The sequence below is a fragment of the Acomys russatus genome, chromosome 1, assembly GCF_903995435.1.
Source record: "Acomys russatus chromosome 1, mAcoRus1.1, whole genome shotgun sequence".
NCBI classification, from domain to species: Eukaryota; Metazoa; Chordata; class Mammalia; order Rodentia; family Muridae; genus Acomys; species Acomys russatus.
Genome location: NC_067137.1, coordinates 120,452,020 through 120,520,021, shown reverse-complemented (window position 1 = coordinate 120,520,021; position 68,002 = coordinate 120,452,020). Strand labels below are relative to the sequence as shown.

General features: G+C 55.2%; 4 protein-coding genes across 4 annotated transcripts in view; 1 reads left to right on the top strand and 3 right to left on the bottom strand.

The window, feature by feature from the left end:
* Positions 1-4,275, top strand: part of Akt1 (AKT serine/threonine kinase 1) — a 19,471-nt gene extending 15,196 nt beyond the window's left edge. The window contains exons 8-14 of the mRNA XM_051152238.1: positions 464-532; positions 802-927; positions 995-1,123; positions 1,197-1,411; positions 1,528-1,615; positions 2,888-2,990; positions 3,344-4,275. Coding sequence (XP_051008195.1) covers positions 464-532; positions 802-927; positions 995-1,123; positions 1,197-1,411; positions 1,528-1,615; positions 2,888-2,990; positions 3,344-3,423 — 810 coding nt within the window. The 3' untranslated portion in view covers positions 3,424-4,275. The remainder of the gene's footprint in view (positions 1-463; positions 533-801; positions 928-994; positions 1,124-1,196; positions 1,412-1,527; positions 1,616-2,887; positions 2,991-3,343) is intronic.
* A 4,451-nt stretch (positions 4,276-8,726) lies between these two features.
* Positions 8,727-13,440, bottom strand: Siva1 (SIVA1 apoptosis inducing factor). Its single transcript, XM_051152226.1, has 4 exons — positions 13,246-13,440; positions 10,959-11,153; positions 9,911-10,067; positions 8,727-8,894 (listed from the first exon to the last, which is right to left on the bottom strand). The coding sequence occupies exons 1-4, from the start codon at positions 13,361-13,363 to the stop codon at positions 8,837-8,839; spliced, it is 528 nt and encodes a 175-aa protein (XP_051008183.1). The 5' UTR covers positions 13,364-13,440; the 3' UTR covers positions 8,727-8,836.
* Positions 13,441-17,461: 4,021 nt separating this feature from the next.
* Adss1 (adenylosuccinate synthase 1) lies at positions 17,462-39,957 on the bottom strand. The gene is made up of 13 exons (XM_051152213.1): positions 39,691-39,957; positions 30,881-30,983; positions 26,787-26,849; positions 26,296-26,346; positions 25,923-25,989; positions 24,687-24,794; positions 24,478-24,559; positions 24,178-24,304; positions 23,140-23,294; positions 22,223-22,347; positions 20,394-20,491; positions 18,733-18,882; positions 17,462-17,546 (listed from the first exon to the last, which is right to left on the bottom strand). Exons 1-13 carry the CDS (start codon positions 39,880-39,882, stop codon positions 17,494-17,496), a joined length of 1,374 nt encoding a protein of 457 aa, XP_051008170.1. The 5' UTR covers positions 39,883-39,957; the 3' UTR covers positions 17,462-17,493.
* A 4,560-nt stretch (positions 39,958-44,517) lies between these two features.
* Inf2 (inverted formin 2) lies at positions 44,518-60,165 on the bottom strand. The gene is made up of 22 exons (XM_051152202.1): positions 60,041-60,165; positions 57,986-58,385; positions 56,682-56,797; positions 56,446-56,605; positions 56,053-56,086; positions 55,021-55,162; positions 54,771-54,912; positions 53,818-54,618; positions 53,177-53,322; positions 53,024-53,085; positions 52,493-52,595; positions 52,221-52,306; positions 51,713-51,813; positions 50,776-50,846; positions 50,592-50,699; positions 50,076-50,146; positions 49,311-49,431; positions 48,841-49,005; positions 48,547-48,649; positions 48,211-48,372; positions 47,000-47,620; positions 44,518-44,693 (listed from the first exon to the last, which is right to left on the bottom strand). Exons 1-22 carry the CDS (start codon positions 60,104-60,106, stop codon positions 44,665-44,667), a joined length of 3,810 nt encoding a protein of 1,269 aa, XP_051008159.1. The 5' UTR covers positions 60,107-60,165; the 3' UTR covers positions 44,518-44,664.
* Between the last annotated feature and the right edge of the window lie 7,837 nt (positions 60,166-68,002).

Genomic DNA, 68,002 nt, shown 5'->3' with positions numbered 1-68,002 from the left:
TCAGACCCATCTTCTAGGCTGGCTCCTGGAGGTTTCCTTGGGGTTTGTTGGGTGGAGCTCAGTTAAACTACAGCAACTTGGTTAATTCCAGGGTCAGCATTTTCAGCTTGTTGCCTTTAAGCAGAGCCACCTGTAATCAGTAATAGGGCTCAGCACCCCAGTTCTGGAGACTCGAAGCTGTTGTATCACACTCCCCACTTGGAGGCTTTTGGTAACCCCAGAACTTGGTACAGTCAACTTCTGAGCCATCTTGCCCTGCCCTTGATCGCAGACCTCATGTTCCTCATTGTAAAATATGCAATTGGCACAGTGCCTTGCATCTGTAGTCTCTGCACTTGGGCGGCTGAGTTCCGGGCCAGCCTGGGCTACAGTGGCACCTTATCTCAAGACACAAACATGCCCTGGCACATCTTGAGGATGGCTGGGACTTCCTCGGCGCTCAGCCTGTCTGCTTCCGCTCCAGGCCCTGAAGTACTCATTCCAGACCCACGACCGCCTCTGCTTTGTCATGGAGTACGCCAATGGGGGCGAGGTAGGGCTGTAGGCAGCTGCGGAGCTGGGCGTGGGATGGGTGGCCTTGTCCCTCGGGGAGCCTCGGGATCCTCTCTGTGGCACAGATAGGGCTGCCAGCCCTGGCTGTGTGAGCCTGCAGCTGCTCATTTTGGGATGTTCTCTTTCTGCTGAGTTGGAGGCTCTGGGCCCTCAGGTTCCTTTGGGGGCTAGTGCCTAACCTTTGCTCTGCCTTGAAGGTCGTGGGTTGGGGCCCTCATGCAGCTCTCCTCAGCACTCTCCACCTCACAGCTCTTCTTCCACCTGTCTCGTGAGCGTGTGTTTTCCGAGGACCGGGCCCGCTTCTACGGTGCAGAGATTGTGTCGGCCCTGGATTACCTGCACTCGGAGAAGAACGTGGTGTACCGGGACCTGAAGGTGTGTGCACGGACTGGGGGAGGAGGGCACTGGGCGTCGGGCCGCACTAACCGGGTGTCCCACACAGCTGGAGAACCTCATGCTGGACAAGGATGGGCACATCAAGATAACGGACTTCGGGCTGTGCAAGGAGGGTATCAAGGATGGCGCCACTATGAAGACCTTCTGCGGAACCCCTGAGTACCTGGCCCCTGAGGTGCTCTGCCGCTTCCTGCGTCCCTCTCCCCACCCCATGCCCCGCACACATGGTGACACAGTCCCCCATCTAGGTGCTGGAGGACAACGACTACGGCCGCGCAGTGGACTGGTGGGGGCTGGGCGTGGTCATGTATGAGATGATGTGTGGCCGCCTGCCCTTCTACAACCAGGACCATGAGAAGCTGTTCGAGCTCATCCTCATGGAGGAGATCCGCTTCCCACGCACACTGGGCCCCGAGGCGAAGTCCCTGCTCTCCGGGCTGCTCAAGAAGGACCCCACACAGAGGTGAGGGCCAGCAGGCGGCACTGCGGGCCCCCGTAACCACCGGCGCCTCGGGCCTGGGGGGTGGCCAGGCGCTAGGGGGCGCCGTGTCTGAGGCCTGGGCCTGTCTCTACCCACAGGCTTGGTGGCGGCTCCGGGGACGCCAAGGAGATCATGCAGCACCGCTTCTTTGCCAACATCGTGTGGCAGGACGTGTATGAGAAGAAGGTGTGCACCTGGCCACAGTGCCCATCTGTGTGCGTGTGTGCGTGCGTGTGTGTGTGCGTGCGCGCGCGTGTACGCGTGTGTGTGCACGCGTGTGCGCGCGTGCGTGTGCGTGCGCGCGTGTACGCGTGTGTGTGCGTGTGTGCGCGCGCGCGTGTACGTGTGTGTGTACGTGTGCGTGCATGTTCGCGTGTGCGTGCGTGTTCGCTTGTGTGTGTGCGCGCGTGTGCGTACGTGCGTGTGTGCGCGTGCGTGCGTGCGTGTGCGCGCGCGTGCGTGTGTGTGCGTGTGTGTACATACAGACGCTCTCACTCTTTAGTTTTCACTGGCTCAGATGCCCATGATGGGCTCACAGCTCTGTGCTGATCGCATGCCCCACCTCCTGAACCACAGGGACGTGCTCCCCGTCTGTACTGCCCCTGCACAAGGGTAGCAGGCTGCCCCGCACACGCCATTCAGTTCCTGGGCCTCTCCAGGCCCCTGACGGTGCTCCTGTTGCTCAGAGGTCTCCTCATGTGCCACATCCTGAGAGCCAGCGGAGGGTAGAGGGCAATGGCTAGGTATATCCAGCTCCAAGGAGAGCCCATGCTGCTCTCTGGGACAGCACCTGCCCTTCTGGCACAGTGCAGGTTCCCTTCAGCTTCTGAGCAGTCGTAGCCTAGCTGATAAGGCATGGCAGGTGGCCTCAACAGTGTACCTGCTTGCAGTGTATCCAGGCTGCCCTTCTTGAGTGCTCCTTGTAGGCCACATGGGACAACAGGCTTGGGTAGCCCACACTGCCCTCTGGGGTGTGGATGGCACTCCTCTCCTGCCCATGCCCAACTAGAGATCCTGTGAGTCAACATGTAGTAGCACTGCCCGCACACGAGACTTGGGGGATGGCATCTGAGGACACACAGGGGTGTTAGCATCTCCAGTGTGCACGTCACCTTCCACTTGTCTTCTCTTCCCGGGCTGTCAGTGAGCCACATGAGCTCACCTCAAGTCTAGTCTCCTTTGTGTCCTTCTCCACTTAGGAGAAAACTTAGGCTCGCCACCACCACATGCCTTTCATCCTAGCACTTGAGGACTGTTCTGCTGCCTGGAGATGGGTAGTCGCTGCCTCTGTCCCTCTGGGGCTTCTCTGGGTGCTCTCTCCCCTGTCCACACTGTCCTGCCCTGTTTCACCTCCTAGAGCTATGCCCTTCTGCTAGTGACTCACCCCTCAGGAAGTCAGTATTGCCTGCATGAGGGAGGGGCTGGAACACAGTTGTAATCAGTTCTGTTCGTCCACAGCTGAGCCCACCCTTCAAGCCCCAGGTCACCTCTGAGACTGACACCAGGTATTTCGATGAGGAGTTCACAGCCCAGATGATCACCATCACACCGCCTGATCAAGGTGAGGGCTGCCCCTCTAAGGTGCCTCAGTCTCAAGCTTTTACTGATGCTAGGGTTTGTTTTGTTTTGGAACAAGTTACAGGTGGTTGTGAGATGCCATGTAGTTACTGGGAAATGAATCCGGGTCTTCTGTCACAGCAGCCGTGCCCTTAACCGTTAAGCCACCTCTCGAGCCCCAAACCCACACTTTTAACAAAGCCCCCTTTTGGAGGGTGGTAGCAATCAGGCTAAGAGTGAGCATTCTGAGGGCCAGGGTCACTGCCACTCGTAAGGCCTCCTTGTACCCTCTACTTTGTGGCAGGTGGGTGGGCTGTTTGTGGAGTCTGGGTCTGAGCCCTGTCTTGTGGCCCACAGATGACAGCATGGAGTGTGCAGACAGCGAGCGGAGGCCGCACTTTCCCCAGTTTTCCTACTCAGCCAGTGGCACAGCCTGAGCCAGGGCAAGGGCTGGCAGCTCTGCACTCCTGCATTGCCGTCCAGAAGCCCCACATGGATCATCTGTGCCTGATGGTTTTGTTTCTCGGATGCACTGGGGACGAACCCAGCCAGTGCCCAGGAGCAGGGAGGACATTTCTTCTGTGGGCAGCAGCCTGCCTCCCAGCCAGGTCAGGAGGAAAACTATCCTGGGGTTTTTCTTAATTTATTTCATCCAATTTGAGGCCAGATGTGGCCTCAGTGCCCGGAACAATTAGATTCATGTAGAAATATAGTAAGGACTTACGCAGCCTTGTGCAGTGTGGGCTCATGGGCCTGGTGGGTCCTCTCACTGCCCCTATCGGTCTGGCCACCCTGGCCACCTACTGTCTTTAGGGTCCAGAGCCAAAGTCCAACCAGAGGGCACCAGAAGCACCTCACTGTGGTCTGCTAGCTGCCTCTCTCCCTCTGGGGTGGGAGAGGGCACAGAGCAGCCTCCGCACTAGGGCTGGATGGGATGGCCAGGGCTCACCTAGGCTGACAGAGGAACACGAATTCAGCTTGTTGCTGTGTCTCATGCTGTTCAAAGGCATTTTAGAGGATTTTAATCTTGGTGACAGAAGAGCCCCTGTCCTCACCCTCCTGTGTGGCGGTTCTCGGGCGCACTGGGAGTGTCCGCCTCACATGAGCTCTTCTCTTAGCACTTCTCCTTTTAGATGCTTTACCTCTCTGGCTGTCACCCCGGCCTGTCCCCGCCTGGCCACACACTGGCCATTGCTGCACCATGTCGTTTTTTACAACATTCAACTTCAGCATTTTTACTATTATAATAAGAAACTGTCCCTCCAAATTCAATAAAAATTGCTTTTCCAGTTTGTGGTTTGCTTTGCTGGATGGTGTGAAGTGTGGGAGCCCTGCTTGTGGGTTTGAAGGTGAAGGGTTGTGACTGGGGTCACCTCAGAGTAGGTCCTAAGGTTCCAGTGGAGGACGTCCTCCCCAAAGGATGCTATCCAAGCCAGCTGCCAGCCCCACCATGTGTGTGGCTGGGCAGAGCAGGAAGCCAGGCCCTGATACCAGGAAGGACAGCAGCGCGTTGGGGATACAGTTTTTAAAAGGGCTCAGGAGGCCCTGGTTGAGGTTACATAGCACATCTGTGACTGAGCAGAACTGGGGACTATTCTGGGTTTGGATGATGGTGACAAGAGCCAAGGTCACTCTAGAATGTCAACAATCCAAGTGCCTCCAAGATATATTGCATACGCTGCTGGTGACACCTGGTGGCTCCTGGTGGAACTGCAGCAGGCAACAGCAACTGCCCAGCAAAACATTTAGAGGCCTGCAGGTGCTGGACTGACTCGCTGTAGGTATGAGCTCAATGGCTGGTGGTTTTGCTGGGATGGAGTCTGACTCTTGCAAAGACAGGGCAGGTGATGGTCTGGACCTCTAGAAGATGAAAAGATTTACCTCTAGAACAGCCCACGTTTGTCTCTGGGTGACCACAGGCCACACAAGTGGCGACTTCTAGAGCCTTTCTGGAACAGTACACAACATTGCTTATCATACTTTTGAAGTAAGAATTTACAGATTTAAAAAAAGCACCAGATCTGGGTGGTGGTACACACCTTTAGTACTAGCACTTGAGTCAAGGCCAGCCAGGTGTACATAGCAAAACCTGTTAGGAAGGAAAGAGGGAGGGAGAGGGGAAGAAAATAAGCACAGGGCAAATAGTGCTTTTTGTGACCTAGAGTGGCTGAAATGTAGCAACAAACACAGCTAAAGGCCAGGGCTGGGCCCGATGGAGTGCTGCAACTGCTCTTTCCAGGAGACCCCTCAGGGATGTCTCCAGTACAGAGGAAAGGGCCCTGAAGTCTCAGGTATTTAACAATGTGCGCCCATCACAGAGGTGGGCAAAGCTCCTAGTGAGAGTGAATATGGTAATGGTGACTTTCTGAGCCTACTGTAGTTCATGCAGCTGACCAGCAGAATCACTGGGAGGCAGGCATCTAGGGAGTGTTCTTGGGAGATGGTACCCTCACCAAAGGCAGCCTATAGCAACCAGAGCACATGAGGGGCTAGGTCCTGCAGCCATGGTAGTTAGGGTAAGCTTAAATGAGGTATCTAAATTACTCTAACTCATAAGGCAGAAAACAGAATGATGTTTGCCAGGGTGGGGACCAGTGGGAATGAGTAATTGCTTAATGGTTATAGCTTCCATTTAGGGAAATGACCTACTAAGGCCAAGAAAGGAGAAAAGGAAGTTTACTGTTTATCTTACGGGGGCTGAGTTGAAACAAGACCTTTTGATGTTCTGGGATATGTTTGGTTAAACACTTGTAGTATGACACTATTCTTGGGGAGACGTGAGCAAACATCTGTTCACCCCAGCTAGGGAACCAATTACAGGCCAAAGTACAGATACCAAAGTCCAACCTGGTGAACTAATGAGTTTTACAGGGGTAGCATACAAAAATATAGGTGAGCTGGGCAGTGGTGGTACACGCCTTTAATCCTAGTACTCGGGGGGGGGGGGGGGGGGCAGAGGTAGGCGGATCACTGAGTTCGAGGCCAGCCTGGTCTACAAAAGGAGTCCAGGACAGCCAGGGCTAGCAACAGAGAGACCTTGTCTTGAAAAACAAAAACAACAGCGTGTGTGTTTGTGTGTGTTTATTTACAGGAATAGAAATGACTCAAAAGACAGCTGCATCACCAAGGCATAGGTGAAACATACCTCACAAACTATAAGGCAACTGAACAGCCTAAAGAGTGAGCATTTGAGGCAGCTAGGGGATTTTTGCCTGTTCCAGACAGATCTGAGAATGCTTGAGAGGGACAGCCCTAGTGAATCTGGTCAGTTTCAGGGACTTCCTGAAGCCCTTGAGTTTACTTGAGCTTAAAGAGCTCCCTTGCAGGAGGAGTGTTTCACCATGTATTCCCAATACCCTGTGTTCCCAACACCCTGTGTCTCCAAGATGGCAAAGTTTAATCTTGCAGGAAAACTGCTACACAACTGTAGCGATGACAGTGGCTTTTTATAAGGCAAAGCTTTCACCACAAGGAAGGGCTAGGTGGCCTGCACTAGGGAAGGGGAGGCCTACCCAGTGGAGTCTGAAGGCCCTGGTGAGGATCCTGTCCACATCCCTTTGTTGGGAATGTGGACTGCTTCTTGTCCCTTCCCTGGCTCTCAACAATATGAGTAACACCTTCAAGGGCGCTCTGATGGCAGTGTGCAGCCCCCACTGACAATCTGGCATGCAAACTCTGCCCACCCGAGATCTAATCCCCAAACCTTAATCCTTTATAGAAGTTCTCTGAATCCCCTCCCACACCACAGCTGAGTGCTCCACAGGCAGGAGCTGACACCCTGGGCCCATCTTAAGTTCCTTCTTTGGGGTTACATCTGACTGGGTGCTGTCCAATGTCTAGGTACTTTGTTCTTTTTCAAAGTTGCACAGGGGCTGGAGCACTGTTAGTAAAATGCTGGCCATGGACACATGACCTAAGTTTTGACCCCAGAGTACAGATTTAAAAAAAAAAAAAAAAAACAGGCAGCATCTGTTATACTGAGGCTGGGGAGACTGAGGCCCACTGTGCAGAGAGCCTAACCTAATCAGTAAGCTGCAGGCCAAATGAGGCCCTGCCTCAAAAACCAGATCAAACCACCACCACAAAGTAGATTGCTGGCTCCACACATGCACACTCATGTGCACACCACACTGGCTTACACACATACACTGCCCAGTTAAGTCCTGCTACCTTGTGGCTGGATGTTGGGCAGATCACTGAAGTCTATGACACGTAAGGTGCCATTTCAAGCCACAGATCTTGGGAACCCACACGGCAGCTGGAAGGTATAACAGACATCCATGTTCAGTACAGTGGAATCAGAAAAGCCTACGTGGCTCTGTATTAAAGCAGTGGGATGCTTCTGAGCCCAAGGACAAAAATGAACCACACAAACAACCAGAGGAAGAGCCTCCAGCCAAGGAAGTGAGGGGATCTAAGGTGAAAGCATGCTTAGCTTGGACTGAGCCCTACTGGGGCAGGGTGCAGGAGAGGTCAAGTCTCCGGTGTTTTACTTTTAGGGCCAGCCAGCTGCTTATGAGGACAGCCTGAAGGTGGTGGGGGCTGTGCAATGATCCCAATTGGCGACAGAAGTAGGCTGGCGACAGCAGGCGCTGGGGCAGAGAATGGCTGAGTGGGCTGGAGGAGAGTGGAGAGCCCCGGGCCTGGCTGGAAGCTGGGCCAGCGAAGCAGCATCAGGAGCCACGGGACAGTGGTGTGCAGTGGGGCCAGGTTTGCTTCGGCCCCCACAGCCAGCTCCTTGTTTCTGACATTTGCAGACAAGTGTTGCTGGCTTCAGCACTTAAATCAGCCTCAGAACTTTTACAATCCACGCACACCTGTGATCCCAGCACTCAGGAGGCAGAGGCAGGAGGCTCTCTCTGAGTTTGAGGGAAGGCTGGTTTACACAGTGAGCCCATGCCACAAATAAATATAAATGAGTAACTCCAGGGAGGATCCCAAATCCCATCCTCGGAGCCTCACGGGCTGGCCTGAGTGCCCCTCTTCTCCAGCACTGCCACAGCAACTTAACTGCTACCCCTGGCGCGGATGGGCCCAGCTCCAAGCCACGGTCTACAGACCATCAGCTTTCACCCTCAAACTAGTCAGGGTCCCATTATCTAAGCCAACATAAGGCCTTTCCTCACCTGCAGCGCCCCCAAACCCTCCTGCTCACAAAGGGACTGTGGCTGTGGGCTAACTGTCCAGTCATATCAGGAAACTTGAACCAAGCTCACCTAGGAGAGCACCTCACCGATGTGTATGGGGACCACAGCCACAGCTGTTCTTACAGGCAGGGAAAGGGGAATGCTGCACTGTCTGCCCACCTACCAGCCAAGCACTTAGAAGTAGCAGATCTTGCAAGCCATCTTAGCGCCTGTGAACTCCTTCCAAAGCTCTGCATAAACTACATCTCTGAAGACACAAGGGCTGTCAGACCCCTAACTTCAATAGGACACTCCACTGGGCCAAACCTCCTGGAGGGCAAGAGCTCTTCAAATCACCTGGGGCTCAGCTACGTAGGTACTGGCCTAGCACAGGTGACCACTCTACCACCTGACTCCTGGGATCCAGCTGCCTCCCTCTTGGGCAGCTGAGCAAGGACAGGAAGGACTCTCTGGCCTGGCTTGCCTGTCAAGTGGGGTAATAAGCAGGGATCTCACTAGGCCAAGGTGACTGAGCTGCATGCTGCTATGAAAGTTTGCCCCTCCAGTTGCCACTGCTGCCCTCACCACGGTTAACAGACAGAAGGGAGTCCTCGTGCAAATATAAAGAGGTTTATTCACTTGTTACTGGGGTACAAAACATAAGGTATAAAAAAGCCACCTTCTCCCTCTTCCGTGTGAACATCTTGCACTGTCCATGGCCACCTCAGGCTTCAAACATAGCACAGCTGGTGCAAAGTGTCTTCTCGCCATCATCGGCATAGCTACACAGTTGCCAGGAGAGAGAAAAGCTACTAAGAAGCTGATCGCACCCCTACTCTCTGAAGCCCCAATCCCAGGACATCTCAGAATGTGAACTTGTTTGAAGACAGACTCAGGTGACTGTGGCATTTCAGGGACAGTTTGGGGGACACCATTGTCTCTGGGAGGAGGTCTAGCATACAAACATCCTGTGGGATTGACATCTGGGCTCCAGTCCTTTCTAGTTTACCAGATAGGTGAGGTGTCAGAGAGACACAGATGGCCACTGACAGGAACTCTGAGGACCTACAGCAGGCAGTCACCAGAAGCTGGGAGGCGGCCTGGGAAGTTCTCCCTCCCAACCTCAGCATGAACCAGTCCTACAGGTACCTAAGACTTCTCCCCACAGTACCCTTGCATGGCATTCCTGATCTCTCCAAACTACTGAGGAGAATCCTGGTGGTTTTCATTCTGACCCATTAGTTTTAGAAAATGCTGGGTCTAAGCTTGTCTGGGTCCACTGTACTGGCTCCATATGCATTTGGTAGATGTGTTCTTACAGTGTGGGTCAAGGGGGTGGGGCTCTGCGCTGTCCACCCACTCACTTGTGAGAAGCTGGCTGCACTGAATGGGTGAGCAACACCCTTTCCATACTGCCTTGAGACCATTGCTAACCAGGAAACACACAAGGGCAGACATGACCTGCATGTGCATGTACCCAGTGGCATGTGGGAGCCAATTCCCAAATGACAAGCATACTGGAGAGAAATCGAAGCTAGAAACCAGTGCAGACTCTCGGAGCCCTAATAAGGGCTCAGGTGACCAGACCACAGGGCTGTTTAAGCCAGGAAGCTGCTATAAGCCAGACACTTGGGAAACATGGACTTCTTTCAAAAGGATCAGGCTTGAGAACCACCCAATCCTGACCTGCCCAATGATGGCGCATGGTGCCTATGGAGTACCCACCCAGCACCCAGGACCCTCACAGGGACAGGGAGAGGGACTGTGATCTCTGCAGCACCCAGATCAAAGCACTCACTCTGCAAGGCCACACAGCATACAGGCCAAGGCTCCGCAGCCCCAGCAGGTGTATATACATTGCCCACAGAGGGCCCGGTCACACTGGCTGCAGACCGCCTTCCCATCCACAGATCTCACGCAGGATGAACAAGCGATGGGTGCTGCCCCAGGCAGGCCTGTGAGAAAACAACAAAGCTATCAGCATGTGAAGGACACTGGGAGAACAAGAGGGCAGTTGGCACCCACTCTCTCCTGAACTGAGTCCTTCTGACAACCTATCTGCCACCTGGAGCACTGAAGACTGGCAATGAGTCCTTCCCAGGACAGATCAGCTGCCTGCTCCTAGTATGGAAGTGTTTGCTCTTCCCTGGAGTACTCTCCCAGAACTCTGTGTCTGTTTCACTGGCCAGCCAAGAGGTTTCTGGGCAGCTTTGGGGACCAACATGATGCAGGGCTGAAGCAGAGGCCCGCTTTTCACCAGTCACATGCGAACCGCCCCTCAATGGTCCGACTGCAGACAGGAACCAGGAGCGTTTCACACACCAGTTAGAAGCTGGGGACCTCCTCTGAGGGTCTGTGGAGAGCAGACCTCCAAGCAACATTTGCTCAACCTATCAGGGGCTCTCAAGCTTCCTAATACTGTGATGCTTTAATAAATACAGCTCCTCAGCCAGGCGTGGTAGCACAAGCCTTTAATCCCAGCACTTGGGAAGCAGAGGCAGCTGGATCACTGAGTTCGAGGCCAGCCTGGTCTACAAAGTGAGTTCAGGACAGCCAAGGCTACACAGAGAAACCCTGTCTGGAAAAACCAAACCAAACAAAATAAATACAGCCCCTCATGTTGTGGTGATCCCCAACCACTTCCTAACTGTGATTTTGCTACTGTTATGAATGAGAATATAAATATTTTTGGAGATAGAGGTTTCCCAAAGGGGTCACAACCCACAGGTTGAGAAACTGATCTACGGGCCTCCTGCTTGGCCAGGTAGCTAAAGCCCTGGAACAGAATGTTTGCTACCGTCTTACCTGGGTGTAACAGCCAGCAAGTACCACCCGCAGGCACTCACCAGCTTCTGAGGCCTGAGCCTGGCAGCGTGTCAGTCGGCCATCAGGTCCGATCAACATCTGTCCCCTTGCAGCTTGAGAGGCCCCCACCAGGCCAGGCTTCAGTGACGCTGGCATGTGGTGGATGGAACAACCTTCGCCCCATATGTGATCTCTATAGGCCTGGGCCCCTTGGAAAAGGAGCTGCTTGGTTCTTTCTGGGGAAGAAGATGCTTCGGTAAGATAGCCCCGCCAACTGCAAAGCTCTTGCACACCCATCCTATGACCCTACAAGGCATAGAGTCCCTCTTTTACCTGCTCCCTAACTTTCAGCAATGCCAGGGCCTCCCTGGCTCCTCTGTGACCTCCCACAGCAGGCTGCAGGTCCTCCAGCCCAAGCCCACCGCCATGCTGTGCTCACTACGGGCACTCCTTCCATTAAATATTTCAGCAGCGTGGCTAATCTTACTTCACTGGGTTTGTGTTCTCCTCTTCATCCTCCAGCTCGCCTCCTGTACGCTTGTCTTACAGCGCCAAAGAAAGCTCTGGCCCCAAAGCCTTCATTCTCTAAAGCAAGTGCCCCGAGGAGGCAGGGAACAGTCACAGGTTCAAACACCACCTACAACTACTGCCACGCCAGCCAACAACTTCCCTATAGGAAACAAGGACAAAACCTCCCGACAAAGGTCTCCCAGAACCCTCCCACCCACCATTCCAGTGTAAGTGGCAGCTCACTTTCAGCCTGACCTAGGGAGCCTCACAGTGAAACACTGTAGCGAGTTCCAAACAGGTTCACTCCCACATACAGCTAGCGGGAGACCTGGCAGACCCAGGGGCCTCTGTGAGATAGGCAGCAAGCAAAAATTCAGATAGTGGCTCACCCAGTGCCACCTCCTACTTTAAGACAGGGAGTAGATTTGGGGGGGGGGGGGTGGCGCGGCGGTATTCAGGAGACGAGGCAGGAGGATTATTTAAATTCAAGGCCAGCCTAAGATTCATTGTGAAACCCTGTGTGAAAAACCGGGCAAATGGGAAAAGTCCCATGTTGACAGTAATCTTTGTCTCAAGGACTCCTGGTCCACCAAAGAGTTCACAGTGTGGGCTGGAGCTTGGCATTGTCCTTCGGTCTCAAACTGTGTGCCCTGTATTACTATACAACAGCAGAGAGTCCAGCACGCATCCCTGACCTGGCTGGCTCTGACTGGTCCTGGCAAGTGCTCCAGGATCTAAATCCTCAAAAGAGTAGAACCAGGCTGTTAGGTTCCAATTATACCAAGATCTTCTTTTTTACTGAGTGCTTACATTAAAAAATAGAAAGATGAGCCGGGCGTGGTGGTGCACGCCTTTAATCCCAGCACTCGGGAGGCAGAGGCAGGCGGATTGCTGTGAGTTCAAGGCCAGCCTGGTCTACAAAGTGAGTCCAGGATGGCCAAGGCTACACAGAGAGACCCTGTCTCGAAAAACCAAAAAATAAAATAAAATAAAAAATAAAAAGATGTATTTGCCTACTTATTTATCGAGGGTGGAGGTCAGAAAACAACTTTCAGGAGTCGATTCTCTACTCCGTGTATTCTTGGGACCTGACTCAGGTTTAGGCTTGCATAGAATGTACTTCAACCGGCTGAGCCATTTTCTGGGATTTGTTTGCATTTTGTGATTGCTGTTTTAAGACATCTCACTATGTAGCCCATGCTGTCCTCGAACTCAAGAAATCTGCCTGCCTTTGCCTCTGGACTGTTGGCATCAAAGGCACACGCCAGGACGTCCTGCCATGTCTACATTCTTTTTTTGTTTTTGTTTTTTGAGGACACACTCTTTACAGTGCAGGCCTCAAACTTCACTCATCACTCCCGAAGCCTCAGAACTCGAGTTTACATTCCCAGCGTTTAGAAAGGCGAAAAGCTAATGAGCTCCACACTTGCGGCTGAGCGGGAAGTCTGTTTTCCCGTTCATTCCAAAGGCACAGAGGCACCACTCAAAACTGTACAGGTCTAAACTTTGCTCTAAGAAAGGTAAACTGCGTTACACCTGCCCGCGAGAGTCATCACTGCAAAGCCACGCTCGGCGACATCCGTCCGCTAGAAAGGCCACTAGAGAGGGCCTAGGGCAGCGCATGCCTTCACGCCCGGGGGACCGAGTCCCTCCGCCTGGCCTGCGCTAGGCTAGACCGTTCGGCAGGACTCGGCTTCGACTCGGCTTTCTCCGGGAGCGGCCTCCAGCCCCGGGCTCGCGACGCGCAGGCCAGAAGCCTGGGGTCCGCAGCTGCCCCGTGCGGCGTGGCCAGCTCGACCCACCGAACCCCGCACTCACCGAAGACCTCGCGCGAGCAGCGCTCGGCGAACACACCGCGGCTCAGCTCTCTCGGGCCCACATGGACTTTGAGCTGCAGCGGGGAAGCGTCCGCGAACGGGCAGCTCCGCTTGGGCATGATAGCGGGTATCAGACACCGGAGCGGCACACAGCCCGCCGAACACCCGTCACGGCGCGCTCGAACCGCCTGCGAGGCCCGGGTGGCGAGGGGCGCTCCGCCCCAGCAGGCCGCAGCGCGGGAGACGCTGGGGGCGGGGCTTGTGCAGTTAGCGCCGGCGGGATAGGCCCAGGGGTGCAGTGGGTGGAACTCACGGGGCGCGGGAAAGGCCAAGGGCGACGGCGCGGCGGGGCGGGAGGTCCTGTGAGGAGTGAGGCACACGATAGGGCGAGGGGTGGCGGTGGGCGGGGCTTGTGCATGACGCAGCTCAGGATAGGCCAAGAATTAAGGGGCGGGGCTCTGGAGGGTGTGGCGCGGGGGTTAGCGGGACGCTACCTTGGGGGCGGGACTCACGTTCCTGTGACTAGTTGAACCAGCGCGAGATCGGGGGCGGGCCTCAGCACGCTGGATGGCTCTGTTATCGCTGAGCAACGATGAAGGGTGACGTAACTGAGTTCCCCAAACAGGAAGGTGGCGTGTATCCTCCGTAGTGGATTCCAGCACCCATCTTCTCCTGCGAGTACTCCTGCCTCCCGGAGGCCTGGTCTTGGGCAGCAAGCTTGGGTGAGGCTTTACTCTGCGGGTCCGCTGGTCGCAACAGATTTAAAACCTCCTTAGGGTTTCCTAACACGGTGAACAACAAGGCAAGCAGCGATGCCGAGGGCCTTCTCAGTCCTGGTATTTCGGCACGGTCGGAGTTCTTTATGGAGGTGCATTAATTTCGCGCTCAACTGGGAGTGCAGAAGACCCGGCGCGTACAATGCTGGCGTTAATTCTCCAGATTTTAGAGACTGGAAGTCTCAGATCAAAGTGTTGGGTTCTCTGCAGGTCTCTCATCTTCCTTAACCTGTAGATGGAAACTCACATATTAACACCAAGTACTTTTGAGCTAAGATCCACCCTAAGGACTCCATTTTAACTCTTTAAGACTGTACCCATAGCCGGGCGTGCTAATGCACGCCTTTAATCCCAGCACTCGGGAGGCAGAGGCAGGTGAATCGCTGTGAGTTCGAGGCCAGCCTGGTCTACAAAGTGAGCCCAGGACAGCCAAGGCTACACAGAGAGACCTTGTCTCAGGAAGGAAAAAAAAAAAAAAAAAAAAAAAGACTATGCCCATGAGCCGGGCGTAGTGGCACACGCCTTAATCCCAGCATTCGGGGAGGCAGGCTGATCTCTGTGAGTTTGAGGCCAGATACAGTCATATTCTTAAGTCTTGGGAGTTAGGATTTCAACATGAGTCGGGGGCACAATCTATATAGAACAAGTGTGTGTGCAGAGCAAATCCTGCTGACAAACACCTGACAGAAGGACTACTGAGCGCTGTTGCTTCCTTTCCCCATGGGTGGCGTCCCCTGTTGTGGAACTCTAAGGAATGGACTTAGCTACCTCTCTCTTTGTGGAGACATGCACTTGCCCTCTATTGTGTAGCTTAAATCCAGTGGGACAGACAGATCAGGGACATGGCTGGGGAACTAACTGCCACTAGGAAGGCTATTCACTTGAAGATAATAGACTTTCTTCCCAGAAATCCCACTTCCTAGTGCAGTCCCTACAGGTTGCCCTGAGGTCCCATTGGGGCTGACTGCCTTTCAGAGTCATACACATGTACCCACATGTACCCCTTCCTTCCTTCCTTCCTTCCTTCCTTCCTTCCCTCCTCCTCCTCCTTTTCTGGGCATTTTTGAAATCCTTTAAAAATTTCTAACACTGAACTTTCTTTCTCTTTCTCTCTGTCTCTATCTCTGTCTGTCTGTCTGTCCCCCGCCCCTGTCTCTCTCTCTAAGCCCCCAGTAGAAGGCATCAGAATCTCATGGAGGGAGACTCATTCTGCTTATGCTCTCTGAGTGCTGACTTTTTCTTCCGACATTTGCTCCTTCTAGCTCACATCTCTTGACAGCTGGTTCCTTTTGATACTGGGCATTATGCTGCCTAGAAAACCTAAAGTTAGTTTGTGCCTGTTAGACACCAGGGTATTGGCAAGCTTTCGCTATGATGAACGTAGTTCCTGTGGAGAATGTTCTAGCAGGTCTTTTCTGACATACATGTCCACTCAGTGTTGGTTAGTATTTGGGTCTCCTTTTAAACAAACTGTCAGCTCTCCAAAATGAATGTCATTGCGGAGCTAGGCATGGTGGCGCACACCTTTAATCCTAGCACTTGGGAGGCAGAGGCAGGCGGATTGCTGTGAGTTCAAGGCCAGCCTGGTCTACAAATTGCGTCCAGGACAGCCAAGGCTACACAAAGAAACCCTGCCTCAAAATAAAATAAAATAAAACAAAAAGACTATCATTGTGATTTCCCCAACACTTGGCCCAGAGTACTCTGGGAAAAGGCCATAGTCTCTAGCCCCAGCTGCTGGGCTCAGAGGCAATTGCTCAGGGAAGCCCAGTGTTAGCCTTTCATGGGTATCTGGTGTGACTATGAAGTGTTGCCAGCTGGGTCCCGAGATGATGGCATGATTGAAGGGTAACTGGATCATGATGGCAAAACTTCAATAGATTAATCCACCAGCGAGCTCATGGCTGAGCAGGCTTTTACATGACACCTGGTTGGAGGAAGCACCGCACTGAGAGTGTGTCCTGATGGGTGCACCCTATCCCGGTCTGCGTCCTGACTCTCTTCTTTCTCCACCATGTTTCTGCCTCGCCATAGACCCATAGTAGTGCAGCCAGCCTGGCCATGGGTGAAATCTCTGCAACTGTGATCCACAATAAATCCTTTCAGTTTGTGGATTTATTGTTGTTCCAGACAGGGTTTCTCTGTGTAGCCTTGGCTGTCCTGGACTCCCGTTGTAGACCAAGCTGGCCTTGAACTCACGGGCGATCCACCTGTCTCTGCCTCCCGAGTGCTGGGATTAAAGGTGTGCGCCACCACGCTCGGCTCGTTATTTTGTCCTAGAGGTGAAAACACAATGGGACATGTCTTCAGACTGGGGATTGAGCGCCTAAGATACCCCAGTAAGCACAGAGCAGAGGCAGGGTTAGTTAAGACACGTCTGATTCAGTCTGGAGAAGTTCCCAGGGATGGTGACCAAGTGTGGCTAGAACGACAAGGTGCTGTCTGGGCTGCTGTGTCCCTGGAGGCAGCAAGGACTGTTACTTCCGGAACCCCTGGCACCTCCGGAATGTGTGTGCGCAGAAGGTCAGTTCTGGAAAACATGGAATATACCAGCTCTGTCTTGCATGGGCTTGCCGCATTTTGTTTTTTGAGCAAGCATAACACTGTGACACCAAAAATGTTGAAGTCCAGCTGACAGCTCTCTTGGTCACAACACCCATATTGTATACCAGGAAACACTGGCACTTTCTTAAGCTCCAAACTTTGTAGGACAGCGTCACTAAAGCCATCGCAGCGTGAAGTACTGACCACACACATACAGATCATTTCCTGACTGGACAATGGTTTTGTTTTAAAGGCAGGTACGTTTCAGATGACTGCAGCCCACTTCTGTCTGACTTTGTGTAAGTCTTTTCCTCTCATCCTGGGAAATGGGGTCCTCCTGCTTTGCTTTATATATGTACTTTATAGATGTATGTACTTTATATATGTACCCAGGAGGCTGTACTTTGTGCAGTCCTGACTCTGTCTGCTTCTGGTTTGGGTCTCATGCCCCTATGCCAGTGGCAACACTCCTCATACAGCTACTTGGGTTTTGCTCTCTGGGAGTGGCCTCAGGTAGCCCATGGTCCTTGGTAAAGGTTGTCATTAGTGATTAGAAAAAACAAGGACGAAGTCAAGACAGGTGTAATGACTGCTCAGTGACTCAGTGGCTCCTCTTTATTATGACATGGTTCCAACTGAAAGCATGCCATGTGACAACCAGTCATTGAAGGCCTCTGTTTTGAGCCCTTAGGCTCATTTTAAAAGCAGAATTTTTAAAAAATGTACACAGTGCTGACTTCACACATTTAAAATTGTCGTAGAATTCAGTGGGCCAGGCCGAAGACATACATAGAAAAATAAAAGTATGGGAAACGGTTTTAGGTTGTTTCGTTGAAGGTGCCGGTTGCACCACTGAGGCTCTTGGTGCTGGCTGCTCGCTCGTTTGTGCTGGGGCGCTGCGGCGTGGCCTGCTGGCTTCTGCTTGGCATCTAGAACAGCTGGATCATGGATTCTCTGGACTTCCCAACGCCGACCCATTTGACTGAAAGGACGACAGAGAGCACAGCACAGAGACCATGAGCAAAGTTTCTCCACCGGCTGGGGAGACTTTGTTTAAGTCTGAGCACAAGAGCCCTGATAGTCCCAGTACTGAGGAGGTGGAGACAGGAGCCCTGGAGCTCGCTGGCCAGCCAGTCCAATCTGCTCAGTGAGAGCAATGAGAAAACCTCTTAAAAGAAGTAGACAGTGTTCCTGAGTGTGACCCCGAGGCCGACTCTGCCTCTGTACACAGGCACACACACTTCACAGAACGTTCCCTAACGCTGCAGCTTGTGCTTTCCATTTCTCTGCCAAAGGCGCTATTTGTTCACCAAGTGGAGTATTTTTATTTTAAAGTCATGTTTAGATTTTTAACTTTTTTTAAAAATGTGTATAACTGTTTTGCCTGGTGCCCACAGAGTCAGAAGAGGACATGGGATCCTCTGGAACTGGAGTTACAGATGGCTGTGAGCTGCCATGTGTCCTGAGAGTCAAACAAAGCCTGATCCCTGTGAGAGCGACAAGGCTCTTAACTGCTGAGGCATTGCATGCCCTACTGATTAAATAATCTGAATGAGCCTTTGGCGACGGAGCTATAATATATAAATGCAAGTTTATTAGAAGCATCATGTGAGGGGAGAGGGAAGCGTGCACTGGGGGGGGGGCAGGGGGTGGGGAGGAAGGGAAGGAGAGGGCAGGGAGGTGGGAAAAAGGCAGAAGGGCCAGTGAACCAAAGTGTCTGGTTTATATAGTGAGTCCTTGGGAGAGGAGAAGTCCTGACCCTAGGTAGAAGGCGGGCCATGCCAGCCACGCCCTGCCCCAGGACGGGCAGAAGGAAGCATCTCCTATCCTGTCCCACTCCTTGCCTGAGCCATGTGAATGCTCCCTGAGGCTTCTCCGGGTGGTAGGGCAGATACATCCTGTCTGCTTTTTGCACCCTATGCTACATCCTAGGTATAGTCACTGGGCCCAACCTGGCTGGAACTGTGGAAGTGACCTTTCCCAGAGGGCACCTGCTCCTAGCTCCACCTCTTCTTGTTTGTTCTATTCATGTGGTTATGACCTGGGGAGGGGATTGTGGGGAGAAGGGGGAGTCTTATTTCTCTCTATGCCTTGTGTTGGGGTACAAGCTTCTTGGGGTTTCCAAGGCTTTGGCTGTGGGTATAGAGGAGCAGACTCATGGCACCTACCTGGCACCCCCAAGTGATTCTCCACGAAGCGCACGTAGCTCTGGGCCTGCGGGGGCAGGTCCTCCCACTTCCTGGCACCAGTGGTGTCTGCTTTCCATCCAGGCAGGGTCTCATACTCTACCTCCACCTTCTGCAGTATCTCCTGATTGGCTGTGAGCGGGAGTGGGGGGCGGGGCGTCAGCAGAGTCCCATAGACTGTCCTGCTTCTGGGGATGGGTGTCTTCTGACCTGTGACTTGGCAGAAGCTGCTGAGGGCAAGTGGCCCTGCTGGCTTTTCAGCAGAGGGTTGCAGTGGGGCTCAAACATTGCCTGTCCCCTTCCAGCCATGAAGCATGGCCAGTTCTGAGACACTGGCTAACTGATATCTGCTGAGTAGCCACAGAATGTCAGGGGAGGAACTCTAGCTTAGGCACACTTGGAATTATAAGGGACTCTAGAACCCTGAAGGCAAAGAATCCTTAAGCATATATGGCTCCCCAGATGTGGCACACGCCTTTAATCCCAGCACTCGGGAGGCAGAGGCAGACAGATCTCTGTGAATTCGAAGCCAGCCTGGTCTACAGACTGAGTCCAGGACAGCCAAGGCTACACAGAGAAACCCTGTCTCAAAAACCAAACCAAAACAAACAAATAAAAAGATAAGTGGTTCTTCCTGTTTGGGACCCTCAGCTCTGTGTTGGGACCCTATGGCTCATAGTGAATCCATCATCCCTTGCCAATGGGAGAAGCTGGGGTGGGCAATCTTCTAGAAGGGTTCTCAAGCCTCAGAGCCATTGTCTTCCCTGGATACTCTGAATTATCAGAGCCCTGAGCTACCAGCAAGACTCTATAAACTTGAAGGTTCACCCTTTCAAAGGTCAGAAGTCATAGGGTCAGAGACCCTGGCCTCAAGGATGGACATGGCTCCCTAAGCCAAGGGATACTACTGAGTCTGTCTGGGTTTCCTTGGAGATTCTCTGCCTCTAACGTGCTGCAGGGGAGGTAGTCTCAGCTGATAAGATATGCCTCTGACCTGAGGCTGACAGGCATATTCCAGATACACAAGAAACCAAAAGTCAGATAAAGCACACCCTTGTGTTTAAGAAAAGACAGAGCACATAGGCACAGGAGCTGGACCGTTAACTATCACCGATGATGAGAGTGAGGATACAGCCCAGTGATTAAGCACCTGTTAGCATAGGTGTCGCCCTGAGTTTTAGTCCAGCACCAGAAAATAAAAGAAAAAGGGCACATTTTCTAGTCTGAAATGCACCTTCATAGAGATTCCTGGTTTTCAGAGCAGCTCATGTTTCCTCTCTGTCCGGGCTGTCCATCTTCCTAGTGGTGGGACTTTCATTGGCTAGTGAGGGTCCCCAGGAAGCCAGGGCGAGTGGCAAGACGGACTCCCAACTGTCTTCAGCCCTGTCCCAATACACTTGCAAGCCACCAGAAGGCCCAAGCCTTTCCAGAGATGGGCCAGACATCCCCCAAGAAACTGGGGGACTGAAACCAGAGGGTTGCCAGGCTTTGGGGGAAAAGTGTGGCCCTCAGAGCCTAAGCCCCTCCCTCTGCCTGCTGGGGGCTGAAACTCCTCTCCTGGTCACCTAAAAATGAGTGGCTGTCTTTTCCAAATCTCCACAAGTGTCCCAGCAGCCAGGAAAACTCAGGCTTGCATCACATACCAGGGAAATAGGGGATCCTCTTGCCCTTGAGCTTGTAGGAGATGCCAACTTTAATCTCGCTCAGGACATCCAATATGTCCAACTTGGTCAAGGCCAGCCTGTAACCAAAACAAGATGCAGACAAAATGGAGAAGAGCACCCTGCCGTTTGCTTCTGTCTGGTTCTCACCCTCCCCTTTCTCCTGTTTGCACCAGACACAGTACACATTAGGGGAGCCCCCAAGTGCAGCCACTGAACGGGGCTGGAAGAACATCTGCCTCTGGGCCGAGTCCTGCATCCTCTGTGTATGTCCCTGCCAGCTAGTGTCCCTAAAGTCTGGGCTTTCTCTCTTGCCTCCTCTGCCTGGGGCTCTTGCCCTGTTTGCCCTGTAGCATATGGCATGAGGGGCCTACTGCCTTGAGCATGGTACCCACTTGTCCTTCTACTGTCCCAGGATGCATCATGGGTGGATCTCATCTGGCTGTGCCTGCTCAGGCTAGATGTGGGGTGCAGACCAGTGTTACCCTGCATCTACTTCACAGGGCCTCAGACACCTCTTCACCAGCCACACCACTTCCAGCTACCCATCAGCTCTTTCCCACCCAAGAAGGCTGTTCTTGTCTTAAAGCAAGCAGGACTTTCCAGTGCTGGTGCAGAAGCCTTGGTCCTCTTACAGAGCTAGAGGAGGGGCCAGGGAAGCCAACGTCCTATAAAGTCTCTTTCTGTCCCAAGGGAGGGTCCTGAGCAATCAGACCTCTGCAAAGACCCTTGTGGTCTGCCCTGCGCCCCTTGACACTCCTGCAGAAGATTGTTCTAGCATTCCAACTGAGGCCTAGCAGCCTTGGGGGCCTTCTCTTGCAGGCCCACCTGGGGTGAGGGCCTTGCTGTTGTGGAGGGTTACCTTGCTTTAGGTCCTTACTCAACCTTGACCGCCCTCACACACACACCTTTGTCTCCTGACTGTGGGAACCTTCTCACGGGGTTCTGTATCCGTAAGGGTGTTAAGTCAGTTCCCAGTGCAACATGGGAGTTGTGGAGCTGGTCTGCCTCCCTGCCCTGCTAGAGGCTCTAAGAGCCCTGCCTGCCTGTCTGTCCTCTTCCCCCACGAGGCCTGACCTGACCCTCTTCCCAGCTCCCTCTCAGAGTTCCTCCTGTGAGGTGAATCCTGGTTCTAGAAATGCCAAGTTCCTCTTCCTCTGCTTAGTTTTTCTTTTCTTTCTTTCTTTCTTTCTTTTTTTTTTTTTCTTTTCTCTCTCTCTTTTTTTTTTTTTTTTTTTTTTTGAGACAGGGTTTCTCTGTGTAACAGCCCTGGCTGTCCTAAACTCACTTTGTAGACCAGCCTGGCCTCGAACTCACAGCGATCCACCTGCCTCTGCCTCCGTAGTGCTGGGAGTGCTTGTTCCTCTGCTTAGAAACTACCACTGTACTCTGAGAATGTCCCCAAGCGTGCAGAACACCCATCGCCCGCCTCCCTCATCCTCCCAAAGATGCCCTTTTCTGAAGCTGCTTTGCCCAGGCCCTGGTACCTCAGCTCAGGATCACCCTCAATTCACACTTGGTCTGGTCTCACACCATGCTGAACACCTGGCTAGCTTCACACTGACTCGCACATGACCGCCACAGTGGTTTTGGTGGTCAGGATGGAAGTGTGACCCTGTTCTGGGTTTGCTTCACACCTACAGCTTCCATGTTACTCCCCAGTGTTGCTCTTGCTTTGGGGAGGGGGCTTGGTGGGATGGAAAGGCCCCAGCCCCTGGGGTGAGTTCTGCTTGCCCTGTGGGCACTGGGGTCAGAGAAGACGTCTATGTGGTATAGCTTTGATGGTGCCAGTGTTCAGAAGGGCTGCTTACGCAGTGAAGCCGTTGACCATGTGAGCGTATCTTAGGATCATCAGGTCCAGCCAGCCGCAGCGCCTCTTCCTGCCTGTGGTCACCCCCCACTCATGGCCACGGTTCTGTAGCAGATCTCCAATTTCCTATGTGAAAATAAAGGACTGTCTGTGTCTGCCGTGCTGGGTGCTGGCCAGGCCAGGTGTGGTTGTGCCTGCTTGTGTCCTATGCTCCTGGCTTTCTGTCCCCTCAGTCCTCTTCCAGCACACACATTCACATGGTACACACAGTATAGTTCTGAGAAGGCAGAACTTGTCGCAGGAGCCCAGCCTGTCTGTGGAGGCACAGGCAGCTCACCTCCTCCTTTCCTTTTGTTTAAGTGTGGGCAAGTGAGGGTCAGGCCTTGTCCTGCAACTCAGGATGGGAGGGCAGAATTTATCCCCTGCCCTAATAGAGTCCCACCCCAGACTCTCTCAAACACCTCTCTTTCCTGGGACAAGATCTGTGACTCATCCAGATCAGGAGTCAGAGTGGACTCAGGTAAGGAGGCCCAGGAAGAAGACTCTGAGCGCTCAGCAGCTTCTGGAAGTGTCCAAAGCTGGAGAGCTGGGAGCAGGGGTGTGGCTTTCAACCTCTAAGTCAGTGTGGAAGAATTCCCACTTGCTTGTGGGTCTCACGCATGTGATGTAAAAATGGAGTTTTACACACACACACACACACACACACACACACACACACACACACATATAGAGTTTGTGAACTGTGTTGCTGATGGCCTTCAAGCCAACTAACACCCCCCCACCTCTGAGCCTACGCTGTAAAAAGACCCCATTAAAGACATGGAGAATTATTCAGTAGGGTCCCCTCAGCATACCTGCAGCTCCACCTGACACTAGGCAACCCCAAGTCTCCCACCCCACCCCTGTGCTGGAACTCACGTTGATCTGCTCCGTGGGGAAGGCCCCAATGCCCACACGGGTGGTGTAGGCCTTTACCACACCGTACACATCACCTATGTTCTGGGGCGGGATGCCCAGGCCTGTGCACACGCCGCCCACGGTGCAGTTGGAGGATGTCACAAAGGGGTAGGTCCCTGCAGGACAGAATGGTCAGTGGTTACCCATTAATCCCAGCGTCCAAGGTGCCATCTCAGCAAGGGCAGTTGGACGCCCTCTATGGTGGTGGTTCTCAATCTGTGGGTCGCAACCCCCTTTGGGGTGGGTCAAATGACTCTTTCACAGGGGTCGCCTAAGACCATCAGAAAACTTATTTACATTACAGTTCATAACAGTAGCAAAATTACAGTGGCAACGTATTAAATCATTTTATGGTTGGAGCCTTCACAACATGAGGAACTGTATTAAAGGGCCACAGCATTAGAAAGGCTGAGAAACACTACTCGGTGGGAATCACCAGGGTCACCAGTCAGAGGGCCTATCCTGGGACAGTGGCCTAAATAAGGTACTGTGTAATAGCCAGGCGTGGTGGCGCACGCCTTTAATCTCAGCCCTCGGGAGGCAGAGGCAGGCAGATCACCATGAGTTCAAGGCCAGCCTGGTCTACAAAGCAAGTCCAGGACAGCCAAAGCTGCCCAGAGAAACCCTGTATTGGAAAAAACAAAAGGTACTGTGTAGCTCACATAGGAGCCTGTACTGAGGTGGCCTGGCCTCCCCTACAATAAGAACAAAAGACTGGAACGCCGTGGGGCTGGAGATACGAGGTGCCCGGCCTTGCAAGGCTCTCTGACCTCTCAACCCCAGTTCCCACATCTTAGCTCAGCCCCTTTGATACTGCCTTATCTGCTGAATTTAGGAAAACAGGACAATGGGACCGTTGTGCTGGGTGTGGACAGCACTGTGACCTTGGAAGGTGGCCTGTTTCACTCAGCTGTTCCATGAGTTTTTCTAGTCCCCAGCAGATACAAAAGGCCATGTTAGGCGCCCCCCCGGGGTGGAGCCACCTGGTGGAGGACTCACCGAAATCAATGTCAAGGAGGGCTGCGTTGGCACCTTCCACCAGGATCTTCTTGGGGGGGCCATGGAGTGCCTCATACAGGAAGTAGACACCATCTCGAACCATGGGTCTAATCCGCTCAGCAAAGCCCTGAGAGGACCATGCAACCACATGAGGCTGCAGAGGGGCAGGGTTCTCAAAGCTCACAAGAGCTGAAAGCCTGTCTGGGACGCCTGTGCTTGGAGGCAGCTCCCCTGTCACACCCAGGAGCTCTGCCCCCCCACCCCATGTACTCCCCCAGTGTCTGGCCCAGCGCTGTTTACCTTGAGCCTTTTGAGTTGACTTTCCACATCTATTTCCAGGGTGGGGAACATGGACTGGTACTGGTGGGCCAGGTTCTTGAATCTGTGCAGGCAACCCTCACTGTGACCCTCTGAGGGCCCACGCTGGACCCGAGTGCTCTACTTCCCGGCATGCCTCCCACCGCCTCTCTGTGTCTTACCCTGGGCTGTGGGAGGGTGGGCAGACCTACCTGGCAGAAAACTCATCAAAATCTGACAAGAGGTCGCAGATGCGGAGGCCTGTCCGGGCAGCTTTGGAGGAGTAAGTTGGTCCGATTCCTTTCTTGGTTGTGCCGATACTAAAAGATGTAGAGCAGGTGCTGCTAAGGAGCTCCGCTGACGCCACCTCAGGTGCTGGTGGGCTCAGGGTACACCCCATGAATCAAGGCCAGAAGGTGAGACGGAGGCCACCCAACAGTAGCAGCGGGGTGTGGGGGCTCAGCCGCTGCAAAGACACCTGGACAGCTTAAGCACACAGCAGCAAGGCGCAGGGCAGGTGGGGAAGAGAGTTCTGGGCTCTAGCATCAGGGCTCCTCTTGTTTGCTTCTAAGCATTTGCATTTGTGCCTTGGCAGTGAGAACACTAGCAGTATTGGTGCTACACACCTAGCCTAAGGTCTGCACAGGTGATCCCAAGTGGATAAAATACCTACTGTCACCACATGTGTCTTGCCCTGTGTTCACATGACAGTGTGCATGTGCTAGTGTGTATATGTGACTGCACAGGCACTGTGTGAATGTGCCTGTACATGTGTGCTGCGAATATCTATGTGTGCTCTCGGAGTATAAATGCTTATGTGCATACATGTGTGCAGGCACATGTGTACCATGGGTCACATGCACATGCAAACACACTTGAGTGCCCATATGCACGGCTGTATAGGCGAATGCGCTTTGACATGTATGTGAGTACTGTCTGCCTGTGGAGTGTGTGTGTGTGTGTGTGTGTGTGTGTGTGTGTGTCTTTGGTGACTTCCCACCTGCATCCCTAGCACATCTGGAGCTCAGACAAACTTTTCTGAGTGGACAAAAGAGCAAGCACCAAAAATAAAAAATAAAATAAAATAAATAATAAATAAAAAGAGCAAGCACCACGTGTGGAGGAGCAGGACTTGGGTGCTGGGGTGGTTGCTGGCCAAGCAGGGTTGGTCAGGCCATCTCAATGTTTGCTGTGTTTCCCTGTGGGATGTGCACATGGTCAGAGGGTGCAGCTGTGGCAGCAGACAGCAGGGGCAGCCATCAAGATGAGGGTGTGACCCTGTTGTTCTTATAGGTTTTATTCTCAAAGGACCCTTAAGTTGGTTGATGACAGCACCCTCTCCTGTACAGACAGGATCTGCACCCAGGCCACCAGAATGTGTCATTGGAAGTCCCGGGGGAAGAGGAAGAACGGGGGCAGGGGTGGGGGGTAGGCCACAAGGAACTTACTTCTTCCCTTCCTGTGCTTGACGCTGTACTTCCTGCAGCCCGTCCACTGCCTGGTGGAAGTCAAACACTGTTCCAGCGACCAGCACATAGGCAGGGGATGAGCAAAGGACAGAGGTGTGTGAGGGACTTCATTTTCTGATTGGTGTCAGGAGAAGGGGTTAGCAGGTGCCTGGCTGGGAACAGATACTGTGCTTCCGGAGTCCTGAGCTCCTCAAAGGGGTAGCCTAGCATCACTCTGGCCTACCTTGAGGCTTATTAGAGAGAGTAAGGCTCAGCAGTATATGGCTCCAGGCAGACCCTCCGGGATTTCCTGAGCTCTGTACCACAGAGGGGGGCAAGGAGGGCCATCCCCAGGGCCCTGTGGGAACCTTACCAAGGTGGGCACGGTCAGAGATGATGAGCCGCTTCTCCCAGTCCTTCAGACCTGCAGAGACACGACAGAGATGACAGGTGTGTGCACTCTCAGGTGATGAGGGCCATCCTCGCCTCCCCAGGACTGTGGGCTTAAGTTCGTGGCCAGATTCCAAAGGACCACATGCATTGCGCAGTAGCCACAGCCCTGCCCTGGCACCTGTTCCCTGCTCAGGCCCCTGAACTCCCCACCCACCCAAGAGGGACCACACCCGTGCTGGAGCTCCTCTGGCTTCAACCTCCTTCCTGGATGTCCTGCACCTTGAATCTTCAGGAGACTGTGATGCCAAAACAGAGCCCACGGCAGCAGCTTTTGGGAATCTGGGCTCCCCAGCTTCTGCCCCTTGGGGAGGGCTTTTCTCTCTGCTCTGCAGGGCTAGCATGCATTGTGTGGCTAGCTAGGACCTCAGCGAGCAGGTGGGCCTGTGGGTCAGCAAGGGCAGGCCGGCCTACCTTTCTTCTCGTTCTTCTCCGCCTCTTCAAACAAGCCTGGCAAGTGGATGACCACACCATTCCCTGCAACACAAGGTGTGGGATCATCTCCCAGGTCCTGAAGGTTTCAAACAGTACTAGCAGACTGCAGGGGCAAGCGGCTCAAGTGCCCAGACCAGGGTGATGGATGAGCTCCAGTGTCTTTTTGTTTGTTTGTTTGTTTGTTTTTTGTTTTTTGAGACAGGGTTTCTCTGTGTAGCCTTGGCTGTTCTGGACTCACTTTGTAGACCAGGCTGACCTCGAACTCACAGTGATCCACCTGCCTCTGCCTCCCAAGTGCTGGGATTAAGAGCTCCAGTCTTTAAGAGAAAGGTCCCTCTATCACATGCAACAGCAAAGTTACACTTGGGGACACTGGGCTCAGACACTGAAGACATGAACCCTACAACCCACTTGGGTGAGATCTCAAGAGGGTGTCTTCAGACTCATGAAGGCTGAAAGTAGAATAGCGGGTTCTGGAAGCCAAGTGAAGCAGAGGCATGGGCGGGTAGGCTGGTGTTCAGGGCTCTAGAGTGTTGGTATGCAGAACGGAGAGTTCTGCAGACAGTGGTGTGATGCCCTCTAAGCCTGAATCCTGGATCTTCACCCAAACGGGCTGAGCACCGAGCCTGCCCTGATGGTGACAGTGGCTTATCATAACTGATGAATCTTGGAGGCGAGGGAAGCTACTGGAGGGTGAGTGGATGAGTATCTGTGAATGTCCAATGTTGGGCTGTTCAGAGGAAGTGAGCTGTCAAGCCAGGAGGGACCTGCAAACACAGGCAAACAGAGTGTCTGCTCAGCCCCCAGCTGGCATGAGGCAAGGGCGGCTATGGAGGTGGCCCTGGGTGGTTTCTATGGTTAACTTGACACACCTAGAGTTACCCAGGAAGCAGAAACCTCAGCTGAAGAACTCCCTTGATCAGATTTGCCTGTGAGCATGTCTCTGGGGGCATTATCTTGATGCTAAGAGGGCCTAGCTTCCTGTGCCTGATGCCATCCCTGGCCAGGTGAGCCTGGGGCTGTGTAAGAAAGTTAGCTGAGGGTGGGTGTGGTGGTGCATGCTTTTAACCACAGTGGTCTGGAGGAAGAGGTCAACAGATCTCTGTGAGTCAAGGCTAGCCTGGTGTACATAGCAAGACCCTGTTTCAACAAAAGAAGAGGATGATGATGAGAAAACGATGGATGGACGGATAGATAGATATATGAACAGATACATAAATAAATAAAGCTGAGCATGAATGATCCAGAGAGTGAGAGAGCCAGTGAGCAGTGTTCCTCTTTGGTTTTTGTTTCAGGAATTTAAGTTCCTGCTTTGACTTCCTTCAGCAACAAACTGTGACCTGGAAATGTAAGCCAAATAAACTCTTCCCTCCCCAGGTTACATTCAGTCAGAATGCTTTATCAAAGCAACAGAAAGCCAACCGGAACAGGGCCTCTCTTCCGCCCGGTGACCACTGCAGACCAGGTGGGGGCGACTGTGCTAGGACCTTATTCCCCACGAGCTTTAAACACAGCCTGGGTTCCAAACCCACGGGTCTCCTGCTCCAGGACAGCCTAGCAGGAAGCCCGCTCTGGCTCACAAAGAAGGAACCCAGATGCCACAGTCCCCTGCCCCTGCTCCTCCCACCCTGTGTGTTCCTCCAGGGCTTGCCTCCAGAACGCGCCCTGTTTGAAGGGGATGCAGCTCTGCATCTGTTCAGTTGCTCCCAGAACAGCAGGTTAAAGTTCACGGGAAGCTTGAGGTACAGTCTTACCACTTGGGAGGCTGAGGCAGGAGGATCATCTGTTTGGAGCCAGCCTGGGTTATGTGTCTCAAAATTCCAGATCAACCCAGTACACAGCTACACTTAGTTTTGGAGCAGATTCAAGACTGACCGGATCTGAAACAGACCCCATGTCAAAAGCAAAGCAAAGCAACAACACAAATCTAAACTGCCACCTAGATGACAGGTCAGCCGACACAGGGCACTTCTGAGTGACCAAGACATTCTGGGGTCAACTGGGGTGGCCTCAAAACTGCGCCTTTACAATGGGCAATGAAAAACTAATTTTGAAAAAAAGATTTATTTATTTGTTTGTACAGTATTCTACCCACGTGTGTGCCTGCATGCTAGAAGAGGACACCAGATCTCATTCTGGATGGTTGTAAGCCACCACGTGGTTGCTGGGAATTGAACTCAGGACCTTTGGAAGAACAGATAGTGCTTTTAAGCTCTGAGTCATCTCTCTAGCCCGGCAATTTAAAATTTTTAATTCTATTTTATTTCATGTGTGTGTTTTGCTTGCTCATACACAAGTGTGTTTGGTGCCCATGGAGGCTGGAAGAGGGCGTCAGATCCCCTGGAACTGGAGTTACAGACCTGTGAGCTGCCACGTGGGTGCTGGGAATTGAACCTGGGTCCTCTGAAAGAGCAGCAGTGCTCTTAATCATTGAGCCAGCTCTTCAGCCCCTACAGTGGGTGAATTTTATGATGTGCAAATTACAGTCCAATGTAGCAGTTCCATTTGTTGAAATGATACAAAAGTAAGAAAATAGGAACCATGGAGAGAACTATGGACCCTGAAAGTTCCCAGAATCCTCTCACCACCCTGGGACAACAGGTGTGGGATCCTCAGAGTAAGTCACCACACTAGAGACAGAGGCTCAGAGAGGGAAGGTGGCCTGCAGAAGGCCACATGGCATGCCTAGACAGGGTCTGGGCTGAGGAGACCCAAGCAAGCAGAGACCACTGTTGCTTCCAGGAGGAATCCTATGCCGGCCTCATGGGGTTGGCCATGGCATAGGTTTGGCAGAAGGAAGTGAGGCAGCAGTCCAGATCGGAGTGACTCAGAGATTACACAAGCCACAGTGAACACAAAAGGTCACCCAAATGCCACACATCTTGAAATAACCCCACAGCAGAGGCAAGGAATGTCGCAAGCTGAGGGTCAACACAGGCTGGTGCTCTTGCTGAGTGGCTGTGCTGGCCACCCTTTAGGATGAATATGGCACCTCTACTCCTGAGTGAGCACCTAGATATTTGCCAGACACTCTCCTGTTGTTGGCTCCAAGCCACCCCCAGGGCTGGGCAGCACATGTTCTGGGCCATGTGCATCTCCATTGTGTTGCCTTGCTCCCCCAAGGAAGGTTCTGGATGAAGTAGAACCAGACTGGCAGGCTGTTTCCTGCAGACTTCCCAAAGGGTGGGCAGCACCACCATCCAGCTGCTCTACTGAGCACACATGTAGACAGGCCACCTCAGCAGCTGGGGCTCCTCAACCCAGGTGAACACCACCACTATCCGGGCCCTGTACTGGGAGGGCTAGAGACATTGTGTTCTCTAGTGGGCTCCTGGGTGTCTGAGCTCTGACTCTACCCACTCCAGCCCTTACCTCACAGATTTCCTTCCTCTGCTCCCACACAATGGGTCAGACCTGTGCTAGCTGCTGGCCGTGGACAGGCAGTACCTCACCTTTGCTTCCTGACTGATATGTGGGGTCAGATAAGCCACAAGCATTTCAGCTAGTGCTAGAAGAATGAGGACAAGAGGTACCGGGACACGGTGAGCTAGAGGGTGGGGCTTCTTGAGCAACAGCTAGACGGTTAGGCATCTACAGCCGCTCTCTAGAGGTGATGGCTGTAACAGTCCGGGCAGCATCAGGAAAGCACAGCTATATATGTGCTCAGGCTGTTCCTATGTATGCCAAAGGCACATCGTTGCACACTCAGGCCCACACATGCGAACATGCCCATACACACAAGTCATGAACTTGAACACACACACACACACACACACACACACAGAGAGAGAGAGAGAGAGAGAGAGAGAGAGAGACAGAGAGAGAGACAGAGAGAGAGACAGACAGACACAGAGAGAGACAGAGAGAGAAACAGAGGGGAGAGGGGAGCTCTGTATGCTCCACGCAGCTTCCTGCACCCTCAGAGAGACCAGGCTTTGAGCACAATTCTGGGTGGGGGCTCCAGGGGAGCACAATGGGGTGGGCAGGCTGAGGTCCAGCCTTGGGGTTGGCACAGCGAGACTCCCCACACACACATACACAGAAAGTCAGGCTGGGACAGAGGGGGCACTCACCAATGAACGACACGGCCTTGGTGTTGATGATGCCACTGGGCAGCAGGTGAAAGTCATACTCCTTGCCGTCCACCACCACTGTGTGCCCAGCGTTGTTGCCCCCCTAGGAACAGAGACCCGAGTGAGCAGCTGGTACCTGAATGTTGAAGACTATTTCTCAAGGGCCTGCCTAGTGCTCTAGCCTTCACCCAGGAGCCAGGTCTCTCCCTACATGGTGCCTGAGGTCCCAGTGCTGCCCAGCAACAGGGCTTGGGCAGTGTAGGACAGTGGTCAGGGCTTTGCGCTGAGGTAATGTCTGATGCTGTGGTGGCTGTGGATTAGATGGAGATGCTCTGGCCCAGCCTGGTCCCAGAGCTCAGTGCAGCCCCGGCAGCTGCACCTTGCTGAGTACCACTCTCCACCAGGGAGGAATCCCCGTGGAAAGCAGACCCAGACCCGACAGCCTGGCTTATTGCCCTCTTCAGTAGATCAGGCCCTGTCCTGGATAAAAAAAAAAAAGAAAGGAAATGGCGATTCCTAAGTCACTCTGTTCTGGGGAGACTCCTTCTTTTGGGAATTCAAGCTAAGATTAGGCCAGCTGGGATAGGGCTTCAGAGTGGGGAGAGAGCCCAGCACCAAGGCTCTGCCATCATTAGTCAGGCACCTGACACAGGCACACATGGCCTGGATACTGTCCTCGGGCTCCCAGAGGCTCATGACAATATTGGCTGCTGATGTCAGTAGAAAAATAAAGAGGCTCATGGTGGGTCACCAAAGCTTTTGTGCCTTTGACTGTGGTGGCCTGTCACCCACATGAGGTTGGGGAGTCTACTTAGCAGGTCTCTGTCCAGCAGGCACTTGTAGTCTGGGTGTGCTGGGGAGTGGGTGGGGGCAAGACACAATGGGTAAGGCTGAAGCCATGGGCAGGTGACAGGGCCATACCACATGGATGTCTGCAAGTGGGCACACAGATTGGTACAGTGAGTGGTGAGGTCAAGATGACCCGATGGCCCCTAAACCAGGTCCCTCACATTTTGTATGTGGTACTTCTAGTGGTTCTCAACCTTCCTGACACTGGGACCCTTTGACACAGTTCGTCATGTGGTGACCCCCAACCATAAAATTATTTCATTGCTACTTCATAACTGTAATTTTTCTACTGTTATGAGTCATAATGTAAATATCTGATTAGCCAGGTGGCGCACGCCTTTAATCCCAGCACTCGGGAGGCAGAGGCAGGTGGATCTCTGTGGGTTCGAGGCCAGCCTGGTCTACAAAGTGGGTCCAGGACAACCAAGGCTACACAGAGAAACCTTGTCTCAAAAAAAACAACAAACAAACAAACAAATAAATATCTGACATGCAGGATATCTGATATGTGACCTCCAACAGGATCATACCCCACAGGTTGAGAAACACTGTTCTAGAGAACCTTTGTGGCCAGGCTTCCAAAGGCCAGTAGAATCATGATCTGCAGTTTCAAACCCCATGGGCAGACAACACTGTGCCCCCCCGAATTGTACGATGGGGGCTCATCACTTGGGCTTGGCCTCTAGTCTTGGCTCTTGCTGAGCACACCCCAGCCCCTGCCCCAGAAGACACAAAGGCTAGGCACATGTCCCTTTGCTTACCTTGCTGATGGAGCTCAGGGGTTTCAGCTCCCACACATCTTTTTCCCTTGCCTACCCAAGCAGGACCCTCAGGGAAGGTCCACCTCCCTTCATGACCACTCTTATGTGGTCCCCCCTCACGATGTGAGGGGCAGAGTCATGTCTACCAGCTCCCACTGAGGCAGGTGGCAAAGAATGCAGAGGGGTAAGGGGCTTTCCCTCCAAGGAGTTCACTCTCCATGCGTTTTAAGAGGAGGCCCCAAGCCAGGCGTGGTGGCACACACCTTTAATTCCAGCACTCGAGTGGCAGAGGCAGGTGGATCTCTATGAGTCTGAGGCCAGCCTGGTCTACAAAGTGAGTCCAGGACAGCTAAGGCTACACAGAGAAACCCGGTCTCAAAAAACCAAATTAAAAATAAATAAATAAAATAAGGCCCCAGACCTGTGTACCTGAGCTTCCTGTGCCTTGCCTGCCCTCTGTGAGGCTTATGACCAAGCACATGACATCAGATGACAGAGATGGGTCAGCTAGAGGCCAGCTTCATGGCATGGGCCCCAGACACCTGACTGGTAGGGGAGATGTGTGTGCGCAGTCTGTCCAAAAGCCTCTGAAGCAATTCTGCAGGAGCTGTCAGGTGTGTAAAGAGTAGGGACGGTCTGGGAGCTCCTCAGCTCAGCGTGACTTGCAGGGAGCTCCTGATCCTTGGGTGGCTCCAGGCACATGAGGGTACCTCCTTGGGAGACCTGGAGGTGGCTGGCAGTCTGGCCCTTACAGGCTCTGTGAGCAGGTGACAGTGACACTGGGCTGCCCATGAAGCAGGACGGATGTGATGCTGGAAGGTGAACTGCGAGGGGAGGGGCCAGAGGGACTTCTGGGAAGAAGAGAGGATTTGTGGGCGGTACATAATGGAAGTGGGAACTGAGGGAGACACCTGTAGCCCTGGGTTTGAGCTTGCCATCAGTTGCTTAGGCACAGCGGACAGATGCCTGTGTCCTGGCCCTGAGCTTGTGAGGTCAGACCATCAGGATGGAGTCAGGCCCCTGAGGGACCTTGGCAAGCCTTGGGTTTGGAGACTCCATCCATGCTGTGCTTTGCCACAGCAGGTGCAGAATCGCCACCACCCTCTTTCAGTTCCCAAAATATGTGCACACCTACAATCCTGTTTCCCTGCTGCCTGAGGCAGTCAAGGTGGCCTCTGAAAACAGATGGGGAAACTGAGGATCCAAGAGAAGACAGGCTTGAGGCAGAGCCTCTTCTTGGGCTGGCAAGCCTACAGGGGCAGCGAGGTGGGCAAGCTGCCTTCCACTGTGGCTAGGTCCAGGGAACCCAGACAGCCTAGGAGGGATGCTCTGTCCTGCCCTCCAAGTGCCCACGGCCACGTCAGCTGGCCTGAGGACACAGACGGCAAGCACCTGCCTGTCTGTGTTGAGGGTAAACACTGGTTCCTAGGAACCAGCCTGAGCATCATGGGCCAACAGGTATCAGATGACCTTAGCCCCAGTGCCCACTGCAACACCCAGGCACCAGGCACAGGCCTTTGCTAGTGCACACACCATTCCAGGACTCTGGGCTTCCAACAACCCTGCGGAGCCCAGGGTGACAGTCTCCCTCTTCCGATGGAGGTCATAGGCTGACAGGCTGCACAGGGGCCTCTCGTGCCCTTTCTTTGGCTTCACTAACCTGGACCAGACATTCAATAAGACCCAGGCATGATGGGGGTCACCAACCTCTAAAAAGGTGGGGGACGTTCAGAGCAGCCAGGTCTAACTAACTAACTAACATGCCGGAGGTGGGTTGAGAAGGAGAGGTCAGCTGTTTCTGAGGCTCATCAAACCCCGTAAGTGGGCAGGCTCCCGAGGCCCCCGTGGAGCTCCACACAAGCAAGGAAATGCCATCTATGCCAATGTCAGCTCCAGCTCCAGGGGATGGAGAGGTGTGTCGTCCCCTAAGGCAGCTTAGAGCTTAGGATCTCACTGACCCCTCAGTGCTGGGAAGTGCCCAAGCAGGCACTGGCCAATGTATGGCAAGAATAGCCCAACCTGTGGCGGCCCTGCCCCACTGTGGGGACCTTCTGCTAGGGACAACCACTGGTGCTGAACACTAAGGAGGACCCGAGATGTCAGAGCCAGGCTCTTGCTCAATCCCCCTTCCGGGAGGTCCACTAGAAGATGACCTATGTTTGCAGGTGGTGTCAGGCACCATCTACCAGGGTCTATCAGCAAAGGCAGCTCCTTTCCACCTACAGTGTGAATGGTGTAGAACCATACCCTTGGAGGCGTGGTCACTCCAAATCACAGCATGGCACCTCTCACCACTGGCCAGGTAAGGGGGACAGCTACATGGCACACATCTCAATATATCTGTACCACAGGGGTTCACAGCAGGCTGCGGGCCCAGGGTCAGGGGCATCAAGATGCTTGCTGGGCACGGCAGCACCACTTGGTGTCTTTAAGATCCCCGCTGGGTTCCTTCACAGCATAATTCTGAACCACCCCCCCGTCCTCCAGCACTGACGCCCCTATAGTAATCTTTGACAGCCTGGTTGGTTACCCAGAGCCCTCAGGCCCTGGTGTCCAAGAGTTTAAGACAAGAGACCTTTGTCTTGGGACCAGAGCCAAACCAGTTTTTATGCCAGATCAACTTGGTCCCGACGTCTGCTTTACCCTGCAGTTGTGGCCCACATCTCCAGTGTGAGGCAGGGGAGGATGCTGGGTGCAGGCCCTGGAGAGGCACCATCTGACTGGGCACAGGTGCACCAGTTGTAGGTATGCAACCCAGAAACCAACACTCCTTTCCTCTGCTTGCCCGTGCCTCTAATGCAGCTGGAGAGGCCACCTGCCCCACACAGCCCCGGTATCTGACCCCAATATCCAGAACGCTATCCCCACATCCATCCATTCTGTGGACCTCTGGACACAGCTCCTCCTGACTATCCAGGGCCCTGTCAGTGCAAAGACCCTCAGGGATGGATGTAACCAGCCAGTGTCCCGGTATCTTCTTTCAGGACAGACTCAGGGCCATGCTGGACATAAACCTGAGCTAGACCTCCATGCCCAGCTGGTCCCCTCCATCCTGGAAGCCCGTGTGCGGATGCAGAGAACCTACAGCACATCTCTGAGGCTTTTCTTATCCTCTCCCTACCTTTGTCCTCTAGGCCTAGACCTTCCTTCCCCTGCAGGTCCCTGGACAGGGAGCTGTGGCCTTTGCCTTCCACCAGGGGGTGCTCTTGGCTCCTGCCTTCCCAGTAGCCTTTCTCCACTCTGCTCTGATACCTGCAGCCCTTGGTAGGGTAGTGGTACCAAGCTATGAGACCCCTGGGTATCCAGGACCTCGCCCTCCTAACAGACATTAGGGAAAGGAGTCTGTGGAGTGACATGTGCGCTGATGTGCTGTGCAACCAAGGGACAGGCTAAGGAACTGCGTTTAGCTCCTAGGGCATGGGGTTCAGGCTTACCTCAGCTCCTCCTCAACTCTTCCAGCATCTGCAGGGGTTTCTCCACACCACAAGATGCAGCAGAGCCCATCTCCCCTCTGTTCACTATGGCTGTCCTTCAGGCCTCGTGTGGAGCAGGTGCTATGTGCCGGCAGGACTGAGCCTGGTCACTAACATGTCACAAGCTCCAGTCTAGCCATTGTTCTGCTCCTGTCCATGCCTGCCTGAGCTCTTGCCCTGGTACCTGCCCTGAGGCAGAGGGGACTCCAGAGACTTCTGACCTGCTGGTGCCCCTCCCCTCATAGTCCACTTTCTAAGGGCCATGGGAAGGGGGGGGGGTGTCAGGGCCATCACTCTCCTTCCAGATCTGCTCATGGACACACAGCCCACTTAACTTCTTTCCTTACAGGGACGATTAGGTCTGAGCAGGTATAGGAAGGTCCTGCCCAGGGTGAGCTGTGGCTGTGTGACCCTGGGAGTCCTCTCCTGGAGACACTCCTTGGCCATCAAAGCCATCAGCAAGTGCAGCTACAGGGAGACCTGCTTCTAGAATCAACACCAGGCATTCCCAGCACATGGCAGTGGCTCCTCGGTCCTGCCAGGGGCTCCTGGGGCATCCTGGGATCCAAGGCCTTGCATGTCCCATCTGTTTCCTTGGAGAAAGCTCCAGCATGCCTGCAGACTGCAAGGCAGGTCCCAACATGGAATTTCCGCTCTAAGAGTGCCACTCTGCTAGAGGAAGCCCAGGCATTCCAAGCCTTGTAGTCATGGCTATGGTTACATACCACTCCCTGGGGCCAGTCCTTACACAAGGGTGGCCTCACCACAACAGCACCACAGACATGGTGTTTAGGCTCATGGTGGAAAGCAAGGATGCCCCGCGCACGGCCAGATGACAGGGCCATAGCACCCTGAGGATTCTGACCCTCCAACCTCTTGGAAAGAAAGTTTTAAATCCTAACAGGCCTGTATGGCAGCCTGGCAGCCAGAGAAAGATTACCAACAGAGGGAAGCACAGGTAACGGGATGCGTCAGGAGATAGTGGCCAAGATGGCCCCAGGTGCCCCAGGCCAATTGGGCCCATCTGGAGGAGCAGCTGGACACAGGTTGCCAGTCAGGCAGCAGAGGAGGGAACATGGAGGCCATAGAAAGAGGAGGCCTGGGGCAGAGGAAGAGGAAGAGAGAACAGATCCCCCATCACAAGAGCCAAGTGATGACCTCAAGCTGCAATGTTCCCTCAAGCAGGACCTGGTCAGAAAAACTTGCCTGGAGGGGAGTGAGGGCTTGAAGGGCTGTAGAGGAACCAGGGAGGAAAGTAATTCAGCCTCCTCAGAGATGCAGGGTGGAGGGAGAAGGTCACAGTGTCAGGAGGAGGGGTGGGCCACCAACCAAATCGGAGCAGGCACCTAGAGGCAAGAAGAATGCGGCAGGCAGGACCCAAGGCCAGGGATGCTGGCTGGAGGGGTGTTCCTGGGGGTTCACCCAATTAAGCAAGATGATGAAGCAAGAAGTGAGGGCAGCTGCTGGGCTGGGCAGAGTCAGAGCCCAGGGTAGGTAGACTGGTAACCGGCAACACGTGCCTGAGGCAACAGAAAGGTGTGGAAGCCGGACCTGGAGGAGAGCCGTGTTAGCCTGAAGGGTCCCTTGGGGCACAGCTGCCACTTAGAGCGGTGCTGAGCCCAGGTAGGTAGGCCAGGTCACTCTCCAGAAGCCCAAGGAACCAACACCCCTAGCTGGCTATAGCCTTTTTTATGTAGCTATCTTACTATGGGGTGTGAGGGACTTGACTGGCATTCTTGTCACTGCCAGCCCGTTGGGTTCCTGGTTTCAGAGTGACCTCTGGAACCTTCTTCGCTTGGTTCATGCACCCGTCCAAAGTCAGAGGCAATTTGCCTAGATCCCCCGCCCTGTCAGCCTCTGGTCACATAGGGCCGGCCATGGGGACACAAGACCAGGGAAGATGTGGGAGGCCAGTGGCAAGCAAAGAGGCCCCTGCCAAGGAGAGGGACAAGTGCAGGAAACCAGGGTTATGCAGTGCTTGCAATGACCCAGGGGCTTGACATCCCGGGAGGGAGGACTGGAGGTGCCTAGATGGAACATGGGCCCTGAGGCCTTCTCCATGGAGAGGGGGAAAGGAGGGTAGGCCCATGCCATTGTGGTGGCATGTGCTAAAGACTATAAGGGACCAAAGGGACAGTTAGCTTCATTCCTCAACTTCTCTGGGCCTCAGTTTCCCCACCTGTAGAGGAGCTCTATCAGAGGCTCTAGTCCGTTAGAGATCAGACAGGGAGACATGGCTGCTCTCTTGTTCTCCAGGGGAGCACTTATGTGGGTCTGCTGGGGAGGTTGGGTTGTAGAGAGACATAGTACACCTGAGTGGGTGACTGTGGTCCTGCACTGATCTCTGCAGGTCCTGTCAAGTATGGCTGTGACTTAGGCAAAGAGCAGGGAGGGGCCATCCCCACTGGGAACTGTGTCCACGGCCGGCGACTGGCCAGCCGGAGCCTGGAGGTAGAGCCTGGGGCCAACAGGACACACTGCAAGGCTTCTTTGACCGGTCCTGAACAGAGCCAGCAAGTTGTATGGAAAGGCAGTAGGTGTCACAGGAGCAAATGGCCCGGAGGGAGGGTGGGGGATGTGGGGCTAGACTGCTTTGCAGAGGGCAGGACTACAGACCACTGGGGGAAATATCCTAGCTGCACACACATAGCTGGGCAAAGCACGCAAGGTTAAGGGGTGGAGATCCAAGGACCTGCCCTCAGGACCCGGAGACTTCAAGAGAGAGAGCCATGAACAGGGCAAGAGAGTGGGCTAGCTCCCCATTCTTGTGAGAACTTCCAGAAATCCTTACCCCTGCCCCCCAGCTGGGCAGGTATGGCCCCAAGAGCCAAGTCTCCTGAGCCCCTGCCCAGAGTTCCTCATGAACTCTGCAAAAAACCACAGCACCAGGGATTAGGAACTCCCGCAGGTGTGTCCGCCTTCGTTTAGGTCAGCAGCCCTAAGTGCGGCTCCAAAGCCAGCCATGACAGCTTTCCCCCAACCTGAGCCCTCATGCAGAGTCTGACAGCCCAGAGGCAGTGTGGTTGTCAGCTGCAGCTTGGCAGCAACGGCGGCGACCCAAGGAGACGGGGCTGCTAGCCCCAGGAGAGTACCCACCCACTGTCCACAGTCAGAACACATGTGGGTGCTCACAGCGGTTTGCAGCTGGCAAAGAGCACAAAGCCTGTCTATGGCCTTCTCTGAGCACTGCCAGCCACTGGGTCACCCTGCCGGGAAATCCCTTGTCAGCCAGGACCCCTTTGAACTCTGCTTCAGTCTTGGCCCTCCCCTTCCACTGGGTGATACGCCCCTCCCCCATCCTGTCTCTACCTGGCTGACTCACTAGGGCTACCCCCTCCCCAGAAAGCAGCTCTCAGCTCGACTCTCCTTCACCCGTCACCCCCCCTCCGCGTGGGGCTCTCCCCACCAGAGGGCCTACCTACCATCACTGCCCTGGAACGCCCTAACCCCGGAGGATCCCGTGTCCCCAACTCAGCAACTTATATTTTTAGCTCTGGCCCTGCCATTGGCCTGGGGAGGGGGTGGCTAGGTGAGGGGGACAAGAGCTTTGTATGAGAGGGTGTGTGGGAAGGGAGGGTTTAGGCAACAGGGAAGTTGCTCCTGGAGAAGAGGAATCCAAAAGGCTGTGACCCGCTCCGGGCACAGGAGGGCAGGGTTCGTCTGGATCCCGGGGAAGGGGAGAGGCTCGCTGGGCGAGTTGGGAAGGGACTCGGCGCCTGGCCCGCACCTGGCAGCGGCTGACGATGTCGGCGTCCGTGGCCAGCAGGTCCACCACCTTGCCTTTGCCCTCGTCCCCCCACTGCGCTCCCAGCACCACGGTCACGCGGGAGCCTGTCGCCGCCGCCTCCTGCTGCAGCCGCCCCCTCTTGACTCCGCCCGCGCCTGGAGGCCGGTCGTTGGAGGCTCGGGTCCCAGACATGCTGGCTTAGTTCGTCTGCTGCGCTGGGCCACACTAGAGCCCGCCGCCGCCAGCGCTCTCGCTCCATTAAATGCGGACGCCTAGAGCGAGGGGCGGGCCGGGGGCGGGTCCTGCGCGCGCCGTGACGCACCTCGGTGACCAGCGGCCACAGCTCCCCGCCCCTGCCACTGTCGCAGCAGGTGGTGCGCCCTTAGGGCGCAGACTCCCCTACAGGACTCGGACTAGCAGATGATTCGGAACACCCGAGGACGGGAGAGGGGCCATTGCTGCTTGACCTGGACACTACCCCCGTCCTTAGACCTGCCAGGTCTAGGGTTTGGGGCTAGAAGAGTAATTAGTAAAAGCAAAACTACAAATGCGTCTTTGCCGCTGACCTGGAGGATCTGCCTGTGGGCTCACCTGCTTTCCCATGGCGAACCTCAAGTCCAGGACTGAACGCAGGTCTCTTGAGAGCCTCCCAGAAAGTCACCTTAGCTAAGCTGAGGACAACCTCTCTCTACCGCGCCACATAGTCACCCCTGTAGCCCAGGACATGGTGTGAAGGTGGCATGCAGCTCTGGGGTAGTTGTAGCTAGTCATTAGACTCCAGCACCAAGTACAAGATGAAGCACTTTAACGTTACATCCCTGTCAGTGCGACTTGACAAGGCAGAGCAGGGTTCAGGTTTCCAGGAGACCCACATCCGACCTCAGGGGCAATGGCCTCTGCCACTGCTAAGCTCCCACCTGGATCCACAGCTTTGCTGCCCTGGCTCCTGCTCACTCCTGAATGCTAGATAAAGCAGGTCAGTCCAGGCTGGAAACAGGGACAGAGAAAGGTACTGGGGGCTGGGAGGCCTCTGTGCCACATCCCGGCCCCCCCACTGGTGTGGGTGTGTGTGTCCCCTTTCAGAGTGTATTGACTGACTCCTGGACAGATTCACAGAGCTATTAGGCTTGTCATTGTCCTGGGGGCAGTTCTCAGGCCAGTCACAAGACCAGGGAGACTTGACACACCCTCTGGCCGCCTGACCCTCACCTTCTAGCTTCGGGAAGAGAGGCTGTTCCCAGCCAACCTCTGCCACCCTGATTATGCAGGTCACTGTAGCCTGTGTCCCCCTGTTTCACATAGGGACAGGCACTCTCTTCAGTTATGGGTAAAGCCTCTCAGAAGAAAGCTACAGCTTTTATGTGGAGACTACACATCCTTGCCTGTCCCACTCAGAGCCACAGTGGGGAGGGGACAAGCTAGAAGAAGTGGGGTATAAAGTTCAGGCCAAGGTCTCTTGCCAAGATCTGTCAGGAAGGTGAAGCAGGCAGAGGCACTGATGCAAGAAAGGAGAGGGGGTGCACAGGAGAGGATAGGGGTCACAGGAGGCTGGGTCTGGGGCACAGCAGTTTCTGAGGAGTGAGGGGGGAGGGCCTGGCAGAATGATACAACAGCCAATGACCATTTTCTCCAGGTGAGACAGATTATGCATTAAGAACAACCATGTTGAATGTCACTTCAGTCACCTTTATGCTTGCCCTTGACCCCTTAGAAAGTGTTGCTGGGAGTCAGAAAGGAGTCTGGCTCTCTCTCCTGGGGGAAACTTGGGGTTCTGGGTGAGAAATGAGTTAAGGCTCAGAGGGTCCTACTATGGGGGCCTTGGGTGGGTCCTGGGGCATTGACACTCCTAAGCCTGGGACTATGACTAGCCAAAGAGCCAGAGAGAAGAGGGAGGGATTTTCTAAAAATAGCTTCACTCAGGCTCAACAGCTGGGGCCCTGCCAGTCACAAGACTCAGACGGAATTAGCACCCCCACCCCCTCAGTGAGCCCGCAGTGCAGCAGTCACTAAGTTTGGGGGATTCTGGCTTTGCAGCTGTGTGACCTCAGACAAGTGGCTTCAACACAGCTTTGCATAGGCTTAGGGGGTGTGGGTGCATGCACAGCACCTAAGGTTCCCTCTGGGTTACCATAAGACCATGCTGCACAGACACCTACAGACATGCGTATGAATTGGCACCAGGAGCCTGCAAGGCTCCAGGTGACTCACAGCTGCCACAGGCTGGCTTCTTCCATGTCTGTTAGACACTTGCAGCAAACAATGGGCAAAGAAGGCTGGGAAGGCAGCTCCCAGTTCAACAGCTGGAGCCCCCAGGCATAAGGCTCAGACCTCACCCCCTCAGCGAGTCACAGGGTGGTGGGAGTGCAGCAGTCACTAAGTTCAGGTTGTTCAGGCAGGTCAAGTGCTGCCTTCCCTTGAGGCAGGTTTGGTTGATGGGGCAGGCATCCTACCCAGGAGCAGACAGTTCACAACTCACTTTACTTTGGTATCTGGGAGTTCCAGAGTGAGAAGAGAGAGCTAAGCTGCTTAGAAGTGATGGCCCCGAGGGGGGATGGGGGGGGGGCAGCAAGATGGTTGATAGTAAAGGCACGTGGATCCACATGGTACGAGAGAACAGTTCTCCAAAGTTGTTTTCTGATCTCCACAAGAAGGCTGTGGAAATACCCCACCCCATAATTAATAAAAATCAAAAGCATCCCTGGTGGGAGTAAGGCAGCAGCTTTGGAAAAGTCTTTAAAGAGTTAACCATAAACTCAGCCTGCAGCCCAGGTAGCTGTGTAAAGCAGAGACTTAAGTAAACCATGCACACCAGGCCTGTCACGTTGCTCACTCCCAGCACCATTCACAAACCCTCAAGCGCAATGGCCCCTACGCAGAGGCTGCTGAACGGAAAAGTGGAACACCGTCCAGCCGTGTCACAGAATGTGACTCAGTCGTGAGCTGTGAAGGGCGGCCCCACAAATCCCACAATTGGGAGCAACCAGCCACAGAAGGAAGCATGCTCAATGCTTCTATTTACCAAGACCTGCCTTGGGATGGGTGAATGCTGAGAAAGCCAGATGGTAGGGGCGGGGCCAGAACAATAGATGCTCATGGGTATGAAGGAATTCTTGGGTAACAGAACACTTTGATCAAAAATATTTTATGTCTATGAGTGTATTGCCTGCAGGTATGCCTGTGTGCCATGGCATGCCTGCTGCCCGCAGAAGCCAGGACGTCAGATTCCCTAGGATTAGGATTATATATGGCTGTGAGCTGCCGTGAGGGTGCTGGGAACACAAGCTGGGTCCTCTGCAAAAGAGCAACCAGTGTGCTTAATTACTGAGCCATCTCTTTAGCCTCTTTGATCATAGTTGCTGACCATCACACAGCCTTTGGAGTGGCAGAAAAGGGCTGCAGTGTGTGGGGTGAGGTTTGCAGAATGTAAATTAGCCATCACACCATCGCAGTGGGCGGCTGCTGCTTACCACTTGCACTGTCTGCTCTTAGTTTCCATCTACTCCCCACCACTGCCTCCCTGGGGCTTGAGAACCCTCAGCAGCTGCTCCGTGAGTGCCTGAGTTTATGCTTAAACTAAGACAGGAGGGCTGCATCCATCGTGAGCTCTCCAAGCAGAGTGCCAACACTGTTCCCTGGGCCCAGGAGTGGCTGGACTGTGTGACCTTGCTAGGAGTGTGGGAACAGGGTCCCTGGGTAGTTATTTAGGGATACTGCCTTGGTTGCTGGTTGTGAGGGCTGGGCCAAGCCAGCAGGTACCTGAGCATGGGTGCTAACAGGAGCCATAACACTGCCTTCCTGCTCTAGGCCCCTACTACCTTCTTGGGCTGGGATGCCCACTGGCAAGAGCTTTGGGTACCGGGCACTCACCCCGTTATTAGGAAGGGCCTCTGAGGAACATGGCCTGCATTTGCCCACTGCTGCCCAAGGACATTGCCAGGCTCCAGACCCGCATCTCCACTCAGGTCTTGTGAAGCCGTTTGACACTGTTGCGCCCTATCCAGCTCTCCACCCCTTTCGCTCTCTTCCAGTGGCAGGCGAAGACCTTGTGCCTCATCCTGCTATCGGTTGAGGGGTGACGACGGCATCTGGAGACCCAGGAGATCACTCAGGCTGTACAGCAGCATGGGTGGGGCCTGGGACACATCCCTCGGATACGAACTCCAAGTTGGCACTTCCTCGCCTGCTCCTTTTCCACTCCTAGAAGGAGGGTAGACTCCCTTGGCCACTCACATGTCTGCACCCGTGCACTGGCTCACTCATCTATCCATCCGTCCACCTACCTGTTAACACACCACGCACTTCCCACTCACTTCCCTCTACCCCAGTGCTGCAGGGGAAGGTAACAGGAGTCAGATCCTCCTCATGCCGCCTCGAGTTCCCATGGTCTAAACACAACAATCGTGACAGACAAGAGCAGTTTTTATTGGTTAAAATCCCTGCTGGCCTGTAGACTCAACATTTCACGCCTGGGAGTTGGTTCAGAGGAGGCTGAGCAGGGGCAGCCTGTTCCCTGCTGGGCAGACACCAAGGAAGTTGGCAGCTGCTGTGGTCACCACCCAATGCTCCCTGGGGCCTACCCACCAGGACCTACCCACAGCAGAATAATGATACAGAAAACAATACTCAGCTAAAACTCAACTGAGCCGCGGAGGCGGGGTGGGGTGTTTCAGCACATTGCAGGCGTCTGTACCTGTCTCCCTTCCCCCTTACAGCTGCCCCCCACCCCCCGCCCGTGGTGCATGCGATAGGGGGTGGGTAGCTGTTTGCAAAGCAGATGGTGGGGCTCTGAGCGTGCAGGTGGTCCAGGGTGATGCCAGTCCAGTCCCTAGCATCAATGGCCAAGGCTCCCAAGGCTCCTGGCTGGGTAAGGCACAGAGTTTCGGTTTCTCAGGGGCCCAGTCCCAGCCTGGCCCCGAAGAGCCTCTCCAGGCAGCACACCCAGCACTCGCTGCTGTGCTGAGCCGCAGAGGACTCTCACTTGGCTTTGGGCCTGGACCTGAGGCCTGTGGAGAAGGAAATAACAATGTCAGGAGCAGCCTTTCTCAGAAAGCTCTAGGTGCCCAATACAGCATCTCACTGCCATTACCAAGGCTATGACCTGTATCCAGGTCACAGGTCCACACCGACCCCAGATTCTTCTCTGGGGCAGCGGAATTCATCTGAGTGGGTGGAGCCAACTTAATACCGGCAGGATGCTGCCTGTAGGTCACAGCTAGGCATGGTGCCTTGAGCGTGACTCCGTCTTCAGTGGCCTCCACGTGGTCTATTTTTCACATCTCAGACCCACACCCACTGTCTGCCCTCACCAAGCCCCACGGGGCCCTTTGAGCTGGACTGGGTCCTTCCCGCTTTCTCTCTGGCTGGGCACTGACCAGGGAGGGCCCGGGGCTGGTAGCCACACGCTTGAACTGTCACCAATCTAAGACTGTAGGATCCTGCTCCCAACACTCCCTGTGCTGCCTAAAAAGCCTGCTCTTCCACCAGTCGTGGGTGGGGTTCCAGGCTCTCCACCGGAGGAGGCTCACAGTCCTCAAAACATCACCCGTCATCCGCAGTGCTATCAGGACATCCGCAGGGGGTGGGGAACCAAAGCAGGGGTGTAGCAAGTCTGCTTAGCTAGAGCAGCATGGAGGCTGCCGGTCCAGGGACAAAGGAGCTGGCATCCATCAGAACGCATCACCTAACGGGGAAATCCACACTGCAGGGCCAGCAGCACTGAAGTCACGGTAGACCCGAGTTCTCACCTCCCTGTGGGTCTTGCCTACAATGTACCCACAGATCTCACCCTGAGACTTCGGCCCAGTGGCCATCAGGTTCAGAGTGCCAGGCAGATGCTAGGCCCCTGAGCATGGCCAGAGGTGCCTGGGATTTGTTCAGGCCCTCACAGCTCATGATGGGGCCAGGCAGTTTTTGTTTGTTTTTGTTTTTTGTCCAAAGCTGGGCCTTCCTCCATGATGCCTGGCTGCAGAGCAGGGTCCCAAGCTGGTCCAACTGCATCTTTAACCTCTTGGGCCGTGTCATTGGCCCTGGTTTTCCTGTCATGAGTGGGGTCTGGAAGACCCATATGTCACATACAAGGAAGACCTGGCATCTAAATGGATCCTTTTCTGTTCCTGGCTTAAGGGGGGGGGCGGAGGGGGAAGGCCCAAGCACCTTTGCCTCTCAAGCATCTGCGTTTGAGACATCCATTTCCTTACAGTCTGTTTGGGCATATGCTTGGCCATAACTTGGACTGTAGGAGAGCTGGAGGGGTGCTAGGGGGTGGGGGTTGGCCCAGTGCAGAGGGAAGGTGTCTCCTGAGGAGCTGGGATTAGTAAAGCTGCAGTCACTACAATTGTGGGTAGGGCTGAGACACAGACAGGAACAACCTCAGGCCGTCCCAAAGACCCAACATTTCACCCACAAAGGCCTGAGGGCCCACTCCCTCCAGGGAACCCAGCTTGGCTTTATCTACCCTGACTTTGAGGAGTCCAGCTCTGAGGTTGTGTCCAGCTGGGGGAGAGAAGACCTTCGACAGGCAAGGCTTGGCGGCTGGGCCTTCTCTAACAAGGCAGGGACAGCAAAGACACCACCACCACCACGAGCCAAGGGAGGCTTGCTGATATACCCAGAGGGCTAGAGACAAGCTAGGTTAGTGTCCAGGAGGGCCAGGCAGCAGGCTGAGGCACCAGCACCCACTGCCATTGTTAGTCAACACGAGCCAGGCTGCTTACGTACCTCACTGGATCACACACAGCCTTTCTGTTTTATTATCATCAGAATCAGGGGCAAACTCTGCTTTCAAATAAAAGAAACACACTCATAAGCTTATCACAGGGGAAGCCTGAACTCAGGGTGGTAGGATCTGTGGGGGCCAGGCTGGCCACGCTAACTCTCTTGGTCATCACACTCAGACACACACCACCAGCCCGAAGCCCAGACTCTCTGGTTGTGGTGACAAAGGCAGCTGCATGGAAGGACTTAATGCCAGTGTGCCCGCAGTGGCAAGAAACAAGGGGCACCCCACAGCGGCAAGAGCCGAGGGCCGCTCCGCTCCACTCCCTGCAGAGGGGTGTGAAGGCAGGAATCTGCAGGCGAAGGTGACGCAGGCAATGGCCCCCAAAGCTGCCCTCTTGTGTGAAGTGCTGTGCCCCACTGAATCACCCTCTCTCCTGGACGCTGGTTGAGCCTGTAGTACCCGCAGGGGGAAGGGAGGGACCAGCTGGACAGCAGGGAGAGGTCCCAGGCCCTGTCGTGGGACAATCGGCTTTAGCTATACACCCACACCCAATTGTCCCTTAGCTGTCACCGCAGCCCACCTCTCAGTTACCTTCTTGGTTCCTGGAGGGACGTTTCTTCCTTCGCTTGCTCGACCCCTTTGAGACCCGGCCTCGGACCCTGGGGAGGGTGCCAGACCCCGAGGAATCTGTCACTGTATCCTCAGAAAAGGACCTGTCCAGGGACGTGTCGAGTGCAGATTCCGGAGTGTCCTCACCCTCCTCGGGGTCAGCGCAGGGGAGGTGGGTGCTGGGGCCTCGCTCAGCTGCATCTTCTGGTCCCTCACTTGTGCTATCCGCTTTGGCTTGCTGGACACCCCACAAGCCTTCACGGTCCGTGGCATCCCGGTGTGAGCTCTCAATCCCAGCAGGCTTAGTGCTTGAGAACTCAAGGGGCTTCAGGGCCTGATCATTTCCCAGAGTCACTGGCCACACCCCCTCAGAGGGCTGCGCACTCAGGGTATCTTCAGGGGCCAGAAAGTCGCTGGCATCCACATACCAGGAGGAACGCCTCTCCAGGGCTGGAGGACCTCCTTCCTCCTTGGAGGGCTCGGGGCTGGGGGTTATAGCGTCCACAAGGTCCCAGCCCTGTGGCTCGCCAGCCGCTGTGGTATCTAAGCATGGCTCTGAGGCAGGGTGGTTTGTGCCTTGTTGTATAGGATTGCTGGCAGGTGCTGTGGATGGAGGGGTGGGTGCATCAGGAAAGGGTAAGGGCCAGGTCTTTAGGCATTCTAGTCTCACCCCTGGAAGTGTTCCTGAGGCTGAGCCTTCCTGAACTACTGCAGACTTCACTCTCAGGAGTCCCTCCCCCCCGCCCCAGCATGGTTTCTTGTGAGCCAAGGCAGGGCAGTGTCTTCAGTCTGGCTATGCATAGGGTACTGGGGGACATCCAGTGAGCCATCAAAAACATGCATTTCTAGATCCCTAATAGTGGAGCCCTTTCTAAGGGCTGCCTGTCTTAACATCTCAGGTGCCTTGAACTCAGGGGTGTCCATCAGTGGACCAACTAACCCCCACATCTCCTGATCACCCAAAGGCTATAAAGAAAAATGTCCAAGGAAGGCTCAGCCCTCTCACAGTGCCTTTTCAGAGTTTGACAACTGGACCTTCACCACCACCCCTCCATCCCCACCCCAGTGTCTTCAGAGCAGTATGTGTAATATCCAGGGTCCTCGAAGTCCCTCAGGTCCTAGAAGGCTTCCCGAAGGCAGGCACAGGTAGAAATGGTGGGAGGGAATGGGGAGGGCCCAGGCTCAGGTCTCACCAGCTTCTGTGGCCTTTGGAGGATCTGCTGGAGCTACTCTGCTGCCTGCTTCAGCGTCTCCTCGGCCCCGGGCGGTCTTCCGGAGCTGGAAGCCCTTCCTGATGTCGGCCAGCAGGGCATCGATGACACACACCTCTTCTTGCTTCCCAGGCCCCTTCCTGACTGCAGAGCCACAGACCTCAGAGAGCAGCTTGGAGGCCCCGTGGCCACCCTCCCCCCACCCCAGGGACGCCTAGGAGAACTGGAGAAGCACTGCAAGGCTGGGGAGAGGAAGGCGAGTGGCCCCACCTGGACCCCAGGGTTTGCAGCCCGTTCCCACCTGCCCCAGAGACCCACCAGGCTTCCCGTCCTCGCCCCTCGGCCTCCGCGCCTCCTCCTCTGCCAGCTGTTGTTTTCTCCTCTCAGCCTTCACCATCTGCTCCTTCCGGTCCTTGTTTTCCTGCTCACACAGATAGGAGCCTTGTCACCCAGCCCAGTGACCCACGAGTGGGTATCCCGAGAGACAGGTACGGTGGGGCTCACAGCTGTACCTATCCACAGCTGGGAACAAATGGGCAAGCGCTGCCTGCCTTGGCTGGGAAGCCCACTCTGGTCTGAGGCACCACCTAACTCTCCCTGGGCCCAGCGCACCTTCAGGGCACGAGTGAAGAGGTCTCGGAAGGTCTTCATGGTGCTGAACGTGTCCTCGAGAGACAGCTGCTGGGGGTCTTCACACAGGTAGTCCGCCAGCTCCAGCTTCTTTTGCTCAATGGTCTCAAACACCTTGTCCAGTGCGTGAGAGGCCTCAATGCTGGCCTGGGGACATAAGTCTTAGTTACCACTGCCAGGTGAGTCAGAGGAGACCGCAGGCGAGGCCTTAGGCACAGGACCCTTGGGCTGCACCATGCACCTGGCAGCCTCCACACCCCCACAGAAAACACTAGAACAAGAGCCAGCGAAGCTGCTCTGCTGACTGGGGCTCTCTTGCCCCTTGGCCTGTGCTCAGCAACAGAGCTGCTCACCCACCTACTTGTTTCTCATGGCCCTGGACACCCCAGGATCTGTGCTCCTCCCTGGAATGTACTGGAAAGCAGCCACAGGACTCTCACTGCTCAGCTTACCTGGAGGCGCTCAGCATACTGCTTTTGCACTTCGGGGATTGAGGAGGACACCTTCCGCTCTGTTTCCAGAAGCTTCTTTAGGTTGGCACTGGCCTCTGAGCGGATCATCTCCAAATTGATTCTGAAAGGCACCAAGAGGCAAGATACATCATACGTCGGCTGACGGGCAGTCACAACGGGCCCTCGACTGCACAGTCCCCGAGGCTATACAGGCCTGTTCACGCACTCTGCTGACAACCCTGCATGGTTAGGTGCCTGTTCTAGTGACACTCAAACCAGTCAGTCCTGTCAGCATACTGGCCCCTCTCTGTAGAGCAGGGCTGGTGCCATGCTGGGCATACTTGGGAACTCCGGTCCAGCTGTTGGACCCACTGCCACTCTTGCCTGATAGGCCCTCAAGCTCCCAGGGCAGTGGAGCACGGGAGCACAGACTTGGCAGTTGGTGTTCAGTCAGCCTCTCTGCTGGGTGGTGAGACCCTGGAAGACGACACCACTTCCCCGAGCCTTAGTTTCCTCATCTGCATCGTGAGGCTGCGCTACCTAGTTTATGCTATCGTGAAGGTTCACTTTGTAAAGAGGCAAGCCAGATCCCACCCCATTCCTTCTAGGCTTCCCACTCTGATCCAAGCCACACAGCTATAGCTGACACAGTCCTGTCCCAAAGTCAAAGTCTTTGGAGGGTCCTCAGGTATAGGCCCTGCTGGCCAGGAGGCTGGGAACAGAGGTTAGGGCCTGCTAGGGTGTTAGGCTGCCAGGAACACCCACCCTGCAGCTTGAGAAGGTGGCTCCAGGTCCCGGGACAGCTGGAGAAGGTCCGGGTGGCTCTTCTCCACTTCCTGTAACACAAGTGTCCAGTAAGATCCCTGGTGATTCCACTGAGCCTGTGCATATCACCCTGTAGAACCGCCACCAGCCCTTGGACCCTCCTGGGGCCTCTAAATCCTGCTATGGGCCTGTCCCATGTGTATGGGTGTGGCAGTCGCTGTGGCCTGCTGGGGATAGGCAGTGTTCTGGCTCAGTCTCAAAAATAACAGGCCTGCCGGGTGTGGTGGCGCACACCTTTAATTTCAGCACTTGGGAGGCAGAGGCAGGCGAATCGTTGTGAGTTCGAGGACAGCCTGGTCTACAAAGTGAGTCCAGGACAGCCAAGGCTGTACAGAGAAACCCTATTTTGAAAACAAACAAACAAACAAACAAACAAACAGAATAACAGGCCTAAGGACAGAGTATGGGGTGGCCATAGCAGGGGGCACTCCACCCGACAGGTTCGCCGCTGGTCACCTCCAGCACATGGTGCAGCAGTGTCACGCGACTCTGCTGGGACTTGGTCTCTGTGAGCTTCAGCAGCGTGCTAATCTTGAAGCCATCTGCATCTCCCGTGTGGCTGCCCTGTGAGGGAGAGGGAGTCAGTCCCCTGACTCCCAGGGTGTGGTGGGAGGCGGGCCACAGCACAGCTCCGACTTACGTAGTTGAGGAAATTCCCGATTTTGAGGATCAGCTGGCAGAAGATGGGCAGCCGCTGGCTGGTAAGCAGGCCTGGGACAGGTGGGCGGGGTTAGAGGAAGACCCAAAGCCTCCGGGTGCCCTGGAGTGTGGCTGCCCCCTTTGCTTCCTGACCCCAGGGTCCATCACAGCACCAGAAAGGAAACAAGGCAGGGGCTATACAGGGCTATGGACTCCTCCGCCATCAACAGGCTCAGGGCCTCTGCAAACACTTTCTGCAACGCCCGTGACTGCTGGACCTTCAGCTTTGACACGGGTATGGCCATGCACGACCCTTCCTCTTTGGGGTGAGGACTCTGGAATGCCAGAGGAGCTTCTACTCATCTGTGGTCACCCTAGTTCTCACGTCTGTCCTGTGGGTTGCAGGGAGGACCCTCCCAGCTCAGTGGCTGAGATGGGAGCAGGCATGTGTCGAGTTGTGGGCCTGAGAGAAGTGAGCCGTATGGGGGCCACTGGAGCCCATCTGTGTCCCTGACCTGTGGCTGAGCAGGTGTCTATCATTCTTTATTTATAGAAGGGGTATATACACTTGTCAGTGTATGTATACCCTTGTGTCTCTGTGAGCCTGAGTTGCTCTATATAGTCACATAGAATATACACATAAGCATGCATGCTGTACCTGTGGACACGAAGTATGTGTCCTCACTCATGTGTGCAGTGAGTGAGCATACAGGCACATGTGCATGCGTGTGTGTGCGCGCGTGTGTACATACACGCGTGCATTCATGTGTACGTGTGCGTGTGTGTTGCATGGAAGAAGCACAGGTGACCACGGGGTTTGGTGTGGAGAGTCAGCACTTAACCAGCTGACAACTGCCGTCATGACATGGCTGCAGCAGTGAGGACACATGTGGCAGACCTGTCCCTTCCAGCCCCTTAGGCTTCCCGGCCCCACTCACTCTCACAGGCGGCGAGCACCAGCTGGGCCTTGGGCCGCACCATGTCCAGTACGATGGCAGTGCCCTCACATAGCATCATGCACTCCACCCGCAGCTGGTAGCTGGTACAGCAGAGCAGGGGGGTTAGGGCCTGGCAGCGCCACCATGCCTGCCACCTGGGAACACCCTCTGCCCTTGGTGGGTGGACTGAGGGAGAGTCCCCACGGCCTGGCCTGGGAACATGCACATTCCTAGGCCTGTCCCCAGGACAGAAGTAGGGCCCACTCGGGGCCTCTCAGGAAGATGCTGCCTCAGGACTTAAGAGGCTTCCTTCACATCTGCTCTGAGAGGGGACGAAGAACATGAGAGACATTTAGACACCAGACTAGATGACTCCTTCTCGGAGCCCTAGGGACTCTGTGCAGCTGTCTTCCTGACCACTCTCCCTCACAAGCTTGGCTCCTGGCCTACCCTCCCCACCTTTCCTTCCCCCAGCAGGCTAGGCAGGATGCCGGACTGCTGTGCTCACCAGGGAATGTCTAGAAGGAGACCGTAGAACTGGTCAGCATTGGCCAGTTTGGCCCGCTCCTCGGTGAATGCCCGCAGGTTCTCAATCTGCGGCGGGAGGGGCACATGTAGGAACCGATACCTGCCTGCTCAGTAGCTGCCTACTTCCAGCTCCTCATGAGGCTCATGGTGGCTCTCCAGTCGGGTGACACGGGCCAGGACCGTGCTGTTCTCGCTCCCTTTGATTGATCCGCGACCCCCCAGCCCCCTCCCCACCTCCCTACCCCCGCTCACCTCATGCTTCTCAGGAAGGAGTTTCAGGAGCTGTTTGAGGACCTCCACATCAAACTTGGTTGTGTCACCAGCCCGGAGCATGGCGGTGACTTCTTCATTGGAGCTGGAGAGGGTGAGGGCAGGGGTCAAGGAACATGCCTTTCCCTTGTCCCCTTGTCTCCTGCCATGCTTAAGAGATGGGGGTGGCCTACAGGCACCCAGGGAGTACCTAGAGGAGACTCTGAGGTAAGGAATTAGAACCTAGGAGGCAGGCACAATCTTCCCTCAACTTGGCCACAGTTTGCCTATGGCCTGGGAGTCTACCTCAGTGATTTTCTGGGCCTCGTTTTTACCACAGCCTGTAGGAATCCTAGGTTAAACAGTGTACAACAGCTATCCACTGTCTCCTGCTGCTGATAGAGCATGCATGGACCTGACTGGCCTACAGAGGGCACTGCTGGGCAGAGCTGGGATGCTGGGCAGCCCTGGGATGCTCGCTGGGCAGAGCTGGCTTCAGCTGAGTTTGGCAGCAACACCATGTCGCTCACTCACCATTTAAATTGCTTCAGGAAGATGTTGAGGTTCAGGCTCTTTTTGGAATCCAGAAAAGTGACCTAGAAAACCCCCTTTTAACTGGTACCTGGAGGGTGGGCAGAGGACCCGCCCCACGGAAGAGAGGTCAGGCCCTGTCACTGCTCTTATTACCTCTTTGGGTTCCTTCCTGACGGGGGCAGCAGAGGGCTCCTTGGGCTTTGCCGTGGGGAAGGAGAAGAGCTGCTCAATGCTGGAGAAGTCAGGTTCCACCACCTCTGTGCAGGGGCTGCTCAGTGTTGCCCACATGGAGTTGCGCTCTACAGAGGAGGGGCAGGCGAGGTACACTGCTGACACTCACCCTTAACGTGAGTCCGGGGTTCAAGGGCATGCATGCCGAGGCCTCTGGGGACTGAACAGGATGCTGTCTGGAGGTCAGCCTGGGCTCCAAGCTGCTATCAGGCTATGTACATGCATGTGGGCACATGTCCATGCTGATAAGGGATCGGGTCTCTTCCTGGCTGGCCTTCCCTCAGCACCAGCATCTGACACCTAGGGCACTATACAGACAGCCTTTTAGAGGACAGTGCTGGGCCTTTGGCGAAGACATTTATGACCCACAGGCTGTGTGCCAGATGGGACCATCCTGAGGTGGTCTTTAGTCCCATGGAGGACACAGAGGGCCTGAGCCTGATAGGGGTCTGGCTGCGCTGATGGAGTAAAGGAGGGTGCACGAATGGCAGACTCTCACGGGAGGAGTGACTGGTATGCACCAGTCCTCATCAGAGGCTGGCCCACATCAGGGAGGGGCTCACCTCGTGCCACATTGGACGGCAGCTTTTGCCAGTTCAGCTTCTTCATCCGCAGTGTGGGTGGATTCACCCTACGGTGACTGGGGACCCAGGTTGAGCCCAGGCCATGGTCCACCTGGGCCACAATGATCCCCTCCACACCACCCATCACGGAGGGGACAGATAAACCAGGCAGGGGAGGAGGTGGAGGAGGAGTCCAGCCTGTTCCAGGTAGTGGGGGAGGAGGAGGGGGAAGTGATGGGCCCCCCATGCCAGGGAGTGGGGGTGGGGGTGGGGGCACGGTTCTGCAGAAGTTAGGCAGAGGTGGAGGTGGTGGAGGTGCTGGGGGAGACACAGCCCATGAGCATGGTAAGGGAGGGGGTGGGGGGGGGGGTGCAGGGGGAGATATGGTCCCTGAGCCTGGCAAAGAGGGTGGCAGAGGTGGAGGTGGAGGGGGTGCTGGGGGAGATGTGGCCCCTGGGCCTGGCAGGGGGGGGGGGGGTGGAGGGAGCACAGGGGCGGAGCTGGACAGTGGTGGGGTAGGTAGAGGTGAGGCTGCCAGCCACTGCTCAAGGGCGACTGGCTGTGTGGCTACGTCATCGCTGGAGCTCTGGGTGCTGTCTGCATGTTGGCAGGTAGAAGCCACTACCAGCTGCTGGCCTTCCACACTAGCTGTGGGAGTAGTGGTGTTTTGGGAGAAACTGTCCCGATTCTGGCCTAGGTTGGCCTGGACACTCTTGTGGGCCTTGTCCAGGGGGCTTGGTCTGGGCCGCCCTCTGATGGACAGCAGTCGCTCAACTACCTCCTCGAGGGTGCACGCCTGGGCTGCAGGAAGGAAGTGTGCAGAGTCAAGGGGGAGGGAGGGCCAGAGATGGAAGCAAGGCAAAGGGAGGCCTTCTCCCCACATGGCCGAAGACCTCAGGGTCTTCCCACCAGGCTGTGCCCCGAGGCATGCCGTGCCCTTCCCAGCTTCTCACCGTCACTGGCCAGGAGCACAGCCCGGTTCACCAGGTTCTCCAGGGCCTCCCAGAGCAGCTGGCCCGAGCGGCCCGCAGGCTCCAGGTGCATGAGGCCCTGTAGTACTGACAGCAGCTGGGCTGACGCTGGGGAACAGCTCACCTGGATTGACCAAAAGGGACAGGTAACTGGCTATTCCCTCCCTTGGGCAGGCCAATGCCCACCAGCCCATGTGCCAGAGCATCCCGTCCTTTAGCCTCTTCGTCCCACCTTGTGGAACAGGGAAGCAAAGACTTCCTGGTGGCTGTTCATGTTGATGCCATCGCAAACACGCTGAAGCTCCTCCTCATCCTCTGCTTTGGCCTCCTCAAAGGCCTCCAGCTGGATCAGCAGATCCGCGTCCTCCAAGTCTCTAGGGGACAAGGACAACCAGTCAAGCTGCGGTCCCCCGGGGACCCCCCTCCTCGCAGATCCAGCCTGCATGCCTCTCTCTCTTCTCAGCCCACCTGAGCACACTGGGCAGCTCGCCTAGCCAGGCCCAGGCTGACTCCTGTGGCCAGCCTGGAGCAGTGCAGCTAGAATGGCCAGTTGAGTGGTAGTTCACGGGTCTGAGCCTCCCACCCTCCCACACTGGGCATCTCCAGGGAGGGGGTAGGGCAGATTCTTGTGACGGGTACAGGATGGGGTTGGGCCCTCGTGTGGAGGGTTAAAAAAAAAAAACAACCGAAAACCATAGTCAATGTCACACTTAAGGCGGGCCACCATGAAACACGGAGAGGGGATGGCTTAGCTTGCCAAGAACGTCAACTGGGATTAGGCACTGCGATCACTCCAGCCTGTCCAATAACTGACTCCCTCACCACCCACTTGGGGACAGGTCCCAGAAGGCTGTTAACGGGGCTAGTTCCACAGCAGTGACATCAGTAAGTTCATATTGACTGGAGGTAAAGATCCTCCAGTGGTGGGGTCTGTCTTGACTGTAGTCAGGACCAGGGCTCTCAGCTGGATGGACTCCCTTTGGAGATGCCAGCGCCAACAGACAAAACCCAGGCTGTGCTATGCTACACTACAGCCACAACATGCCGGGTATCTGAATCCTGCGTTAACAGGAAGCTCTGCGCTAACCTGGCAACATGGCTCTGCTGGGCAGTGCCCAGGAAAGTGTTTAGCCTGAGTTTTAAGTTCACTCCTGGAAGAAACCGCTCAGCCCATCTGGAGATACTGCCTGGGCCAGGTGGCCGAGACCCCAAGGACGGACGGAGGAGGGAGCGGCTGGCAGAAGCAGCCACAGCAGGGACTCACCGTAGCCGGGTCAGAATATCCAGCAGCTGTAACCCTGGGATGGATGAATGGGTGGGGTTAGAAATTCGGGGGACTCCCTTTGCCTCTGGCCCCTTGTCCCATGGGTCTTGACTCTCCCGTAAGACCATCAGGGAGTCTTACAGTTCCTGTCTGCCCCTACCACCCAGCCGGCTACAAACAGAACCCTCAGGGCTGATGCCCTATCGACCACAGGAACAGGTAGTGGTAGGAGGCCCCGGATCATGGATCGTGGACTCTGGAGTCCATGGGGATAAGGTAGGGGCAGGATCTGCTGCCGTCCCACTGCCCCAGGGGGTGCAGCACAGGCTGGGCTGACCCAGCGGACACTTTGGAGCTCTTCTAGAAGCCTGGCCAGCAGGTGAGGGCTCTTACCGATAAACTCGCTCCGCAGCTGGGCACGAGTGCGGAGCTCCTCAGGACCCAGGATGATGGCGTTGATCACGCTGAGTAGGGTGACCACATAGGGCACGTTGTCACTGTCTGAGAGCTCATTCATGATGACGCTGAAACGGTACTGCTGGCTGCACACCATCTGTAGGTTGGGTGGGGTCAGGGTGTGCTCCAGCTGGAGACCGTGCCACCCACCGGCCCGGGGCCCCACTCCTCACCTTGTAATGGTCCAGGGCATCTAGTGTCAGTGCGTGGCCCTCAGGCGAATAGATGCACAGAGCAGCCAGCAGCTCAAACACTTGCTTCTTGACCATCACATTGGATGTATCCAGGGCTGTGGAGGGACAGGGACGTCTCAGCAGGCCCACTGTCGTGCTGCCTCCCCCACTTGTCTTTACCAAACCCGTGATCCAAATCCAAGGCTGGAGCCTGGGGTTGCCAGCCCCAGCTAAACTTCAAGGCCTGGGTGTTGCCATACTCATCTTTCCTAGTACCCTGACTACGCTCATGGGCTACAGACAGGCCCATTTAGGGGAGGGCTTGACAGCAGGGGCAAGCATCTGGAGCCTACAGAGTCTGGCCCAGCCCAGCTCAGCCCTTACAGCTGGCTCACCAACTACAGTCCTGGAAGTTTGTAATTCTCCTTACCCTGGGAGCCCTTGCCTTCTCCGTCCTGAACTAGTTAAGTTTTAGGGTGCTTCTCATCTGGCTGTGCTGAGAATAGCTACAAAGGACGTGGTGAAGGGTGTGATCAGGTCAAGACTGGGGAGACAGACTACAATTGGTGTGGGTCCTACGTTAAGACACATGGCTTCCTTTCTCACACAGACACAATTCCACTAGTCACTGCTCCCTAGAAGGTCTTGGAGCCCCAGTGGTACCTGGTTGCCTCCACTGATGGACACATGGAGACTACTTTCCACCTTAGCTTTCTTGCCACAGCCAAGGGGTTGCAATAGGCCAGGAGGTAAAGCTGGCCTTGAGGTATACAAAGGCAGAAGAAGGAAGCCAGGCATGGTGGCACACGCTTTTAATCCCAGCACTCGGGAGGCAGAAGCAAGCGGATCGTTATAAGTTCGAGGCTAGCCTGGTCTACAAAGCCAGTCTAGGACAGCCAAGGTTACACAAAGAAACCCAAACCCTGTCTCAAAAAAACCAAAAACAAAACAACAACAAAAGGCAGAAGAAGGAGCCATGACCAGAGGTAGCCTACTGGTTATAGAGTGGGGACCAGGAAAGGGAAGGGAAGACAGAGGACAATATCCTCAGCAGGTGTGGGCCAGGCCTGGAGGCCTATGGCTATGCCGTTACAGGGCTTGGAGCCAGGCAGAGTGTATATGGGGGCCCAGTCTGTGTAATAGGGCCTAGAGGCCAGGACAGGGCTGCAGTCAAAACAAGAGGGACTCAGGTGGCCTGGAGGCCTGAGTGTGGTGAGCTGTCTACACCTTCCTCACCTGAGGGCAGCTTTCCCCGGTGAGCCCTCCAGTGCCCCTGCCCTCACACAATGGCCTACATAGCTCACCCTGGGAGAGCTGGCGCACATAACCCTGGTTGCTGAGGATGTATTCAATGCCCTGCTGTGAGTTCATGACGGCTCGCACACAGCTGATGCAGGTGAGCTGCAGCAGGGCATCCGCAATCCGGGCCACGCCGCGCCCCGACAGCCGTGCCAGCGCCTCCAACAGCAGGTCCAGGCCGCTCTGCTCCAGGAACTGCACCATCCAGCCGCCGTCGCTGCTCTCCAGGCGCTTGCGCAGGCCCGAGTAGTTGACCACGGAGGGCATCTGCAGCAGCCGGATGCACAACTCAGGGTCCGCGCTCTCCAGGTTGGCCTCTGTGGGGTCTGAGTCCTGCGGCCCCAGCTTCTCCTTCAGTGCCGCCCACTTGCGTTGCGCACCTTCCTTCACAGACATCTTGCCGAACTGCAGGAAGAGAGGGACAGGGCGTCAGCCTGGCCAGGGATGGAAATGACCCACAGATTAAGAGGTAAGAGGCCAGCTTGGCCATAAGTGACATGTAGAGGCATTTCCTGCTGCCTCAGTTTCTCCTTTAGGCTTCCTGCTTATGGGCCGGTGATGGAAGGCTGGGACAGGTACTTGGATCCTGACTCTGTAAGACTCTTTTTGCTCCGTCTGGATTGAATAACAGACAAGAACGTCCTACCATATGCACAAAGACCCTGAGCCTAAGGCTCAGAGAGAGGTAGCTAGGATAGAGACCTATACCTGGACGTGACAAAGCAGCAGGCAGACATGCTAGCTGAATGCTTTGACATCGTGGTGGTGACGCAACAAAAAACAGCATCTCTGGGGCTCCTTTATCGGGTTCCAGGCACTTCCCTGCTGCCCACAGCCTCAGGGGCAGTGGGAGGAGGGGCGAGTCACAGGAGCAGGCTGAGGACTCAGTGTGATGAGATGCCCAGGGCTTAGTGGATTGGGTGTGGCAGGTTCCCCTGGTCTTAGCTTATCTGTGGGTGGGTGCGCAGAGAGAGACAGACAGACAGAGACAGACAAGGGGGGCAGAACACACAGAACTGGTTCATTAGCACACTCCAATTTAGGAAATGGCTCCTCCCCCAAGGCTGGAGGCGGGGCAGCTGTGGCCTAAAACGTTCTTTAAATAATGCCTTTCTTCAAAGCGTAACTGCAGACAGACAAACTGCACTCCTGCTGTCTCCTCCATCCACTCAACTCTCCTGCCTGGGCCCGGCTTGCTGTAACGCCGCCCCCATCATACCCCTGGGGACAGCGTCAAAGGTCAGGGGCATCCCAGGCTCTCCTGCAACCATGTATGGCCGGAATCTTATATTTAGCATCTGAGAAAGGCAGCATGGAGCCATGGGAGGGAGATGCTGAGGGAAAGAGCTTGGTGGGACAAAACACCAGAGTGTCGCACTCACCCCAGAGGCCCAGTCCCTCACCCTCCATTGGCCTCAAAACAGGCATTTTACCTGCTGAACAGGTGAAGGGCTGCAGACAGCACTCGGGAAGGCTGGTCCCGTGCCCACATTCACACTGATGGACCCTGCAAAGTGTTGCTGGAACCCACTGAATGCTGGGGCGTCACTCCACTTTAGGTTGTATTGGGCTCTCTCAGAGAAGGGAGACCCCAGGTCAAAGAGGTACCCAGAAGACTATAGCTTGGATAGAGTGAGAGCTCAGGCACTTTGCCAGTGTGGTTCTGGGTTCCTGCTGCCCCCGGTGGGTGTGTGTCTGCCCAGCAGTACTGACGGAGCCCCTGCCTACCTCCCCATCCCCCACAATTTCAAATGCGATGGTCAGTAGGTCTCTGTTAGAGGCAGCCTGGTGAGTAGCAGCAGGGATTGGCTTGGAGACCTACTGGCAAATTTCAGCCCAGCCTTTCAGTGCATGGGAGCCTCACTTTCCTCCTCTGTATCTCTGCCTCAGCTCTTGGGAACACCTGAGCCTGCACTGAGGGTAAAAGCCACGTCCACGTAGATCGGCCTGGATCCTGTGCGGCGCCTCACTGGGTGGGGACCCAGGGTCCTACCCTTGATCTATGCTTTCACCAAATCCTAGACCAAGCCCTTTCCTTTCACACCCACCCATCTACTCACCCAGATGCGCAAAACTTTCCGGCTGTCTCTGCCCACCCATTCGGGGCCCTGCCTCCAACTTCTCATCCCTGCAGCCAGCTGCCAACCTGGACCTGGTCCCTCTTGGGCAGTGTTACACCCCTCGAAGTACGAAGTACGTCTTGGTAGTAGCTTCACCACAGAACAGAGCTGGCCAACTGGTCTCTGCGCACTCCCCCAGCTTCTGTGCGGCCCAGAGCGGTGCCCAGAACCGCCTCCCCGCCCCCATTCCTGCCTCCATTGGCCAGAGGCCCTGTCCCCTTGGCACAGGCTGAGTGGCCGGAATATGAACTCACCCAGACCTGGCTTCTGGCATCCAGAGCCCCAGTCCTTCATGCTGACCCACCAATCGTTCTGGGACAACAGGATTACCAGAGCCACCATGTCCCAGGCCTGAGGCCCCCAGACACAAAGGTCAGGTCTCTGCCTGCCTCTCAACTGCCCTTCTGGCACTGCCCAGTCCTCCTGCGCTGTGTGTGCCCTGTCCCAGGTCTGTAGACTCACTCCCTGATAGGATCCCCTCTGCATCTGTGGGGTGAGCCTCGGAGTCATTCACTGTCCCGGGCAACTTGTGTGTGTGGGGGGGGGGGGCGGTGCATGAGGAAGCTATGGCCCTAAAGCCGAAGTGACAACTGTGTCCACCTGGGAGAACCGGCCTGGCTTGTAACTGAGGAGCAGCCTCCCTGTAGGATGACACTGAGTGTGTACAGGTGACAGCACCCGGCCACTCCACAGTCCAGCAGCTTTGGCCAGGAAGACCAACAGCTGGGACCTCATTAGTAACTGATAGACTTCATCCCCTGTGGTTGTTTCCAACCCAGGACCAACCAGAGAAAGGCAAATCTCCCAAGGAATAGCACATCCCATTTCCAATTGACTTCCATGAGGCAGGGATCCCTTCTCCCCCATGGGAACTATAAAGCTCTCCATCTCCTGCCTGCTTTCAAACTTCTGGCAGGAGCTATGGTTGACCCCTTTTATTACAGCAATCTCTGAACACAGCCTCTGCCTGCCACGGGAGACCTGGGGAACAATATCCAGGAAGGTACTGGAGCCAAGTAAGGCTGGGGCGGAACCTCACTCCTGTGTTTACTGTCTCTGTGTCTTAGGGAAATCCACAAACTCTCACTCATCTTCAAAGTGGGTCAGTTCTAGCGGGATCCACACAGAACTAGAGCCTGCTGTCAGAGCGGACAGTTAGAATACTAGGTTTGGCCGGGCGTGGTGGCGCACACCTTTAATCCCAGCACTCGGGAGACAGAGGCAGGCGGATCACTGTGAGTTCAAGGACGGCCTGGTCTACAAAGTGAGTCCAGGACAGCCAAGGCTACACAGAGAGACCCTGTCTTGAAAAACCAAACCAAACCAAACCAAACCAAACCAAACCAAACAAACAAAAAAAAGAATACTTGGTTTTGCTTTGCTTCGGGACAGGGTCTCATTTACATGTGCCTCTGAAGTGCTGGGGTTTCAGGTGTGCACCACCACAGCTGGCACGCAGCTGTTTTAATGGCATCTGTGGGTGACTGGCCCTCCCACTTCCAGCTCTGGGGCCAAGTGTCCAACTCTGAGCCAGACCCGGTAGAGACTCAAGAGCAGCTGGATATCCTGACTTTGCCCAGGGCGTGGGGGATGACCCGGCATGTGCACAGCTTTCAAGAGTTTCCCAGTTAGCATCCCAGGTGGAAGGGCTGGAGGTGCAGCCCAAACTCTGCCAGATAGGGATCAGGACACGAAGAGTGTCTCAATCCCTTACACAGTTCCCTCAGTCCTAATGGGACTGCAGAGGACAGGGCCTTTGCAGACACAGTCCCTAGATCCAGATGCTCAGGGCAGCTTGTCCTTTACCCATACATGGTTTTTGTTGTTTGTTTTTCTTTTTTTTTTCTTTAAAAAAAAAAAAAAAAAGACAGTACCACTATGTGGCCATGCCTGCCTGGCCTGTGACTGGCTATATAGTCCAGGCTGGCCTTGAACTCACAGAGTGCTGGGATTAAGGCGTGCACCACTGCGCCCAGTTTATACGTGGTCCTTAAGCATCGTGTTTTCCATAGGCCAGGCTATTTAGTACTTAGACTTCTCCTGAAGGCAGGGTGTCCCTCAGACGCTGTGGTGACCAGCCCAGACCTGAGTACTGACAGGACTCCCAGAAAGGAGAGTGTCAGGTCCTGCAGGCTCAGGGCCACCTCCTGGAAGGGTGGCTCTCAGTCAGAGCCAGCTGCCTCCTCCACAAGCTCTAGGCCAGCCTGGCATGGAGCTGCTGCACCTCCGCCCCACATGCCTGGGCAGCTACTCTGACTCATGGAACTCCAGAGGCTCCCGCCCCTGCCTAGTAATCACATATAAGCTGTATGGGGGTGGAGGACTAATTCCACTTGCCCAGTATGCCATGCAAAGAGGGAAACCAAGGCAGAGACAGTAGCCAGGAAGCCCTGCATGGGTTCCTCCCAGTGTGAGCCACACGATGATCCCACACCTCAACTTCCTCATCTCTACATCCAGAAAAGCATGGACTATAATCCCAGGAGCCAGTAGGCCCTGCAGCTAGCTATACAGGGCCTTGGGCTCTTCGACACCTTGGAGAGTTCAGGCATCCCTTTGGAGCAGCAGGCCAGGCTTTGCACCTCAGCCCCAGGGAGGTAGGTGCTGCCACCTGCACCCAGTCCCTTCAGGGACTGCCAGCACTAGGGAGCCAATGCAGAGGTAAGTGGCTAGGACAGGCACAGGCCAGGTACGGGACCCCTGGGAGGCCTGCTGCCTGGGGTAGAGAGGCAGCTCCGAGAGAGTTACTCAGCCAGCAGCCGAAGGAAGCCTGGGGTGCTTCTGGGCCTAGAGCCAGTGGGGGTTGGGGAAAACACAAAGAAGTGAGCTTGTCTTCCACGGGTGGGAGGGAGAAACGGCAGAAGCGGGATTCCGGAACTGGGTGGCAGGGGCTGTCACACTGTATTTTTAGATCTTCCAGTAGCCCAAATTTTCCACTGCTTGACAACTCTTGGTTTTGCAGCAGTGCACACATTCCTGGGAGCTTCCTGGGGCTCAAGGACAGCCCCTGTCCTACTCTGACCCCTCTTACCTTTCCTCACATCCAGGCTCAGCTCCTAGCGGGTACGTCATCTTCCTACCAGACTGTGAGGCCCTCAAGGGACCTCAGCTGGCCCGAGTCTCAACTCAGGTAACACAGCCTATACACACAGCACTCCTCAAGGAAGCAAAAGAATCCACACATCCACTGTCGACATGGAGTGTATATTGTCCGGTGAAGTGGCTGTCCAAGCAGCACTCCCAGCCCGCTTCCGCTTGCCACCATGGCTCAGATTGGGGGTGCACAGCGCTGGGCTTCCAACTCCCAATTGGTTTCCTACAGTGTGCAAGTAGAGTGAGGTTCCCACTGGGCCACTTTAGGATGTGGCATAGGATACAGGGCCCCGGGGAGGGAGTGTGCAGGAAGGATCCTGGCACTGCTGGAAAGAACAGACAGGGCTGTGGACCATCAACTGTGGCTAACACTTGGGCTGTCACCAGGACACCTGCCTGAATGGCAATAGAACAGCCAACAGGAAATGCCTGCTAGGACTAGGGGATGTCCCTCTACCCCTGCTCCCTGTGAGGAAGGTCTGTACAAAGCAGCTGGTGCTGGCCATCAGTGTGACTGGGACTCTGTGGGCAGGCCGGGGTCGCCTCAGAACGTCCCCCACCCCTACGGGAGGCTCAGTCAGACAAGGTGGAAACAGGAAGGGTGGAGGCGCCCATGCCAGGAAGCAGCTTTCACTTCCACCCGCTCTGGGATGATGTGAGGACTCAAGCTGTCCCGGACTTGCAATGTCACTAGAGGGGCCCCTTTCTCAGCCTGTCTCCCCAGCTGCATAGGGACAAAGGGGATCCTCTGACAGCCTGGCCCCCTCTGATGTTCTTGAACTTTGGAGGGCTAGAGTGGCCATGTATGTGGGTACTTTCTGAGCACAGGGGCCTGGATAGCTCCTCCTGCAGCCAAGCCCCTTCGGTGGGAGGGAGAGGTCCAAGGGAAGCAGATGTGGAGGTCTGGGTTTGCCAGGCTCCACAGGTAGGAAGGCAGGGTTACAATATGGGCTAGTGTGCTGCAGACCCCAGACCCTAACCTCAACTTCCTTCTGTCTGCAGGTTGCATTCAGGACTCTGTGCCCATGGGGACCCCAGGCTCACCGTGGAATTCACCTCCTTGAGTTCCCTTTCTCCAGAGTCAGACATACTTGGAACTTCCTCCCCGAACAGGCCCCATGTGCCCTCCGATCCCCCAGATGTTTTCGGCAAGACCTCTTCTAACCTGGCAAGGACAGATGCCCCTCAGGATTCAGGTGGACAGCGTTGTATGCCAGTCTGCCCTCAGAGTCAAGCCTCAGGCCTGTCCGTGTCCAGGATGAGAAAGCTGTCCTGTCCACCCACTTGCCGGACCACGGTCCCCACCCTCTGCCAGTGTCCAACCCCAAGCTCCCCTTCCAGAAGCAAAGAGAACAAAGACACATTGAAAGTGGGGGAGGGACAGCACTTGTGTCCTTTAGCACAGCGAGGGGCAGTAGCCACCAGGGCTCGTGGAAAAGACAAGGCTGCTCCCATGTGAGACCAGCTTCACCCCTGACACGCTGGTTCCGTAGACAACCCAGTGGACTTCCTGTTTCTGTCTTCAGGCGCTGACAAGTGTGTTGCTGCCAGCACCGCAGTTAGTTGTCAGAGAAGAAGGCCACTTTAACCGTAACTACGGCACAGGGTCAGCTGTGTCCTGACGGTCCCTATCTCCTGAGCTTAGTGCTCAAGTCTCCACGGCCCTCACTCAGCATTCCTCAGCCACCTGGCCCCAGGGAGGCTGTCAGGCCTAACCGGGCGAGCGAGATCCTCAGCCTGGTTTTGCTTATGTTTTGCTCAGAGTCTTGGCTGGGAAATGAGGGCACCAGGGCTCCTGCAAGATCCAGCTCAGTCTGGACTCGGGTTTTCTTGGCTAGGACGTTCACCTTGGGGCCCTGGACACTCGGCATGGATTTGCTGACCCAGTGCTGTCCGCCCGACAACCATCGACCTGTGAGCACCACGTACCGACTGGTTATCCTTCATTCGTCTCAGAGGTGACCTCCTATCTCCTTCCTATCCCTCCGAGAGAGACAGCCCATCTCCCAGCAACCTGCTGCAGGACTCTGCAACCCGCCAGCTTCCAGCCCCTACCCGTCTATACCCCCACAGCCTGGGTCCTCTGTGTGGGTGTCCCCCGAGAGAGATACGTCTTGTTCTCAGGCCATTTGTGTCTGTATATGAAGTGGGACAGAGAGAGGCGTGCGGCAGGTAATACCCTCCTCCCAGCCTGGGCCAGGCGAGCACAGATGCCTACACCTCCCTGCAGCTGTGTCTGGAGCAGGAACGCGGACACAAGGATGATGAGGGAGGGAGTCTGCCTAGGGTTTTAGGAACCCTGGACCAGGCAGGCAGGGTGCCACAGAGATGCCAGTTTGCCTTACAAAGCTTGGAGGGGGTCAGGTGACTTCCGGGCCATACCTCCCACCAGCGAGGGCCAACATCCTGCTCAAAGCTGGTAAGGACAATGGTCCTGGCTGAAGATGGTGGATCCTGGGCTAGCCTGAGTTAGCACGTGCTGCTGGTGAGGCAGAGCCCATGGGAACACAGTATCCATGTGGATTTGGGATGCTGTATGTCCAGCTCTGGGAACGCGTGGAATGCCGTGACGGCACAGGTAGGGGCTACTGCCTATGCTGTCTCTGACACTGCCGAGGCCGCCGATTGGGACCAGCCTGCCCTCCTCAAGCCCATTGCCCTTCCAAGAGTCCACGTACCACAGGAGGGAGCCAAGGCTACCTGGCCTCCTCTCTTCCATCCTCTCTTCTGTCCTAGGTCTGTTTCCCATAGAAAGGAAAGCCACAGTAAGGGTGGGACAGGAAAGAGCCTTGGCCACCCTGTCCTCAAACAGTGGTGAAGGCTCCTGGGCTTCAGTGCACGCCCTCTGCCCTGGTTGGGTTATATCCAGTTTGACACAAGCTAGAATTATCTGGGAAGAGGCTCCTCAGCTGAGAACTGCCTCCTTCAGACAGCCTGTGGGCAAGTCTATAGTGCATTTTCTGGATTACTGATTGATGTGGGTAGGCCCAGCCCATACACGGTGGTCCCACCCCTGGGCAAGTGGTCCTGGGTACCCTAAGAAAGCAGGATGAGCAAGCCAGTAAGCAGCACTCCCCCTGGCTTCTGCTTCGGTTCCTGCCTTGAGTTCCTGTCTGATTTCTTTCAGTGATGGAATGTGACCTGAGAGCTGTAAAGTGAAATAACCCCCTCCTCCTCCTCCTCAGGCTGTTTTCGTAGTTTTTGTTGTTGTTGTTTTGTCTTGCTTGGTTTGTTTTTTTGTTTTGTTTTCGGTCATGGTGTTTTATCACAGCAACAGAAACCTATGACACCTGCCTCAGCCACACCCTACTCCATCTACTCAAAGGAGCCCAGGCACCAGGGGTCCAGGCAACAAGTCCTAGTAGTGAGTCACTGGAGGAGACAGAGGCTAGAGGATTAGCTTGCTTTTCACCCACCCTACTAAAGAGACACAGCAAGGCCTACCTGACCAGGACAAGGCCTTCTGATTCTCTGAACTGCAGTGTCTAGTCCTGAGGCCTTGTCCTGTGGTGAGCACACTTGCTCACTTAGGCAGGCTGCCAGGGAGAAGGGCCCATCCTCACAGCTCCATAATAAGGGGTAGGGGGGTAAGAGGGCTTTATGTGGCACATCGCTGCATGCCACCTCCTGAGGGGGTGATGTGGGTACAAGGAGCGGGTGCCTACAGCTCAAGCATCCAACGCGCCTCTTGTCAGAATAGAAGGTAGCTCACACGCTCTGCAGTGAAAGCCAAAGGGCCAGATGGGTCCCATCAGCCCTTGGCTTGTCTACTCTCAGCTCACAGACTGTGAGGAGTGAGGAGAGGAGGGCTTGGGGGCGTGCTTGAGGGACGACGGAGGTGGCCCCTGCAGAGGAGACCCTGCCCAGCCCCTACCCTGTTCCTTATCGGAAGTCACACTTTAGGATAGGGGTGCAGGGAACACAGCCCCCGCTGGCACGTTCCCCCTCACCCGGTTCCTGTACAGCTGGGGGTGACATGTGCTGGGTGCCGGGCAGGTGGGTAGCTGCAAACAGATCCTACTTTGGCTCAAGGCCCAGGCTGTCTGAACTTCCTCGGCAAGACCTTCCTCATCTGGGTCAGGCTACCAGGGTGCAGGCCACATACCAGGGCCTGTCCTCACACCTCCATGTCCATCGGAAGCTCCTAGGCCCGTTTCCTTTATAGCCCCTGGGGCAGCCCTGCAGAGACTCTGAAGCTCACTCTACAAAGAGGCAGGCACACCCTGTTCAACGAAGAACTATGCAGCCATTAGACACTTGCCGTGTGTAAGTCAGACATGTAGGGGAAAGAGTCAGGCAATGTAAACATCAGGCCCCATCATCCTTCAGACCACGGGAACCCAGGGCCTGCTACAGAGCACGCCACCATCTCTGCCCAGAACGGTCCAGCAGCAGCTTGCCTGCACCCACAGGTGGCACCTTCACACACCATCTAGCAAGTCCCCTGCCTCCCCCAACGGCTTTCATGAGCCTGAAAACTTTTCGCTCTGTAACGAGCGAGCGCACTTTGATAGAAGGTGAACAAGTCTATTTAAGGTACGTGCTTTCAGGTCCCGGCACAGGGAGATGTGTGCAATTAGCGCCGACAGCCATCAGCACCCCCACAAAGTGAGGGGCCTCACCTGAAGGTTAACTCCTTGCTGTTCAGGGGCAGAACCCTTGCTAACAGCCTGCCTGGGTAGGTTTGGTGGCGGTGGTGGTGGGGTAGCCCTTCCTGGTGAGGTTCTGGACTGGAAGTTAGAGAGCGCAGGGTAAGGGCAGGAGGGCACAGCCAGGCAGGGCCAATGCTTCCCTGGTTCTAGGAGGACC

What these genes read in the sequence shown, in the direction of transcription:
- Inf2 (XM_051152202.1), bottom strand. Translation starts at nt 60,106, where the DNA reads ATGAGAAGTTGGAGGCAGGGCCCCGAATGGGTGGGCAGAGACAGCCGG. An exon ending in TTCCTGAAGCAATTTAAATG is followed by an intron (nt 52,596 to 53,023) that starts GTGAGTGAGCGA and finishes CACCCTCTCCAG; the next exon opens with CTCCAATGAAGAAGTCACCG. An exon ending in TGCTGCACCATGTGCTGGAG is followed by an intron (nt 50,147 to 50,591) that starts GTGACCAGCGGC and finishes CTTGTGTTACAG; the next exon opens with GAAGTGGAGAAGAGCCACCC.
- Adss1 (XM_051152213.1), bottom strand. Translation starts at nt 39,882, where the DNA reads ATGTCTGGGACCCGAGCCTCCAACGACCGGCCTCCAGGCGCGGGCGGA. An exon ending in CTCTGACCGTGCCCACCTTG is followed by an intron (nt 25,990 to 26,295) that starts GTAAGGTTCCCA and finishes TCGCTGGAACAG; the next exon opens with TGTTTGACTTCCACCAGGCA. An exon ending in GAATCACTTGGGGGTGCCAG is followed by an intron (nt 17,547 to 18,732) that starts GTAGGTGCCATG and finishes TCGTCCTTTCAG; the next exon opens with TCAAATGGGTCGGCGTTGGG.
- Siva1 (XM_051152226.1), bottom strand. Translation starts at nt 13,363, where the DNA reads ATGCCCAAGCGGAGCTGCCCGTTCGCGGACGCTTCCCCGCTGCAGCTC. An exon ending in GGCTCAGGCCTCAGAAGCTG is followed by an intron (nt 10,068 to 10,958) that starts GTGAGTGCCTGC and finishes GTTTTCTCACAG; the next exon opens with GCCTGCCTGGGGCAGCACCC. An exon ending in ATGCTGTGTGGCCTTGCAGA is followed by an intron (nt 8,895 to 9,910) that starts GTGAGTGCTTTG and finishes GCAACTGTGTAG; the next exon opens with CTATGCCGATGATGGCGAGA.